The sequence below is a fragment of the Glycine max genome, chromosome 13 (assembly GCF_000004515.6).
Source record: "Glycine max cultivar Williams 82 chromosome 13, Glycine_max_v4.0, whole genome shotgun sequence".
Taxonomy (NCBI): Eukaryota; Viridiplantae; Streptophyta; class Magnoliopsida; order Fabales; family Fabaceae; genus Glycine; species Glycine max.
The window spans coordinates 38,768,862-38,825,496 of NC_038249.2; the positions used below are offsets into that span (position 1 = coordinate 38,768,862).

At 33.5% G+C, this 56,635-nt stretch overlaps 7 protein-coding genes and 1 pseudogene across 17 annotated transcripts; 3 read left to right on the plus strand and 5 right to left on the minus strand.

Moving 5' to 3' along the window:
- The first annotated feature begins 955 nt into the window (after positions 1–955).
- On the plus strand, positions 956–2,194 carry LOC102668572 (TBC1 domain family member 5 homolog A). The gene has a single exon (XM_006594770.4). The coding sequence runs from the start codon at positions 1,006–1,008 to the stop codon at positions 1,900–1,902; it is 897 nt and encodes a 298-aa protein (XP_006594833.1). The 5' UTR covers positions 956–1,005; the 3' UTR covers positions 1,903–2,194.
- A 2,345-nt stretch (positions 2,195–4,539) lies between these two features.
- LOC100776217 (nuclear cap-binding protein subunit 2) lies at positions 4,540–8,309 on the minus strand. The gene is made up of 8 exons (XM_006594771.3): positions 8,150–8,309; positions 7,832–8,055; positions 7,594–7,732; positions 7,475–7,508; positions 6,933–7,043; positions 5,258–5,317; positions 5,015–5,121; positions 4,540–4,807 (listed from the first exon to the last, which is right to left on the minus strand). The coding sequence occupies exons 1-8, from the start codon at positions 8,165–8,167 to the stop codon at positions 4,733–4,735; spliced, it is 768 nt and encodes a 255-aa protein (XP_006594834.1). The 5' UTR covers positions 8,168–8,309; the 3' UTR covers positions 4,540–4,732.
- Positions 8,310–9,034: 725 nt separating this feature from the next.
- On the plus strand, positions 9,035–12,247 carry LOC100777625 (protein NUCLEAR FUSION DEFECTIVE 6, mitochondrial). Of its 11 annotated transcripts, XR_005887997.1 has the most exons (5): positions 9,076–9,716; positions 10,046–10,167; positions 10,922–10,956; positions 11,511–11,573; positions 11,685–11,798. XR_005887997.1 is itself a non-coding variant. In XM_041008458.1 (4 exons), the coding sequence occupies exons 2-4, from the start codon at positions 9,484–9,486 to the stop codon at positions 12,077–12,079; spliced, it is 372 nt and encodes a 123-aa protein (XP_040864392.1). In that variant the 5' UTR covers positions 9,037–9,358; positions 9,478–9,483; the 3' UTR covers positions 12,080–12,247. The 11 variants fall into 11 exon arrangements, 10 of the variants coding, with proteins under 10 accessions (XP_040864391.1, XP_006594841.1, XP_040864392.1 ...); XM_041008458.1 differs by lacking the exons at positions 10,922–10,956; positions 11,511–11,573; positions 11,685–11,798 and adding an exon at positions 12,063–12,247 and having other exon boundaries at positions 9,037–9,358; positions 9,478–9,716; XM_006594775.4 differs by lacking the exon at positions 10,922–10,956 and having other exon boundaries at positions 9,075–9,716; positions 11,685–11,909.
- A 730-nt stretch (positions 12,248–12,977) lies between these two features.
- On the minus strand, positions 12,978–14,714 carry LOC100776753 (uncharacterized protein At4g28440). The gene is made up of 2 exons (XM_003543277.5): positions 14,259–14,714; positions 12,978–13,326 (listed from the first exon to the last, which is right to left on the minus strand). The coding sequence occupies exons 1-2, from the start codon at positions 14,491–14,493 to the stop codon at positions 13,136–13,138; spliced, it is 426 nt and encodes a 141-aa protein (XP_003543325.1). The 5' UTR covers positions 14,494–14,714; the 3' UTR covers positions 12,978–13,135.
- An 8,551-nt stretch (positions 14,715–23,265) lies between these two features.
- Positions 23,266–26,428, minus strand: LOC100799764 (reticulon-like protein B17). Its single transcript, XM_006594780.4, has 8 exons — positions 25,652–26,428; positions 25,406–25,559; positions 25,251–25,325; positions 25,024–25,165; positions 24,434–24,503; positions 24,275–24,340; positions 24,068–24,190; positions 23,266–23,640 (listed from the first exon to the last, which is right to left on the minus strand). The coding sequence occupies exons 2-8, from the start codon at positions 25,495–25,497 to the stop codon at positions 23,465–23,467; spliced, it is 744 nt and encodes a 247-aa protein (XP_006594843.2). The 5' UTR covers positions 25,498–25,559; positions 25,652–26,428; the 3' UTR covers positions 23,266–23,464.
- Positions 26,429–27,936: 1,508 nt separating this feature from the next.
- On the minus strand, positions 27,937–30,704 carry LOC100800297 (nicotianamine aminotransferase 1-like; annotated as a pseudogene).
- A 1,192-nt stretch (positions 30,705–31,896) lies between these two features.
- On the minus strand, positions 31,897–36,986 carry LOC100800830 (nicotianamine aminotransferase 1). The gene is made up of 7 exons (XM_003541853.5): positions 36,623–36,986; positions 35,581–35,923; positions 35,270–35,488; positions 34,882–34,941; positions 32,664–32,819; positions 32,460–32,553; positions 31,897–32,355 (listed from the first exon to the last, which is right to left on the minus strand). Exons 1-7 carry the CDS (start codon positions 36,943–36,945, stop codon positions 32,237–32,239), a joined length of 1,314 nt encoding a protein of 437 aa, XP_003541901.1. The 5' UTR covers positions 36,946–36,986; the 3' UTR covers positions 31,897–32,236.
- Positions 36,987–39,845: 2,859 nt separating this feature from the next.
- LOC100778546 (phospholipid-transporting ATPase 2) lies at positions 39,846–55,463 on the plus strand. Its single transcript, XM_041008436.1, has 26 exons — positions 39,846–40,025; positions 41,140–41,363; positions 41,844–42,057; positions 43,540–43,656; positions 43,816–43,908; positions 44,028–44,202; positions 44,300–44,466; positions 45,012–45,116; positions 45,370–45,467; positions 45,570–45,712; positions 46,606–46,702; positions 46,841–46,950; positions 47,035–47,199; positions 48,356–48,510; positions 48,588–48,668; positions 48,828–48,948; positions 49,611–49,717; positions 50,020–50,151; positions 50,441–50,594; positions 52,445–52,562; positions 52,863–53,036; positions 53,110–53,161; positions 53,401–53,528; positions 53,844–53,994; positions 54,426–54,810; positions 55,034–55,463. Exons 2-25 carry the CDS (start codon positions 41,239–41,241, stop codon positions 54,762–54,764), a joined length of 3,321 nt encoding a protein of 1,106 aa, XP_040864370.1. The 5' UTR covers positions 39,846–40,025; positions 41,140–41,238; the 3' UTR covers positions 54,765–54,810; positions 55,034–55,463.
- The last annotated feature ends 1,172 nt before the right edge of the window (positions 55,464–56,635 follow it).

A 56,635-nucleotide genomic window follows, 5' to 3' on the forward strand; every position in this document is an offset into this window, starting at 1 on the left:
CAAAGTCCACCGGGTGGGTGTAACTAAATCTGCTTGATTAATTAGAACCTGCACTGCACTTATATTTCTCATTTAAATAAACAAACAAATAAATAACACCACCCGAATTGCTCGCAACTTTTCTTTTGGTTTCTGTAATTTCTCTAGCGTAGTAGTGTTTTGCATGAACGTAGAGCATCATCAAATCTAAACAAAGGTGCTACACAACCACAAGTAATTTAGTTTTTTAAATTACACCCGTCATTGAATAATTGAAGACATTAGTTTAACGTTTAATGATTTAATTGTCGTTGAATTGGGGTTAAATATGTAATAATCAAATAGTATTAAAAAATTATTAACCTGACATTTAGAAAAGTTGGTTAAAGATAAGGATAAAAAACAGAAATTCTATTAAATAAAAAAAAATGTTGAATCAGTTTAACCTATTTCAATGTTTCAGGACTAATTCATGAATCAGAAATTCTAGTAAAAAAAATGTTAAATAAAAAAAAAACACAGTATATAAGTATTTCTTTAGGACTAATTCATGTTCAATTTCAATGTTTCAGGAAAATAAGTGATATGGCTTTCCCGTTTCCAAGTCTCACACTCCCACTTACAATTGTCTTCTTTTTGTTCAACTAGCATAGTTGCCTGACAGAATCGGCCGCCAATTAATTTTGGAATTCACATAGCAAAAGAGAAGTCATCTGAGGCTCAGCAATGAAAACAGAACAAAAATAAAATGCCACTTTCTGACTTAGACCATAGTGCTGTCTCAGCACTACACAATGTACATATCTTTGTGTTTCCCCATGCTGGCTATCTAATTTCTGAAACCTTGCTCATGAAGCATGGAATAGAAGTCATTATCATACCCCACACCCATTCTTCTTCCCTCCACAATCCCCGCATAATTAGCCGGCCTTTGCTTTATTAGCATCTTGACCTCTCTATATAAATGACCCCAACAAAGTCACTCTCTTAACACTCACCTCTCACTAACATTATTCATTCCACACTATGGCCTCTTTTTGGAACCAACTCTCATTCTTTTTGCTCTTGGTGCTTGTTATCTCCCCCCAAATTCAAGCCAGAGAAGGCAAGCTCTTCAGCTTGTTCTCCCATTTCAGAACCATCTATAATGTCAAAGACCCTCTTGACAAAACAAATGCTGAATCTCCAGCACTACCACCAGGACCAACACCAAAACCAGCCTCAGCACCAGAACTAGAACCAGAATCAGCACCAACACCAGCACCTTCAGCTGAACAAGAAATTGGGTCAACAATACCATCTGGGCCAGCACCTGAGCCTGAATTTTTTGACAGTGGAGAGGGTTATGGCCTCTATGGTAGAGGCTCTTATAGCCAATACCCTCCCACCAAGGAGACTCCTACCACCACCACGACCTTTCAAAATGAGCTTCTCAATGAAGACTTCAATGATGAGAGCTACAAAACTGGCTACCCCAAAACCAATCTCTACAACAACAACAATGAGGAGTACAAAAACAATGACAACACTAAGGAAGAGTACAGGAACAGTTACATTGGTGGCTACTCCGACGACTTCAATAGGTACTCCAACAACAACAACAACAACAACAACGGCAAGGAAAATTACAACAACAACTACAATGGCAAGGAAAATTACTACAACAACAACGACAACTATATCAGCAATGGCTATGAAGAGAAGAGAGAAGGAATGAGTGACACGAGGTTCTTGGAGAATGGCAAGTACTACTATCATGTGAATAGTGTTAAAGAGAATTATAACCTTAATGGGTACGAATCAGGGAGAGGGAGCGCTAATGAAAACGAAGGTAATTACTATGAGAAAAGTCAGTATCCAAATGAGTTTGACACCATGGAAGAGTACGAGAAGCAGCAGGAAGAACAAGGCTACACTCCTTGAGTGTTTTTTTTTTTTTTTTTTGCATTTTTGTGTGGTAAAAAAGAGCCAGAGTGAGAGACACACACAAGGGTTACCCATTGAAAGAAAATATTAAGTTATGAGATAATTGTGATGCTTTACTTTCTAGTTTCATCCTTGATCTTGCTGTTTCTTATGTTGTTGATCAAAGTGATGGAGAGAGTATGCAGTGTTATCATTTGTGCAGTGTGGATCTTTTTCTGTATTTTTTCCAATTGGAAACTATGTACCGTTCTGTGTTCATGTAACAATTAGAAGGCACAAAATTTCATGACTTATTATATTATATGACTATATTTTTGCGTTTGATTTCTTCTTTATCCTTGTAATCAATTATTAAAATTCAATAACTAAAATTCGTTGGAATTTATATCAAACGAGATATCAAAGACAAAAATTAACATCAGCATGGTAGAATATATAAGGGGACTCTAACCCAGTTATATCACGTCTTTTGCTGGTGTTATTGTTACGTAATTTAAATTAATTTGGGAGAACGGAAAGTATTGCTAAAGATGAAACCAAGAATTTAAATACCCTGAAAAGGGTCATGGAAAAACATGATTTGTGCATGCTTTCTGAAATTATTATAGTGATAATCATTAATGCTTGCAAGTTACATATTTGTGTTAAAAGCATAGAACTGCCGCGCTCATTATTCACTTTTTTTCTAAGATCTTCCTTTTATTTTACCTCTCCTTTTTCTTTTCTTGTGTTCTTTTTCTTTTGTAACTGCTGTTTATGTGGGTATCCAAAGAAAACTCCACAGGGAAAGGGAAATGTATGGTTCAGTGACTTTTATGGTACTATATCATGATAGGAGACTATTCCAATATTAAAATTTATAGTTATGTTATCTAGTAAATATATCACACAAATATTTTATGATTAATTTAAATAAATTCTCAAAAAATATAATTTTTTTTTGTTAAATATATTAATAATGATATATACTATATGATTTTAATATTTATAATATTGAAATAATAATGAGTACGAATTAAAATTAGTTACTTGATCTGGTTGTCTTTTGAATATATTTTATTATGAGTTTAATGTCAAGATGTAAAAAAGTTAATTTGAGATAATTATTTTTAAAATTAATAATTTTATCATACATGATAAATTATGATTGAACGATGGTGTAAAAAAAAATTATACTGTGCATAATTTTTTTTTTCTTTTAGTGTTGAAGAATGTTAATGACACTTTCTTTAATATTCTCTTTCTAACATTTTTTGTATATTTATTAAAATTTATTAAAAATCATCAATTTTGATAGAGAGATAGTCATTATTACAAATTTCAAAATGAGTATTAAAAAGAAAATGTCAAAAAGTATCGCTAGCATATCTCTTAATTTATTATTAGTTAAAGTTTATCAACACTCAACATTGTGTAAGTCTCCCTTCTAACTTATTAGATGAATTTCATCATAATTTTGTGACTTTTAAAATAGTTAATTAAGTTTTTATTCCTTCAACTTTTTTACATTCTAATTTTTAGTTCCTCAATTTTTTTTGACAACTTTTAATCCTTTGGTCATCAATTTTTTGTCAGAATTTTTAGTCCTTTTAAAAAATTTTATTTATTTTTAATCTCTTATTTATTTTTATTACTTAAAATTAATATTTATTTTACCAATTTTTAGTCCCTTATTTATTTTATATTTGAGACTAATTTTATACAATAAAAATAAATGAGGAATTAAAAATAGAAATTTTTTTAAAAAGACTAAAAATCCTGACAAAAATTAATAAAAGTTGTAAAAAAAATTTAAGGGACTATGAAAAAATTAAAGAACTGAAAACTTAATTAATTATTTTTAAAAACATTTAATTAATAAATGTTAGAAAAAATGTGCTAGTAACCCTTTTCATATATTTATGAGTGGACAAGTAGCATATATAATACGTGCAGCGTTCTACTTCAGATGTGGCTTTGTACTACTCTGCCAGTGACAGACTTAAATTATAATGACCTTATTCAAATACACTCCCTCATTTTGAGAAAAGTACAAGTAAATATTTTAAATTTTTATATTTTATCTCCTCTAATTTCACGAAAATGGATGGTTCTCAAAAACAATTTACACCTAGAGTGTTCTTTGTTAACAATTTTTCATTACAGGAATTATTTTTACCGCATCGAACTTATTTTTTATCTTGTAACGGGAGACATCACCCTGAGTGACGTGTGTGTGTGTCTTGTCTGGATTGTCACATTTACATTGAATATAAAATACAAGCGCCACTCAAAGTGCCTCATGTTTTATGTGACAAAAACATTCCATCTAACTTGTTTCAAAACTACACTATATCCTTATATTGTTTCTCTAAATCACCCATTTTAGTCAAAAAAAATCCCTGGATCTGCCACCTTACTCAGCTGATTTCTCAAGCAAATACTATTCATTGTAAATCTAAAAAAATATTTATTATGAATTTTAATTATAAAAATATTTATCCTAAAATACTAGTTATTTTTCATGCAAGCATCTATTGATAAAATCAAGTAAACCTGATCAAGGTCACATCCTAACAATAGAGCATACGATCAGATAAAAGTTAACAAAATCTTATTAATATGTTGGTAGACAAAAAGCACAAGACAAAAAAATTGATACAAAACACTAAATAGCACTGTCATTTTTATATGCAGCCGACCAGCCTAGAATTTCAAGCAAGGTTAAACTAACAGTGAGATCTTTGCAATTTGCAATAATATACATCATACAAACAATCATCCACCTTCAATCATGTCAGTAGAAATGTTTAAATTTAAAACAACTAGATCAAGTATAAAATTCTGGTTAAGCCCGTCTTTTTCTATCATCTTCCTCGTCCTCATCAGAATCACCACTCTCACGAAACCGTGGATTTTTTTCCTGCCACATCAAATCAAGTAATTGATGGCGACAAATTAAATGACAAACTACGAGGAAATATGATAATACAAAGCATCATGTCTTCAATTGAAGTATGTTCTACAGCCTAATGCAACCAATGTGACAATACAAGAACCGCAATTGGAATTGTTGTAAAACAATTGATCAAAATTAGCCTGAAGTATCATTAAGGTTTGTAGAAAATACCGGTCTAGATTCATGGTCAGTGTTCCTTCGAGACTCATGATCTGAAGTTCTTTTTGAGGACTCGTGTGTGTGGCGCTCATCATCTCGGTGTCTCTTCCTATAGTAATCTATCATGTCAAAGAGACAAATGAAATAATAGTAAATTCGCATGTAAAACAGTGACAGTAACACTTATAAGTGCTTCTAAAAAGTATAAAATAGCTGAACAAAAGACATTGTTTTGAGATGAAAGTATGAAACTACCTCTACCATGTCGATGGGAACCACCATGACCATGACCACCTCCTCCACCATGTCTACCATCTACAATAGTAAGATTGCTGATCGGTTTAATTCACAGGAGTACAAACTCATAGCAAATGATAATTACCACAAATCATAAACTGTACCAGGAAATTAGATAGCAGAAAAATTAATCAACAAAACAAGGGGAAGCTGGTTCCCCATGAGACTTAACACACGCTTGTACTATTACCTGATGGGTATCTAATAAATTAAAGACAAGATTGTACAAAAAAATGCCAAAGGCCATTAAGATAAAAACTAGCATATTCTGATAAATAAGCACTGAAACTTGGCAAAAATCATTGTGATCTTTTTAATGCATAATAGATTCAACATGCAAGCCATTATGTTGCTTCCTTTGGAGGGACAGTTAGTTGCAACCCAACTTATTTATCCACAATGACAATTCGAATTTCTGATTTGGATAAGTGAACATCAATCATTAGAAAAGAAATACAATGCAGAAGATATTGGCTATTGAAAGTATCAATTTGAGCAATTTCTTCATACTGCAGGTTACTGCACAATAAAGAGGCTGCAGGAGTGGACACTGAACAGGCTAATCAAAAGAATGCATATAGTTGGAGCTTCCTCATGTGTTGCATATTCACGGAGATCACAACAACGTTAGGCCCAACTAGCAATGTAAACATGGGCATGGCTCAATGCGTCAAAACATTAAACCACAATAGGACACACTTTTCAGTTAGAAATTTAGTATTACTTATTACTTATCTATTTCATAGATGTCAATCCCAAATAAAAGCATGTAGCAGCCAACCCTAAAAATGCTACACCGGGATAGGGTAGCAGGATAACCACTATTCTGATCAATTATAATAAAAAAAATTAAAGGGTAAAACTTGGAAGAGAGCGCAAGAAAGTGAGATGAAAGAACTTTTTTAGAGGGATTAAGAAACAGAACACAGGGACAGAACAAAGGGCAGCAAAAGTCAAAGTTGGCTTAAAACATTGACAGGTTTGCCAGAAAATGGCCAAGGATCTAAAGGATCAGAAACTATGTAGATAAGAGACTGGGAATGGCCAACTGTCACAGCTGACCAGAAAATGCTAGGTGATGTTGGAAATGTTGTTTCATGGTTAAAATGGGTTTTTCTGTGAGCCACTCCAATGGCGCCCACTCCAGCCATGATTTTCCACTAATTTGTCAGTTATTGCAGCCGCAATAGCAGCTATACTTGAAACTGTGATACTAATCAACCTTTGTAGCATGCTCCAGCCACTCTGTAATGCAATTCCGAAAGTGCAGCCATTTGGCGCTATTGAGAACTATATCTGAGTACATATAAAATCTGTCCAAAACTTCTGCCATGTGTCAACTTCTGATTAAGTTTTTCCCCTCCTACCTAATGGTATTTTAGTTACCACTAAGCAAAAGAGGGACAATTTTGAATAGATTTTCCATGCAAACTGCATAGTAACATTCTAGTTATATCTTAAGAATCCAGCAGGTTGTTAAGTACCACATAATTTGGCATTCCAGAAACCAAACTAAATGAAAAAAAAAAAATCTGAATTAAATTTTCAGTGATCTCAAAACAAGTGAAATGATGAAGCAAAGCTACTCCTAATAGCTGAGGATCTGTGCAAAATTTAGTTTGGAGTCACTTACAGGAAGTTGGAATAACTGGTGGAAAAGAACCCAAAGAACCAGCACCATAATCTACAAGCTGCCTTTGTACTTCTAACTCTTTCTGAACCAGCTTCCCGTAGCCACCTCTACGTATGCAGAATTAAGGAAACTAAAAAGGAGACCAGTATAATAACTTATAGCTGATCCAATCAATCAAAACAATAAATGAAAGCAAATAAAAACTAATATCTCACAATCTTCAGGAATAATTTTGCAGTAAAATTTCCAGTTCAAGAACAACTAAAGGTATGAGAGCATTCATAATTCCATATCAAGTACAAATCACTAAAATCATAGCAGAACTAATGTTTTCTCTATTATGTTAGCACACATATCTAGAAAACATCATAATAGCTAGCTAAGGCAAAACACAAAACTTAGATTATATACATTTCTTACTGGATTAATCATTAATAAACCAATTTTTACATCGTTTTAAACTTTAAGGGGAAAATCAAGCAAACAAACCATACAAAAAAGCAAACTACAGACAAATTTATATTAAACGACTAAAAGGATATCAGGATCATAATCAGTGCGGTACTCGTCCCGCACCTGCACAAAACAACAGAAGAAGTTCACAATTAGCCAAGAACAAAAAAAAAATAGCCACAGAAACACAGGCACAAGAGATTTTCACCTGGCCACCGCTCCTCCCACGACCCCATTGTCTTCCTTCCTGAAATCCCCAATCAAAATCAACTCGAATGGGACGATCATCAAGTATCGTCCCACTTATGTATTTGCAAGCATCCTCAGTATCTTCACGAGAATAATATCTACCAAAAAAATACGCTTATGTTTTCAGTATCATCAATTAATACTGAATAACTGCAATTAACAGTGCGCACTGTGTTTTCAGTGCAATTGAGACTTACAAAACGAAACAGAAGCCGCAGGGCGTTTTGGTGTTCTTGTCCAAGCCCATGATGATCTTTTTTATTTCCCCAGTACGCGAGAAGAGCTCGTAAACTTGCTCCTCCGTCGTGTAAAAAGACATGTTCCCCACGTAAACGGTGGTTGAGGTCACAAGCGCGTGCTCAAACTCCTCTTGCGTTCCGGGGAACCTTCTATCTCGATACGCTGAAATCTTCGACGGATCCTACAACACTCACCGAACAACAAAATTAGCCAGTTAAACAAAACACGAAGTTCTTCAATCAAATTACGTAATCGTCACTGTAGTGTAATCGTACCTTGAATAACAGAGCCATGTGTTACTCTGCAACAAGAGAATTCAGAAGACGAAGGAGTTCATAGACAGGGTTAGGGCATAGAATGAAAACCCAAAAAGACCAACGTTTAAACGAATCGGTTCGACCCGATATGTTGGATCCGGTTAATTATAACAATTTTTATGTTTTACTTGAAAAAATAGTCCCTATTTATTTCAACTCACTAAATTGATTCTTCTATAATCTAATTTATTATTTGAGTTCTCATTACTAAAGTTGGACGTTGTCGAAAAATGTTGACAATCACCTATTATTATCTAATTGTTTGGTAAAATGATTAATAAAAATTAATAACCAATAAGATAATGACATGTAACAATCAATATTTTTTGTTCACATTCATTAGCCATGGAGACTCAAATAGCAAATTTGGAAAGAAAAAAAACTTCAATAGTAAATTAAAATATAGGAAGACTAATTTAATGGGTTGAAATAAATAAGAAGATTATTTTTGGAATTAAATCTTTTTTTATTGTTTGGACTTAAAGCATGCTCAAAAGGGTTTTGAAGCCTACATTTCCTAAAGTGTATCTAGCACCTCCTACTTTTATGAAAAATAAAAAAATACCCTTGATGAGATATACCTTCCTTCCCATTGCAAAATAAATTTGATTTTGGGAAGAGGCTTTTTGGAAACCATAAATTATAATTTTGGATTAGGGATTCCATTAAATGCTTTTAACATCATGCATTAGGGAATACAAAGTCAATAAACATGTTTCTAAAACAAACATTTCAAAAGCATATTTTATGTATTCTGAAACACTTATTCGGGAAAGTCAATCTGGGTTCTAGAATGATCATTTCGTAAGTATAAATTTGGGCTTCTAGAATACCTATTCTGGTTACAATTCCCATTTATTTCTCTTCCAAAATAGGTGATCCATAAATCAAAAAGCTTGACAAAAAAGGGGAGAAGATGGCATACCTTCACATTGACTATCTCACTAGAGTTGTATAGTTGCACGTGGATGACACTTCTGTTGTCCCCCTCGTGAAAGAGAATCGCTACATACAATAGAGAGATAGAGAGGAAGCTTGTGGAGTTGAATGCAAAGGAGGAGGAAGAAGAACCTCGTGGAGTTCAAAGCTGAGTTGGTGGTGGAATCTCGTGGTTGCAAAGAAGAAGCTCATTGGTGGTGGAGTTGAACAATGAGGAGGAAGAAGAAGGTATAATTTGAAAAGGGTAGTTTGTGATTATTTTAAAATTGGGAGGTGCAGGATGCGAAAAGGGAGGTGTAGTTTGAAGAAGAAGCTCATGTGTTTTTTTTTGGCCCATTACCGAAAAGTGATGCATGCAGGGTTTTAGTGTTGTAGAACCCTACACCAGTAGTGAGAGTGTGGAACCTTCGCTAACCCTAAAATTTTCCGATAACGAAATGGCATCCACCGCCGGCGCCGCCGCGAGATCGATTTTCCGTTCGTGTTCCTCTCGCCGCGCCGCGTTCCGTCTCGGCTCCGAAGCCAAAGCGGCTCGGTCTCCGTTCCGCGTCGCTTCCAACCAACCTCTCTCGCAATCTACACTCAGGTAATTTATTTGTTTATTAGCGCCAAATTAAGTGTTATTTCAATTGAATTAAATGTTTATTAGCTATTAATGTAGAGTGTTTAAGATTTTTCCTAGCTTCAAATCACTTTTGAAGTTTGTTAACAAGTTAGATTAAGTTTATTTAAGAAATGGAATTTGAAAACAATGCATTTTAGGTTATTATCAGAAGCTATATGTAAGTTAGAACTAACTGGAGCTGGTGTTACCTCTATTGAAATATTTATTTATCAGTTATGAATTTATTGTTACTTGGATTTGTGTTAATGCTGGAAATGAAATAATGAATTGATGGGATTTTGTGTGAGAAGGTGTCCCGTTGAATTGAGCTTTTGTGTGGAATCCATGTTACCGTACCATACTGCAACTGCTTCTGCTTTGATGACTTCGATGCTATCCGTCTCTCGCCACAGCTACGGTTGGCTTCCTGAAGGTATTGTCTGTGCTCCTACTGCATTGTAATGTATCGTCTTATAACGAAAGATTCAGTTCATTTGCATTTGTTTACTGAATATTTTTGCTTCGGTTAAGTGGAAATGATTTTGAAGATTTCTGTCTGAGCACTGTATGATTAGTTTAGCATTTTAGCTTTTGTTTTTCTTCAGTTTGGTTTTGGTTATAAATTGAAACTGGTCTTATTGGTCAAAACTTTCTTCATTTTATCCTGTTTGCTGGTTTTGACTTGGGAGTTTACTGAGTGTAGTTAGATGAGAAGGGGACTTGGAAGATATTTTATAGTTTATGTGGAGAAAAAAATTAGGATTACAAAGTCAAAGAGTATTATATTATGTGGTCCCACTCTTTGGATCACCTAGTCTGTGATCATTTTAATTACCTGACAAATGGATTTTTACTTTTGAATTAGGTAGCTAAACATCTGTAGGATTCCTTGTGTTCTTTCTTCAATTTAATTTTCGGGTAAGTTAGTGTTTCTTTTCTGTTCTTGGGTTAAACTTGATAGAGTCTTGTCAGATCTGATAATAGAATGCTGTCAAAATACATATGAAATATAGTTCTTCATATTTATAGGAAAAAGGTGGTCCATCTACATGATACTTCATATCATTATATAAACATTAATCTTTTACCCAAGATTGATGGCTTAAGTTATGCCCTGAATCTTCTACTTTCCCCACTCATGCAACTAAATCTTTTAGTGAAGCCATACATACTCCTTTTGTTTGTAGGCAAAGAGAAGACTATTTGAAGATCAAGAAGCAAGGTTGGGATGACATGGACCTCTTTTGATGTTGGGCTTTAAACAAAAAAAACCATTCTTATTAGGAAGATTTGCTAGATATCTATCACCAAAAAGTTTGTTGCTCTTGGATTCTTTTAAGTTGGCATGGTGAATGTTATTAAGCTGGATTCTTCCTAGTTTACTTTGTGTTTTAGAAAATAATATTTGTCTCTTATTTATGAATCATATTGTTAAAAGTTTATGCATCTTGAGTAGAATGGTCTGGAATAAAAGAAACGGTTGGCATAATTTTTGGTGGTTTCTGTGTTTATATAAAAATATAATGACTTTTTTTTATATATAAAAAGATTAAGATAAATACCCCTCAACATTCTTGTAAGAAGTTTTTCTAGAATATAGTTTATTTTCTGTTTCTTCTAAACTGTTTGAAATATACTTTTTTCTTGTGTGACACAGTGACTTTGCTTCTGAAATTCTGTCATTAAAACCCATAATTGATGGAATTTTGTTACACATCACACTTAATAGGGTCAATTGATAATTGAGGTGTTTACTGTTCTCTTTTGTTTAATCAGATTGCAATGATGATGTGTGATAAGTGTTCTGAAGATTGAAGCAATCTTTTATGTACAAATCTGGTTCGTGAGACAGTGTTTTGACTGAGCCATTGGATGGACAAATTGAGTCCCAAAGGCTGAAAGGAACTTTAAAAACCTAGATCGCCTGACTTCTGTTCTTTCTTATTTCAGATGCATAAAAGGCTGTCATTTTATTCACCCGGATGTTAGAGTCTAAAGGCAAATAAGTTGAAATTGTATTGTGACGTTGGATAAAGTATTGTAATGTCTATCCTTGTTATTAAATTTCGTATGGAATCAACTAGGGATTTTTAAGGAATGCTGGATTGCAGCATCTAGCGAAAGTTCTTTATTTCAACCAATTGATGCTTGTTATGCATCCTTCCCTTTTGACTAGTCTAAATCCATGATTTCTGTCTATCAATTATCCAATTTCTTATGGTATATAAGGTGTTATATTTGGTATAGCTTGTTTGTTTTTTGTATTGTTATAAAGGTAGTCAGTGATTTTCTGTTTTCTCATTTAATTTTATCCTTTTTAACTTTCAGAAGGAGAGGGGTCATGATGTGATAACTACCGAATGCAATACCGATTATACTCAAAATTTACTTTGTGGGTATTGAAGTTGGACTTTTATTGTAGCCACTTCATAGAATTTGTGCCGTGGATATTTGAACTCTTATCTGTAGACTCTCATTACCTTTCTTTTCAAGTACTGATTTTGTTTTGGTTATCTTGGTCGCTAACCTCGTATATTAATAAAGGCATTCGGACAGAAAATGACCAACGCTAAGTTGGTAAAGGTCACGAGCTTGGACATTTTGTTCCAATGTTAAAAGTGGACAGAAAATGAACTAGTGAAACATCTAATTTTAGATCAACCAATTCCAACATTTGAAATGGGTCTTCGAACTATTGATGCCACAAAAATAACTTTACGAATAGTGTTCTACCGAATTTTGCCCTCTTTCGTAAATTTCAAATATTTTACCTTGAAATTCAGCTTTTAAACTAAATTATATAATCAACCCAGTTTTGAAAGTTAACAATAATTAAAGTGGCGAGTTCACGGTTATAGATCAATCAGACCACCAACTTAGATCCAATTTGACAATATTTTCCGGTAAGAAATTAGGTCCTAAAGTGGAGAGTAGCTTAACCCCGTTTAATCTTGTAGGATGGGTAGTGAGCATTTGACACAATTCAAAAAACAACGCCTGCGGCCACCATGAATCCCATTTTATAATCCAGAAATAAAGTGGAGACTGAATCACCAAGTTTGCTGCTTCACATAAAAAGGGCATAATGGAACAGTTATGTATGCTACATAATGGTTTTGAAATGCATTTGAATGACAAAAGCCCAAATGATTTGTTCAAAAAGGACTGGATACAGTATTATTTGAGGAAACACATAATATTTACTTTTGCATCTTAAGCACAAGCATTGCCACATTTCAAAACTGATCTGAAATATAATTCCTTGCATTAACCACAGCAATCTTAAGACTAAATAAGCAAAGACTGTACCATAAGAAAACTGCACCGCAGTCTATTGTTTAATGGTCAATAAAAATTAAAACCTCTGGTAAACCCCAAAGATTCACTCTCAGAAGATAAAATCACTCTTCAACAACATTCACTAATTCATATTCAACTAACGAAAGATTGTTATCCTCTTTAACTTCAAATTTTGCAGGGTCTGTAGGCTCAATACGCCCCCATTTATCAACTGCAAGCCTCATAGATCCCTTGAACATGTCAATCTTTGCATTACGCAGAATTACAGTTGCGCCAGCATTCATATGGTCCACTGCACAAAGTAAATGAATTATTCACCATTACAATACAAATGTGAACCAATGAAACATCTAATTCAAAATTAAACACTTCAAAATTATTCACCAAACAGATGTCTTCTTCAAAAACAAGCAAGAATGACAACATTTAAATTTGCAGCAAAGACAAAAGAAGTGGCAACAAAATACACATGAAAAACATTTACTTGGGAGAGAAAATGTAATGACTACTACCACACCAAACTATCACTTACTCCACAATAGATCCTCAAACTTGGGAAACATTAGTTAGGCACAAACTGTGTTCCAACATGGGCAATAACAATAAACAAGATTAACCTAACCCAAGCTATTATAAAACTATCCACGACCAGGATGCTGTCTGCAACGTTCTTTGGGGTGAGTGCGACCTTGTTAGTTGGCTACATCAGGTGCAACAGTCTGCAATTCCCCGCGATAATGTGACAAAACCACAACCTGACCGCAATTTAAAACAAACCTTGACCTAACCTTATATTTGAATTAACAACATTGATATCGTTTAATGCACAATCTACATTAATAACATTGACCTAACCTTTCCGAGTTTCAATCTGAGTTACACTCAAACAAGACAAAACCAATGAGTTTAAGATTAATCTATTATCAACGTAATTATTAAACAGGAAAACTTTTACACTCTCACTGCAATAACATTTTTTCCCACACATGATAAAGACCCTTTACCTATTTTTTTTTCAGTGTTATTAAAACTCTAAATCTTCACGTGCCAAGTGTTTGCAATTTGAAGGACTCAAAATAAAGCTATCATAAAGTCAACGACTTTACATAGACTTTTTAACAGTTTAAATTCAACACATCAAATATATGCAAATTAAAAGGGAAAAAAAATCACAACAAAACGTGAAGATTAACAGAGGCGACACAAAAAGAAACATCATCTTACCCTGTTCGTTGCGTGCTGTGAAGATTATGGTTCCGGTTTCGTCTCCGACGAGGCACTCGGCGATGCGCGACGGGCGCGCCGCGAGCACCGACGATCGACCGCCGCGAGTGGTCACCGTCTTCACCGGCTTGGAGCTGACCACCTTCACCGTCAGCGTGTGGCCGTTGGTGCCAGGTTTTAGCTGATCCACCTTCACGAACACCGGTTTTCTCTTCGTCGTCGTTGGTGTCGCCATGGATTCTTAGTTCGTGTTTCTGCTTCGCGTGAGAGAGAAGAGAATCAATCGAATCGGAATCGATCACGCAATTATAAGTTAAACCCTAACCCTAGTTTCTTTCTGCTTTTGATTTCGGATTTGGGGATTTAATAAGAGATGGGCTTGATTCCAGTTGTGGGAAGCGTTCAGTATGGGCTTTGTTAGCCCGTGTGAGGGTCCAAAAGATTTTTGACACAATATTCTTATGATGCTAAATTGCTCATCAAAAGATATGGTGAGAAAACAAAAGAAAAACATATTCTGAGTTTATTTTATTTTATTGACTAAATTAGTCACGTGATCCCCTAATTTTACTCATTAAAAATTATAAACATTGTCCATTTTTGATCCAGAAGTCTTATCATACCCTATTTATATCTTTGTTTTAGGTTGTAATTTGTTTTTTTATTCATTATTTTTTAATAAATAAGAGATCAAATTACAATTTAAATTAAAGTTTTTAAGATATTACTTGAATAATTTTTAGATAAAGATAATTTTATTTTAGCTATACTATTTTGTTGGAAATTAATATACACAAAGGTTGGTTTGTGTATTACAAATACTTTTAAAAATAGACTCAATCAATACTATTATTAAATCAACAAATCAATCTAATTCAATTAAACCAGTATTTATTAGTTTTTTTTAATACAAGAAATGGACAAAACCAAGAATTGAATCCATGATTAAAAAATTATTTAATAGATCAACTTATTGTCATATCATTATGATTAATTATCATATTATGACACAAATAATATATATATATATATATATATATATATATATATATATATATATATATATATATATATATATATATATACTTATAATTTGTGTTACTTACACTAGTTTGCGTGGTTGAACTACTTAATTAATGAAAATGAGAGTATTCATTATTTGAGACATTAATACTTAAATTTTTAATTTGTTTGTTAAGCTAATATATTGTAGGCTCGACCAACCCTTTAAAAAAGGTTTATAATAGGTAAAAGTCTCAAGCTAGACTTTCTTTATGTTTTTAATCAAGATTAAGCTCAAACTTATAAAACAAAACATTGTTTAGTTTAACTTATTTTCATATTATTGTTACAACATAGACACCACATATAAACTATTATCTCTTTTCTTTGTATAAAATCTTTTTTTATATATAACACCCACAATTATTATTTCCCTCGTACTTATATCACATTAATTTTTCACCATTATTACCATAGATCACAATGTTAACATTAGATCATGCAAAACCAACATACATCAATGCAACACCCTACAACTATGATTGTTGTTGACACATTATAATTTTTTTATTTGTTTGATTTATAAGCATGATGAATAAGTTAAATGTTATAAACTTTATTTGTTTTAGGTAAGTATCTAAATTCACAGGTTTTTATTCTTTGAGAGAGTTATTATAGAATAATGGGAGAAAGACATTTTTAATTTCATTTGTTTTCATGCATTATTGATTGATAACCTAATTGATGGGAAATATATATATATATATATATATATTATTGAATTCTTGAGGAAACAATATATGTAATGTAACTCATGTTAATTGTTAATTCATTAATAAGTGTATCAAATTATCATAAGTACTAAAGTAAAATGAAAGTTTAAATGTCGAGTCCACATTGACTTTATTTGTATTGAAATTGGTGCAAACTCAATTTTAAAGTCATTGATAAAGTAAAAAAAATAAGGAATTGTAAGTAAAAAATTAAAGGAAAAAAAAGTAAAGGATAAGAAGACAAGAAAATTAAGTAATAAATTGAATGCGAAAGATGAATTCAAAATGCAAATGTGTTAGGATCTAACATACCAAAATTACTTGTGATGCAATATTAATAATTTTTTCTATATAATATTATCTCAATTTTTACCCGCATCTACTTTGATACTTTAACTTTTATTCCTCCTGGCATGAAAGAGCCTAATTTATTTATTTTCTCTTTCAAATTCCTTTACAAAGAAAAAATAATAAATCACATTAAGAATAAAGATACATGAAATAAGCTAAACAAACATCACTATATTCCTAGACATGATTTCATTTAGAAGACCTTTCTCATTTCTTTAGAAAATAATTATTTTTCAATGCATTTCTTTTTAAACAATGCATGAGTATGAGTGATCAGACTACAATCAATAATAATAAAGCACATAAAAGAACAATAAAAATTGGAATTGCTTTAAATAAATAATAAGAAAGAGTTATATTACAAGAGTTTGAACGCTAGACTCCTAACAATGGAGGTTTAGTCTCTCATTGTCATGAGAGACTTTACATTTTAGGGATTGATGAGGATGGAAGAAGAAGAGAGATGGATAGAAGAAGAGAGGGGGGAAATGGCTCTAGAAAGAAAGTTTCCCTTATTAGAGATACTAAAGCTTATGTGTATTCAATAGAGAGCTCTGAGTCTGAGTGTGTCTTTCTCCTTTACTTCCTACTCCTTTTATAAGCCTAAGGTAGCTTAAAATTCACACGACCTCGCAATAAGCGCACCATTTTGAGCTTAACGAGTATGACGGTGATCACGCGCTTAACACAATGACGTATGGGTTTAACGAGTATGACGACGATCACACGCTTAACGCAAGATTTGCGCTAAGTGCGCCTTTGGGATTCTTTGTGGACCTTCTTCGGGCTAGGCTTGGGCTGGCTGTTGAGCGAGGTGTCGTGTTGGGTCTGTCTTGCGCACTAAGCTAGATGTTCCCGTCTTCAACTTCTTCTTCAAGTTTTTGTATTAATTTTCCTCCAAAACACGTGTAATTTTCCTTCTATTGAATCTTGTTGGTCAATAATTAAACTGACATTAAAATTCTCATTATTTTATTAAAAATAACAGTAAAATTGAGGAATTCCAATCATTCATAATCAAATTTGACTATCAATTAAACCCAAATTTTACAATTATCATTAATTACACTCACATATATGAAATTAACATAATGTGATGGTTATATTATTGATTTTGTTATTAAAAATATGTACGTTTTTTTGTCACAATAATCGATGATATTTATGTGAAGTATCCATGATCACCTTAATGGATGATGACTACTATTAGTCAAAGATTAAAGAGAATAAACTGGTTTATCTAATTTAGTGGAAAAAAACATGTATAAACTAAAAGAGAAATTAATAATTGAAAATTGATTTGAACCAGTCATTTATAAAGATCATTTTTTAATTAAAAAAAATCAAATTTATGACATAAAGTAAATCAAGTCATCCACTCATTGGTTAGGATGTCTAGATTCTCGCTAGTTTACAAATTTATGATTTCGTTCCAAATTTTGTTCACTCTATCTTTTTATTTTATTTTACTAATTTACTCTATCTTTTTTGAATGAAATAATATAAGCAACTTGTTACAAAAAAATAATAACTCATTTACAAAGATTATATATGAATTATTATTTTTGAATATTATATATGAATTGTTATTATTTAACGTTTTAATATTATTATTTTTCTTATATAACATTTAATATAATCTTTTCGTGTCAATTTATTTTTCTGGTTTATTTTTATATAATTTAGATTATTTTATTACTTATGATATTATATAATATTAAAAGTATTTTTTTTAATTATGATCAAATAATTTACAATTAAATATATTAAACTAATATAGTTTCATCAGCTCAATAATAACTTCTTTTTTTGGTGGGAGCTCAATGATTATTATTATTATTACAGTTTTAAAACATTACTTCTTTTTAAGGCTATATCAAAATTTTGGTCATTTATCTACATTTTAATTAGGTTTCAATTTGGCCATTAAGTTTAAGAAGTTTGAAGTTGGTTCCTTATATTGCTCTGTTATATTAAATTGACTCATCCATCAGTTTTTTACACTAACGGTATTAAATTGACTTTACATCTAGTGTATCACCAAATTGACCAAAATATATAGTTTCAAAAACTAACAAAATTACCAATTTGGATAATGGTTATCTATATCCATAGTTTTCTATTCTTTCAACGATTTACTATAGGATAATGGTTTAAAGTTAACTTTAATTTCATTTTCATTCATTATTGATTGATAACCTAATTGATGGATTCTAACAAACGTCTTAAAGTCTGAGTTAGTATATAAGGTGTTTGGACCAACTAAAATTATAGTTTTTTTTAGGGAACACAAATTATAGTTAAGTAATACATTATAATATTATAATATTGTTGATTGATATTTTCTTGTTATTTAAGTTTTTTATTAAGGCTTAATACTTGTTTGTGCCTACAAAGACATCGCGAGTGGTGTCATAGGCAAATCAAATTGCTGACCCCTTTTTCCAAATATTTTCTCAATATGATTTTTACGTAGTTCTTCATTTATTTATTTTTCTCTTCTAGCCGGTAATGCTGGTGTAGTATACCTACGTGGACTTTAGTCAAATAAAAAATTACATATTTAATGGGTGTAATTTAATTAACAACACACAATTGAATTTGAGGAAAAAAATTGAATTTGATAGAAATTTAATCACACTTAAAAATTTTCAGAATCTTGTGGGGATACACACCAGGATCTCACCAAAGAGGAAAAAAAAAATTCCAATTACAATGGTTAAAAAAAAAAAAATAGCTCACACTTCTTGGGGTAATTTTGATATGGTTCAAAATGACTTATTGGGATCTCTTGAATTTTCCATTCTTAGGGAATGATGTCCTGTATTTTCCTTCATTGTCGATGCAATGAGTTGACATTGTCATTGCATGGCTATCTATAGAAAATGACAAAGAAAGTAAACAAGGTCTTATTTAAATGCATGCAACCCTCCAAAACAAACCAAGTTGATCACAATATTTACCTCTTCATCAACCTCGCAATAATTAATTTATTTATCATCATCATCATAAAAAGAAATTAAATAATTTAAACAGCGATGGCAATTATGTCAAAGGTGGTGATGGGTCTTGTTCTCTGCGTTCTTTTGGTGTCCGCGGTTTTGGTCCAAGATGCTGAGGCATCAATGGTAGGCCATGGAGCAATGCAGCGTGACACTTTTCCTGGATGCAGCAAAAGACACCCCAGTAATGTGGCCTGTCATCTGCCAATAGCTAATGATTATAGAAGAGATTGTGAGCCAGGACAAAGATGTCGTCATCAAGAAGCTCCAAAGGTGATAGCAAGATAATTCAACATTAATGAAGGACCCTAGTTGCACACATGCATATATGCATGCTTGGACATTGTTTTCTTTCTTTGATCAACATCTTTTGAGAGGGAATTATATATGTATGTATTCATGAATTCCTGAGGGAAAGATATGTATTCGTTAATTAGTGCAGATCCGTACAAATCCTTTGTAGTAAATTAAATAGAGTATATTTAAAACAATAACATTATTATTGGTCGATGTAACATTTAAAATGTAGACCTGACCACAACATATATTTTTTTATACATACCCACATTTATGCCAAACCCCCAGATTACATGCAATACAACTACCAACATCACTATGTTACAATTTACTTGCAAAAGCAAGTTGGCGGGATTAGCTGTGATTGAAGATGAACTTGGTAGTTTTGCAAATTTACTACATTGTCAAACTATGCATCTCCCATTTGTGTATCTAGGCATCCCAATTGCTGCAAGCCCCCAGAGTCGAAACTTGGCATCCGGTCATCCGAAAGTTCAAGCGAAAACTCTCTTTGTGGAGGCACAAGAGCTTATCCATTGGATGAAGGATCTGTCTTGTCAATATGGTACTTACATCCATCCCACTCCTTTTTCTCTCTTTCTTTAAAATCCCTAAGAAAGTGGTGCATGTCTTGAGATCTTTGCAAAGAAATTTTTTGTGGGGGAAAAAGAGGAATCTAGGAAAATTGCTTGGGTAAGTTGGAGGAAGGTACGTATGCCAAAAAAAAGGAGTGTGGGGGGTTTGGGAATAAAGGATTCGGAAGTTTTCAATAGGGCACTACTAGGTAAATGAAAATGGAGAATGTTGCAAGAAAAAAATAGTCTTTGGATTAAGGTTTTGAGATCAAAATATGGGGAGTATAATGGGAAGGTGAGAGAGGGACATTTCATGAAGGGGTCTAAAGGGTGGAGTGGAGGGACCTGGGGGGGTGTAACAAAAGTGAGAGGACAAAGTCATTGGTTTGCGAGTAAGATTAAGTGGTTGGTGGGGGAAGGTGAAGAGGTTGGTTATTGGGATCAAGTATGGGTGGGGGGAAGGACATTACGTGAGATTTTTCCAAGAATTTACTCAAATTCGGAACAGATAAACAGTTGTGAGGGGTATGGGTCATTGGGAGGGTGAGGCTTGGGTGTGGGACTTTGAGGTGGAGAAGATCTTAGTTTGAATGGGAAAAAAGGTTGTTGCAGGAATTCTTGAATTGTATTAATGCTGTTGGGTTGGAAAAAGAAGGATTTGGATGGGAATTAATTCCTTGGAATATACGGTAAGAGAAGCATATACAAGTTTACCAGGAAGATGATGTTTTTAAATGTATTTGGAAAATGCCCGCACCCTCCAAATTCTGGTGTTGGCTTGGAGAATTATTCTTAACAGGGTGCCTACTAAGAAGGATCTTTTCAAGAGGGGAATTTTTAATCAACATGAAGACATTGTGTTTTTTCCGTAAACAAATGGAAGAATCTACTTCTCATCTCTTATTTGCGTGTAAACCGTCTTATCTGGTGTGGATGAAATGATATGCGTGGTTGGGGTTCCAGTTAGCACTACCATCGGATCCGGCTTCACATGAGGCAACACTTGGGTCTGATAGTAGGGAACAAAAGAAGGAAAGGAAGTCCATATGGTCATTGTGGTTATATAGAAATGATATAGCTTTCAACAACTTCAATGAAGGAACAGATCATGGTATTGGTTAAAAGGAAAGCTGCAGGGATTCAATAATTCCTTCTAGGAGTGGGCTATGCAACCAAAGTCATGCTTAAGGTACTTATAGTCACAGCTTGGTTTCAACGTATTTGGTTGGATATATCATGTATGGGGTAATTTAAATTGTCTATGCGGAGTAAACTGTACTAAGCATCCTTGTCTCTGTAATGTTTTTCTTATTCGGGTATCTCTGGTACTCTTTAATAAAATGTTTTCTTTTTGCCTAGAAAAAAAAACTATGTTACAATTTACAACACTATCACTTACGTTAAGTCTCCCTCCCACTAATGTTTCCAACGTCGCAGGAAAAAAAATATCGGACATAATAAAGAGCTAATACTTCTGTAAAAAAACTAATACATGCATCTGTCATGAGACTCTTGACTATTGTTTTAAAAAATTGAAGTATATAGTCATTTGGAAAAAAAAATGAAAACTATTTTTTTAACTTTTTGAAGAAATTTTTTCATACCAAAATCGCTTTTGGAATTGAAAAAAACAATAAATTACCAGCCAAAGTCCATAGAAAAACAATAAACTATTTTTCTTGTTTTAAAGCCTATGTAATGTTAAACACAAACGTTAAAGAAATTTCTTATTTTGGGCAATATTGCAGCATATATTACTTTTTAGCATCTAAACTTATGTTACAGTTTTTTAAAAGCATCATAAATTACAGAAAAAAATAATAAAAAGATGCAAGAATCAGCTATCACCACTGCACCTGGAACCAAAACATCCACCCCCAAATCAGAAATCTGAAAAGCCGTGATAATGGTATAATCCATCCAAGCTTAGCAATGTAAAATACAAAGCAGATAAGCCATTACTTACACACTCCCCACAAATTTTCCCTTCGTCCAACCCATTCCCTCACACACCTTTCTCTCTCCACTCCTGCTTCCAAAACCTCCTCCACCGCCGCCCTACGTGGACATTGTATTATCGTCTCGCTTAAAGTTTCGTGATACAATAATACAATGACAATAAAGTGAATCTTCAAGCGAGCCAATAATACAATGCCATTAATCTGTATATATTAATTTATAAACATTATATATGAATTGTTATTATTTAAATTTTTTATTTATATGAATTGTTATTATTTAACTTTTTAATATGTAACATATAACATAATCTTTTTGTTTCAATTTATTTTTCTTACTTATTTTTTAATAATTTATCAAATCACTCACAATCAATTAAACCATTGAATTAATGGCTTCATTAGCTCGATAATCACTTCTTTTTTTGGTGGGAGCTCTATGATTATTATTATAGTTTTTGAAACGTTACCTATTTAGGCTAAATTAGAAATTTATTCCTTTATGTACGTTTTAGATTTTAATTTGCTCCCTTAAATTTAAAAGGTTTGAAGTTGGTTCCTTATTAGACTATAGTGTCTCTGTTAAATTAAATTGACCCATTCATTTATTTATTACACTAACAGGATCAATTTAAGTTGACTTTAGATCTCTTACCGTTTCTCACGTATCACCAAATTGACCAAAATCGTGTAAAAAACTAACAAAATGACTAATTTGGAGAAACAAATAAACTTTAAATCAAAATGAAACATTTTAAACGTAAGGGATCAAATTAAAGCTTAAATATTTAGCCATTTTTCTACTTGCATATTAGTTGAGTCAGACTGTTGCTATTATAAAGGAAATCTATACAAATAATATATGCATCTACAATCTAATATCCAATAGGCTTTTTTGTAAAAGTTCCTTTTTCGCAATTTATACTATAAAATAAGCTACTTTTATCTAAATATTTGGCCTAGCTTCTCCTTTTAAGGAGAAAATAAGCTAAAATTAAGATGGGCCAAACACTACCGATTGGTGTGCATTAAAGTGAAGAATTCAATGCTAGCACAGAAACAATGAGTTTCTCACAATTGAATATTGAAAATCAATACTACATGTTGAAAAGGGAAGTCAGATGGATTAAGTTTAACTTGTGTGACAAACTTGAATCAGTTTACGGCATCTGACTGACTGTTGACTCTTGATTATGAATGTTCAACAAATAGGGACAAAGAAACATCCCATAACAAAGAGCTAAGGTGCTAGTTTTGGCGCCCTTGTTCCTTAACAACTAATGCCTGTTGTGGTTCCTTCTCCTCTGGTTCTGCCATCGCTGAATCTTTCTGCTGTTCCTTCTCTCCTACTTTTGCTTCTCCGTCTTCTAATTGTAGTACCACATGCTGCCTTAAATATCTGAATAGTACGAGCAATATAAAAACTGCATGGAAAAATTATTGCACAAGAATCAATCACCACAAAGTTACCAAACCCAAATGCAAAATTAAGTAGACAGGATTTACCATCCTCTATGTTTCATTGTACAACAGGAAAACGTGTATCTATTCAGAAGCAAAACAATCTATCCCGAGACAAATTTTTAGTCTAATTTCCAAGTAATCTGAGATTACCAGTATAATTTTGCAGAAGGCTATGGAATTTTAATAGTGCAAATGGTCTAAGCTTATGCTAAAATTGCTTAGAGTGCGTTTGTTTTAGCCAAATCCTACTTTCTAATGCTCGTTGAACCCAATCATCCTCTCGAATTGGATTGGCGTCCAACAAGATGGAACACTGATTCAAATGCAACTGTTGAAAATTATAGTTCATGCTGTCAACTGCAGCCAATTCTGTTACTAGGGTCTTACCAGTGAAAATTCGAGTTTTTATTGAAGATAGATTCCAGAAGGTCATGAGTGCTGATGCCATCACTTTCTTCTTGTGAGTGCAAGCACTCCATGTGTCCAACAACCATGATTTCAAGCCCTCAGCTGCATAACAAAAGTTTTCTACTATTAAGCACTAAAAAGTGGACAGACAAATGAAGTTTCCTGCAAGTAGGTGGACTCATATACCTCTCTGGTTTATCTGAACAGTGTAGCTAGAATAAAGCTTTGGAACACTGAAGCTGACAACAAATCCTGTCCATATATATAATCATTATCAATTTAGCAAGATATATGGCAGAAATGAAACTGTAAGTGTAAAAGAAATAGAGTTCATGGTGTCCTCACCAATGGCACACAGCCTCCGGATAGTAATTAAGTGGCCGTACTCCGCTCCTAGTAGAAGGAAAGGAACTACCTGCAACCACAAAAGACCAACTAATTACTTAGGCGGTATAAAAAAATTATGGACCTGACCTGACATATTAAGAATTTAATTAGGAAATTCAATCCTTTTGTGGAATCATGTCCTAAACCACTGCACTTAAGGTTATGAGAATGCTTCTCAAGTATGAATGGTTCTCATAAACTCATCAAAGCAGGAACTTAAAAATTAAAATAGTCACGCAATGAGATATAACAAAAAATGCATAGGGTCAGAATCTGAGAGTGAGATATGGTGGAGGGAGGGGTGTGTGAACAATCTATATTTTCTGTATTCATGCTCATATAGTGAAATCTGTTGCTTTGTTTCTTATCGCTTACTATCATTCTCAGCTTGTTTTATTTGTTCTTGAACGTTTTGCATCAGTTCACATAAAACCTATAAATTACTTCAATATAAGGTGCTATTGAATTAGTTGAAAAGTACAAAAGTTTTTACAATCAAATAGAATCAAAATTAAATTCTATATCTAAAAAAGAACTTAGAGGATTACTTTGAGGGTCATGGATGGTTCTCCCGAGAACAACGCTCTCATCCTTGAAATTGCAAAATTCAGAGCAGGAAGAATTAATTTCGCAAGACGCAAAATGTCATCCTCTGTCAGCTTGATTTCCCTCTTTTCTTCAACCTCGTTTCTGAAACACAAAGACCAGTCACAAAATACGCAAGAAAGAGCTTGAAGCATAACACCACCTATGAATCTCGAACTAAAAATCGTACCTTTGACAAATCGAATTCGAGAAAAACGAAACACCCGATAAGAGAATCCCCAATTGCGACAAGGCCGAGAAAACACTGAAATTTTTATAAAAAAAAACTCAGATTTTTTCTCCACGTGGGTGAAAATAAAAAACAAAAACGCATAAAGTACTGACCTAAAGTTGAGTCCTTGAGTAAAGCACGAAGACAAGAGACAAAGAGAACAAAAACCAAACCAAAAGGTTGACTTTGACGCATCCTTCCACATGATCAAATCACTCACCACCTGTCCAACATGGTCCAGATCGCCACCATTCTCTTCTTCACTCTCTGAAAACAAAAACCACCCAGAAATAATAAAAAATTATGATCAAACATAGAGAAGCCAAAGGGATTAGGGAGAAAATGGTAAAAATGCATACTTGGAGATGGGGTTGAAGGTGGAACGGAGTTAGGTTTCTCCTTCTTAGTTCGCGCGGTTTGTCTTCTCGTTCTGGGTTTTCCGACCTCTTCCACAAAGGTTGAATCTTTTTCTTCTCGAATCTCGAGCTCGGAGCGCCGCCGCGATTTGCGAGGGTTCCTTGGGGACGCCGTTTGGGGTGCTCTGGTTTTGCAGCGGCGTCGTACCCCGGCGGAATCCGGTAACTCCGGCGGCGGCGTGGTGCTGCGAGGGACGGCGGGGGATGGTGATCTGGTGGGGGTTGCGAGAGGGGACAGGGGAAGAGGAAGAGGGAGAAGAGGTTCTTGTTGTTGGGGTTGGTTTGTCTGTGATGAGGAGACAAGGGTTTTGTTGATGAGAAGAAGAATCCATGATTTGAAAGAAGAAGAGAGTTATGTTATGTTGTTGTGTTGTGATTGTGATGAGTGAGGGAAGGTTGAAGGATTGAGATGAAATTATGATTCTTGTGGTTTCGGTGAGGGTTTTGTGAGGCGCTTCAGTGCAGTGAAGCGTTGTTACTTGGAATGAATTTGAATGCGGGCAATTTGGGTAGTAGCCGTTGGAGAAATTATCGGTTTTAAAATCTTAATAAATAGAAATATTTTGTGCAATGATATCTCGTTATAAATGATCTTAGTAGTAAATTACACTTCTATTTTCTCTGTTTTTTTTTTAATTGTAACCGATTTTATTTTTTTTACAATATTTTTATCTTTATCAAGATATAACAAATTTATCCTAACATTTTTAGTGTATACACCCTTCTGTCTTTGTTTTTTTAGATTATCTTTCTTTTTCCTTTTTTTTACATTATTTTTACTTTTCTATTGTGGTTAACTAGTATCAATTGAACTAACAATTGATCTTCTGAATGAATTTTTTTAAAGACAATATCAATTTTTTCTTTACTATTTGACTCTTATTTCATTATTGTTAACACTTGAAGAAGATATATCTTTTAATTGAAAACACAAATCCATGAACAAAACACTAAAATTTGAAGTAAATGACCAAATTCAATCAATTGACATTGTTGAGAACATGTCCAATAAAAACACAGCAACCAAACCCAACACATACCAAAAAAATTGAACTAAAAAAGAAAAAGAAGAAGGAATGGTGTTAACACATACGTATTAATAAGGTGAGTTTACGTCCAATTAGAGAGAAAAAAAGAGAGAAAGAAGATGAAGGTATTTTAAACATAAATTTTGGTTAGCAACATGTGTTTACTTTCTGTTGAATTATTAAATGGTATCTAATAGGGACGGAATTTGGGTGTAATGTGAGATTTTTATAAGGTAAAAAAAGGAGAGATATTGGGTGCAAATTTTTTTTTTTAAAAAACAAGGGTGCAAGTGTAATTTACTCTACAATAAATTTGTTTTTTTTATAATAATTATATTAAAATTCATATAAAGTATTTTTTGATTAATTAATAGTATAAAAAATTTACGATAATAATATACAATCATTATACTCTAAAAAAAATGTTACAAGTTAGAGCTTAATGTCTAATTAAGCATTTTTTTAACATAACACCTATTGAGCTTAATGTTTAAGTAATTCACTTTTTTTACTAAGTGTTTTTCTTACTATTTCTTCATCTCATAATAATATTTTATATTGTTATTATTAATTATTAATATTTTCTTTTAAAAATATTCAATTTTTTTTAAATGATAGATTGAATGTGATCAAAAGTAAAGTTAAACCAGTGAGTTGATATTAAAAATATAAAATTTACTATTAAATTTTGAAGATAAAATATATTTGAAATTAATTTTTGATATTTAGTAGTTTATTAAACCTCAATTCGTAGTAAGAGAATATACATGCATTTGAAAAGACTATACATTACTTCATAAAGAAGAGTATTAGATGAGAAGACATGTGATGTGAGGAAGAGAGAAGTAACATTACATAAGTCATTCCTATATCACCATGATTGCACCCACTAAGTTGCTTTATTTTTTAGTTGGTCCACTTCTCAAATGGTTGATAACAAATGATTAATTTGGTGTGAATATGGCTAGAATCTTCACAGTAAGAAAATTTTTACGTTTCAAGAAACATTCTTTAGACAAAATAGATCTTCTTATTCACTGTATTATGAACACTCGTTTATTCCACTGCAAGTGATATGAACACATTCTGCTGCGAGTGTTAACCTTTATAAGTATTAATAAGATACAAAATTTGAGGAATATCTTCAAATATATATGGTCTTTGATAAGATATGCCTAAGAAATCAACAACTTCCACACCCTACCATGAGACATAACTTCGTGGCATCTTTGCATATATAAGGCAAAATGCTTTTATCCTGTTAAGGCCTTCTACAAGATTAGAAGTGTGGACAGCAAAACTAATTCGAAGCCAATTTTTCAGTCCAACCGTGACACCTAGTACAATTGATCAATAAAGAGAAATTTTCATCATCACATGACTTTAATTTTATTCATGATAAATTAATGAAACTGAGATTCTAGAAAAAATTATTACCTGGAAGAAGGACAGATTCCTCTTCAGCTAGCTTGGCACAGAAATCCATCTCATCAACAATGTCCTTAATTTGTGAAAAGTTAATCTCTACCTGCTCCATTCAATTTACTATTAATTTATCATCTGTAATGATGATCCAGTGTTAAAGTACTAACTACTACTAATAACATATGAAAACCTTAAAACTCTAAATGCCACGTACCATGACACACATTGCTCCTACTGGTTTGTGAGGGCATGTTAAGCAAAGGATCTCCTTACATAAATCATAGAATATGTTTGCAGCCCCCCTCAATATATTAAGATTCTTTGAAAGGAACTCATCTTTTGTTTTGCCAAGGATTTCAGGTATTGCTGCCTGCAAACTTACTAGCTGTAATTATTGTTTCAAGGAAAAAGAAAATGAAAAACAAAGGATATGGACATGCAAAGTATGCACATTTATAAAATTCTGAGTTCATGTATACTGATCTATTCAGAAGAAGAAAACAAGGATGTAAATTTGTAAAAGTATTTTTCTGTTGCTCTTGTATTTTGCTTTTGCTAGTTTGCACTGGTTACCTGCAAGAAGGTTGGAGGGTCAATTGTGATCTCCAAATAACTGATGATTTTTTTCACAACCTGATAAAGAATGAAAACAATTGTCAATTGCATAATTCATACAATATAGTCAGTCAAATATCAGGATAATGTATATATCTATCTAAGCTAAAAAAAAATTTATTCAATTTGATCTTCAAAATGAAAAAAAAAAATGATAATGATAAGGAGAAAACTAACCCCAGTTTTCTGAAAAATTCCATGAGGGTCACATGTGGCTATCCAGCCAGTTCTCCAACCAGGAACTAACCATCTCTTTGATAAAGATCCAATTGTAATGACCGGGACTATTGAAGAAAACACCCCCATGGGAACAAATGGATTGTTTCCATAAGTTACAGGGGCATAGATTTCATCAGAAATTACAAAGATTCCAAGTTTCCTAGAAATTTCAGCAACCTACAATACAAGGGCTCTCAAAAATGATCGATCACATTTCAGTTCCAACTCTTAAACAACGTAAGCACAAGACTATGTGTGTGTTCCCTTTCTAAATGTTGGTATGTGAACACACTTCCACATGGATTGCTAGAATTGATGAGGACAGTGGCCACTGAGTTTTCATCTGCTAGAACTTCAAGGGAATCAAGGTCAACCTCCCAACCTCTCAGGCCAAAAATCAAAGTGACGTACTTCGAGGAGACAACAACTAGCACGAGAATCATATTGCGGGTACCCGGGTCTTGGAAGGAGAATGTTGGCACCAGGACGTGCAAGGACAGGTAAGATTATATCTATAGCTTGTGTGCCACCAATGGTGAGAAAAACATTCTCTGGTGATAACTGGTATGGAAGATCAGAAGAGAGATAATTTGCAATAGCCCTGCTTTTGGGAATTGCAGTTCATTATTACCATACCAAACCAACATAAAAATCTTAAAATTCATTTTGGCTTCATATATTACACATGCATATTCATTTGATGGAGTGCCAAATACTTAGCGAACTGAAATAAAAGAACATTGAATGTCACCCATGGACTCTTTCTTTGAAGAGAAATTACAAATATGAAATCCATCTTATGACTGAATGTCAAATTCATATCACAAAATCTAAAAGCTTAGTTTAGATTTAGTCATTCAATAGATTTGGCACTTCAATCACATTAACATAACTAAGACCTGGCAAACTTAATCCACTAGTTTATTAAAACTCAAGCTCTAAATCTATGAGCAAAAATTTATTTGTTATTAGTTTTTGTAACGCAAAATGATCATATATGTTGGCAAAAAGATTCAATATACAGCTCTCTTATTTAAAGTAAAAAATTCTCATATTCAAAGTTTGTTTTAAGTTGCACTCACTGTTGTGCTGACTCCAAGTTGATTACTAATTATTACTAAAGAGCATCTCCAATGATACAACCATGATAGAGTTGCTTATCTTACTTTTATTGGCTTTAAAATAATACCACATGAGATTCAAGAACTTCACCAAATTTTCTCTCTGAAAGTACAATCCTTAGATAAGGTCCTAGAATTATTTCAAAATTCTTAGGAACTGTTGCTTATGTAAGCAAAGATTTTTATATAAAAATTGTCATGTCAATTGCTCCAACGGTAAAATTTGTATATAGGCCGTTCTCATCAGGTAAGCCAACGGTGGGAGGGTAACAGTTGAAGTTATAAGAGTGTACAGTAGTTGAAACAGCACCAGTAGCTTCAGTGGTAGTCCGAAACAATGGGTTATCAGTGGGATCTACACGACAGAACCAAAGGTTTCTTGTCTCGGCTATTGTTGACTCTCTCCATCAACATGTTATATGCCCCTCTCACAGAAATGGATGAAGCATTTAGCTTCTTGTTCCCCTGAAAATTCCACTTCTCACTTCCATTCTCCATTCTCTTCGCCCAGTATATGGCGCCTGAGTTTGGTGAACCAATGTAAGTGATTTTAGAGAAAGTATATACGTAAATCAACAGTATGAGATTTGTTTCAACTTAACCGGAGATTCCGAATCTAAATCCTAGATATGCAATAGATAAAAATATCTGTGGTCTAAAACAAAAAACAAAATTTAGTAAAAAGAAAAGATTCCAATTGAGAAAGATAAACCATACTTGTACTCATTTGTAATGTAATGAGAAAATCTGCATTACATGTTGTGGGTTCCATATGAATCTTGGCTTTATAAGCTTTTTCTATTATTAATATCGACAAATTTATAAAAGTGAGATAATTTTTTTAAAAAGATTACATAAATAAATAGATTTTGAAAATATTGCAAGATATGGGTAAATCGTGTTTTAAAACATGATTTTATATAAAAAAAATCGTATTCTAAAACACAACTTTAAAACTATAATTTTCTTTAAAAAATATTATTGTATATGATTTAAAACACGGTCTCAAACATTTTATATTTTAAAAAATATATATACAAAGTTATATTTTGAATCACAATTTTAAGTATTTTTTTAAATATTGACGGTTGTGATTCAAGATCCAATTTCAGTATTATTTTTCATGACAACATTCTAAAGTTGTATTTTAAAACACAATTTTTTTATAAGAAGTCTTATTTTTAAATAAACTTATTCATATTTTATAATATTTTTAAAATCTACTCATTGGGCTGGTGATCCTAGAAAAAAATGAAATAATAATTAATAATTGGATTTTTAAGTTCTCTAGATATGATAATTGAGTGATTTTCATCTCTTAAAGTTATATTTGTATTTTTTTTTCGTCAAAATAAATTTACTAGGTATTTAAATATTGATTCACACAATTCAAATATGAATCACATAAATGATTTTTAGTTGTTTTTTTTGCATCTTAATGTGAAAAGTTGATTAAAAGTAAGTCACCAACATTAATTCAAACATGCAATACATCAATTTTACAGGTACCCTTTGTTAAACACAGTACACCCCTTCATATATAAGATCAAACCAAGCACCCCTCCTATCTACGTGCGTGTTTACAAATATGATAGTTAGAGTACAACTTAAGTAGTACCCTGCCACCGACCACAATGACCGCATAGCATTTCTAACTTAACAATTTCTAAGTGGACCAACCTTTCTATACACCATTCCTTGACTATTTTATTTTCCCGTCCAATATACAAAGAAATTACATGTCATAAGATTTCTTTTATATAAACTAAAATTCCATTAATAATAAGAAATGCTTAAATTCAACATAAGGTATGAACAAGACACCAGTAATCGAGACACACACCAATAACTTGCAAAACCAAAGTAGCCATGTGAAATGCTACAGGAGGAAAAAGCTAAGCCAACAAGATCAAGACACTAAAGAAAGCACAAATTATACAATCGCTGCCACATATGGCAACTCCCCTGCATCCATAAGGCACTCCCCAATAAATATATTATTGTATCAGGACGTGAATTTATTATTTAGCCACATAAATATCTTATTGTTACATAACACACCTAAGAAGTGAACACACCCCTGCACCACCACCCCTTATACACCTTTCATATGACAAGACTTAGGACATCTTTGCATGTCGAAGGCTGAATTCTCTTATCCTGCTAAGGCCATCTTTAAGGTCAGAAAGGTCAACAGCAAGACTAACCCGAACCCAATTCTTTAGTCCAACAGCAACACCTACAAATATTATTGATCAACAATGAGAAATTTTCATCACACCATCATTAATTTTCTCACAAATTAGAGTTAATGAAATTGTAAGGACTAGAGAACATTCTTACCAGGAAAAAGAATTACAGATTCCTCTTTGGCCAGCTTAGTGCAAAATTGCACATCATCAACAATGCCCTCAAGTTGTGAAAAGTTAATCTCCACCTACTCCATAGTCCATAATTTTTCATTAATTAATCTTTTCTAAAGATGATACCATGTTATATGAATTTATATAGCATGATGAAAATCGTAAAATTCTTTAAGCCACTTACCATTACAACCATGGCTCCCTCCGGTTTGTGAGGGCATGTCAAGCAAGGAATCTCCTTACATCCGTCGTAGAATATGTTTGCAGCCTCCCTCAGTATATTAAGATTATTTGAATGGAAATCATCTGTAGTTTTCTCAAGGATTCCAGGTATCGATGCCTGCAAACTATCTAGTTGTCAAAAATATACTCTATATACAAATTAAAGGAGAAACACATGTTAAATTTTAAATGTATATGCATATTGACTTATTCTGCTGATGAAATTAATCAATGATGTAATCTTAAAATATTTTTTTTATGTCACTCTTGTACGTTGTTTATGACACTATCCGGCAAAATCACCAAATTGGGTCCCTTTTATAAATTAATTATCAAAATAGGTCTGTTTCATTTTTATTTACCAAGGGGGTCTGTTATTTTACTACAAAGCGCCTACCTGAGGAGCGCGTTCCACCAGAACGCGACACGTGGCTTGACTGGACAGGACGATGTGACAGGGGTGGTCGTGCCTGCCTGCCAGGCGCTACCAATCGTGCCTACCTGCCAGGCGCTACCAGTCGTGCCTACCTGCCAGGCGCTACCAGTAGTGGTAGGGCCCCAGGCACGACCACTAGTGGTAGCCTGGCAGGCACTTCCACTAGTGGTGGGCCCCTGACACGTCCTTGTTCCCTATAAAACCATCTGCCCTCCGTTTCATTTTCACACAAAAATCTTGAAGCTGATTTGGAAACCTTGAAGCTGAGTTGAAACGTGTTAAAACGCTTTATACCGGTTAGAAATTTTGTTCAAAACTAGTAAATATTTTTTATCTTCAATACATTATAGCATTAATCAAAATCTTCTTCTGAATTTGTTCCAACTGTTGCACTACCCGATTCATTGTGAGACATATTATTTCCGCATAATAACAATGAATTTGTCAAATTAATTGCAGAAGCACCCGCAACATCAACTTCAACACATAATTCTATGACAGGCATTTCTTGTTGTTGTTCAAAACTTTGAATCATTGTTTCAACATCTTCATCGTCACAAATTTGCAGTGCAATATATTTACCTGCAACTAAAAATCTACAAGTGATAGTAGATATACTTTCATGTTTTTGTAATTTTACCTTGTCGTGTATCCTTTTTTTTAAACTCTCAAAACTAATACCACGCTCTATTTGAATAGCTTTTTTAGGGCCTTCAAATGTGATACCATCATCAGTTTCGTACATCTTACCATTTAAATAGACGAGTGTAATAATTGAATTCATTTTTAAAAAATATACCTACAATAAATAATTAATGTCGTCAACAAACAATAATATAAAAAATATATTAACATAACATAAATTATTAACCTAAAATAAATTAACAACAACAAATTACTCTAAATAAATGAAATTACTGTCACAACAATTTCCTACTTCGCACACTCATGACGCAAAACAATCGGCATTTATTTTTAATGTCTATGTATAAATTTTGGCCATTAAAAAAATATACCAACAACATCAATAATTATGAGCTTAACTAATAATAATAATAATGTGCTAGACATAAAAACTACTACAATAAATAATTATTGTCATCAACAAACAAATATAACATAATTATAACCAAAAAATAAATTATTAAGTTACCAAAAATTACTAATTATCACACAAAAAATATAAACAAAATTATGCACCTACAAAATATAATCATTATTATCATCAACAAAATAAATATTAATTAATGCTATAATGTATTGAAGATAAAAAATATTTACTAGTTTTGAACAAAATTTCTAACCGGTATAAAGCGCTTTAACACGTTTCAACTCAGCTTCAAGGTTTCCAAATCAGCTTCAAGATTTTTGTGTGAAAATGAAACAGAGGTCAGATGGTTTTATAGGGGACATGGACGTGCCAGGGGCCCCACCACTAGTGGAAGTGCCTGTCAGGCTACCACTAGTGGTCGCGCCTGGGGCCCTACCACTACTGGTAGCGCCTGGCAGGTAGGCACGACTGGTAGCGCCTGACAGGCAGGCACGACCACCCCTGTCACATCGTCCTGTCCAGTCAAGCCACGTGTCGCGTTCTGGTGGAACGCGCTTCTCAGGTAGGCGCTTTGTAGTAAAATAACAGACCCCCTTAGTAAATAAAAATGAAACAGACCCATTTTGGTAATTAATTTATAAAAGGGACCCAATTTGGTGATTTTACCGACACTATCCATTGGTCATTTATTACCTGTACGATGGTTGTAGGATCTGAAGTGATCTCTAGATTGTCGATTATTTTCGTCACAATCTAATAAAGAAAAAAAACAAATGGATTATTTATATAATATAGTTAGTAAAATATTAGGATGTCTACTGAGAATTATTACATAATTTCAGACTGTCACATCTCTGTCAATCTCTACATAACACATCATCAATATTTTTTAAACTTTTTTTTTATATTGAATAATTTAACTGTATCATATAGAGATTCACCGAGGGTGTAATAGTCCTATGTAATAATTTCTAGATGTCTTAAGTTATCTTTGCTCAATTTTTCAAATAAAAATAAACCCTTCTTATATAAATACTACTTATTAAGCACAATTTTTTTTTAACAAAAACAAAAAACAAACCCCAGTTTTTTGAAAAATTCCTTGAGGATCACATAAGGCTATCCAACCGATTCTCCAACCAGGAATAAACCATCGTTTTGAGAAAGAACCAATGGTAATAACTGGCACTATTGACGAAAACTCCCTCATGGGTACAAACGGTTTGCTTCCAAAAGTAACATGGGCATAAACTTCATCAGAAATCACAAAGATTCCAAGTTTGCTCGCAATCTCAGCAACCTAAAATAAGAGTCATGAAAAAATCACAACCTTTTGTTTTTTCTCAACTCAAATACATATGTTTTCAAGTTTGAGCTTATAATTATATATACCCTTTTCAAATGTTCGTACGTGAACACATTTCCACATGGACTACTAGGACTGATGAAAACAATGGCCACAGTGTTCTCATCTGCCAAAGCTTCCAAAGAGTCAAGGTCAACTTCCCATCCTCTCTCAGGCAAAAGATCAAAGTGTCGAATTTCAAGAAGACAACGAGTGGCACGAAGTTCATAATGTGGGTACCCTGGTTTTGGAAGGAGAATGTTGGCACCAGGACGTGCTAGGGAAGGTAAAATTATATCTATGGCTTGTGTGCCACCAATGGTGAGAAAAACGTTCTCTGGTGATATGATCTTGTGTGGAAGATTAGAGGTGAGATGGTCTGCAACAGCCCTGCTTTGAAAATTGTAGCACATTAATAAGAAATAAACATTATCTTAAATTGATTTTTGGTTCAAGAAATTAATTACTAGTCTCATTTGTTGGATTACCAGATACAGTTATACCTATAATCTAACAGCAAAGGAGTATAATCCTCCAAATTGAGCTGAAAACATTTGAATGTTACTCGTTATGTTATATGAGTAATAATATATGAACTCTTGCACACTATAAATACTGAATTGATGCTTTTTTTTTTTTTTTATATTTCTTCTTTTTTATCATATCATCTATCACATCTATATCTCTATCTTTTCTATCTCCTCTCTCTACTAAGTGTAGATTAGCAATTAATAAATTCTACGTGCATCATATGAATTGAATGCCCCATTCAATTGAAAAAATCTTCATTTTTTTGTTTGGTTTAAGAGCATAAATATTTTTTATTGAAGATAATTATCCTCAAATTAAGTCAAATTATTATACATGATAAAATTCTTTTTTTAAGTAGTATTTTAATTACAAAGGTGCATTAGAATCATTAAACTTAAGACTGTTATGAAGCTGAAACAATCTCAATTCAATTTAACCATTTGCTTGAGACTTTGATGAAAATATATATCCTACTTTTTTTAGTATTACACAAATTAATAAAGTAATTACTATTATTATATTGTACAATGATTGAGTAGAAGGAAAGTTTGAACAAACCTCTTAGCCTCAGGTAAGCCAACAGTGGGAGGGTAACAGTTGAAGTTAAAGGAATGAACGGCTCTTGTAATAGCATCAACAGCCACAGTGGTAGTCCGAAACAATGGGTTATCAGTGGGATCTACACGACCAAGACGAACAACGGATCTGGTGTCTTCATGGTTGATGCTGTCCAACAACATGTCATAGATTCCTCCAACAGTAATGGTTGAAGCATTCAACTCTTTGTTCCCTTCAAAATTGCATTTTTCGCTTGAGTTCTCCATATTAATGATTGCCTCGCAGTGGATGAGTAAATTATAAGGAGAAAGTACCAAGAGCATGGTACCAATTATGAGACCAACTCAACGTTATGCACGTTACATATATATATATATATATATATATATAAACAGTCTAGGAAAGCAGACATGATTGAGAGGAGTACATTTTCTATATGATTTTTAATTTGATAAAAAAGAAAAGAAAAAAAGGAGACCAAGAAGGACTTTGAAAATTTGGTCAAAATAGATCTCATGATAAGTAATATTGTTTAATCTTTAGTCTTAAACTAAGCAGAATGAGATTGAATGATTTATGCAACAAAATAAAATTTATTTGGTTGATCATAAATATTCTTAAAAATATTTATATAAATTTTTTGGAATTCAAAGAATAATGTGATATTTTTAATTATTTATTATATTAAATAGTCTAATAAAAATAACATGATATTTTATCACAATAAAAAAAATAATTCAGAAAATTTAGATGTTTACCTTTTCACGAGAACAATTTTTGTGAAAACTTAACTAAAAACAATTCACGAAAAAACATTTTTTTTCCTGAAAATGTTATTTATTGAAATAGATACCGAACAGAAAACCAAAAATCTCCAGATTCCAAATTAATAAACTAAAAACTTCTCTCCAGTGAAATGTCCTTTTAAGGTAAATTAATTTGTAGATTGTGCATATTTCTAAAGTTTATTTAAACTTCTTTTTAAGTTGTTTTCTTGCCCTAGAAAAAAATTAAATAGCCTTTTTCATGATGAAATGAGTTCAAATTAAGCAGAATAAAAATATTATTCAATGCCTTTATCTAACAGATTAAACATAATTAAGAATTTCTCCAGAAAATTTTTCATGCAGTCAAAATCCTGCAAGATCCGAGTCTTTGAGTGGTCATTGGAGAGAGAATCTAATTTAAATGATCTTGAAGAGAGCAAACTTGTGTACCAGAGGCAGGGGAAGATCCTTGCTCGATTAAACACCTATCATACTTTTTTTCTAAGAGGAAACATTTATCATCCTTGAAACTGTGCGCGTCTAGCTAGGTTTTGTCACAGTGTTTGTTAGTATACAATCACATGCAGTATAGTAGTTATAGTTATTGTAGCCTAACAGTAGGACGTTCTATAATGAAAAATAAAGTGATCCTTGAAAAGACAAAATTAAATAAATAAAGAGACTTTTGTTGCATTAATTTCTATGGTGTACGTAGCTAGGAGATAAGCTAAAAAGGAAGCTAGATTGCAGAGGAATCGATTCAATTTCTTTTCTATATTAAAACTACATATACAGCCAGGACTCCCAAGAAATTTTTGACATGTAAACTTCGTGGAAAGTGCGGTCTAAATTAAATATATGAATAAAAAATAAAAAAAGTGATGTAAGAATAAGCAGAATAAGTAAACAAATAAATAAAAGTTGCTCTTACTTCATTTATAAAGTTGGCCTTTGGCAAGGGTTGAAAGGAAGTTTTTATTTTTTCTTTGACAGTGACAAAGGAAGTTAAAACTAAATTAAGGGTCGATTCAATTTCATTCACATAACAAACTAAATAAAGGTTGCCGATCATTTTCCATCTTCTAACCTACGTGAATTGGTAAAAAAAAAAAAACATTTAACCATGTGAAAGGTGTAGCCTAAGTTCTTTAATATAAAGATAAAGGCGGTATAATTCCAAGGAAAAAAAAAACAAAAGAAATAAATTGACTCTTCACTTGTAGGTCGATTACTCTGGGTAGGAGTTAAAAGAAATATTCAACTTTAGGGGCCGGAAAATGATCAATTTCATTCATATATGACAAAACTTAATACATATATAGATTGCTGTGATATATATATATATATATATATATATATATATATATATATATATATATATATATATATTCTCCTTTTCATTTTTTTTTTAATCTAGTGGTTAAAAATGAATTACTCATTTTAGATTTGAAGAAAATGAAAAATAAGAATAAAAGAATACTCTTAAAATAATTTGATCCCTTCATCTTGTAAATTATTTTTAATTCCCTGAAGAATGACAAGAGGCTTGCGTGGAAACTGGAGCGTTCATAAGCACCACCTCTTATTACGTGGTTGCTGTTCTATGTCTGCGAGCTGAAGTAGTGGTTGTGTGCCTCAGCTATACCGTCTCTCTTCCTTGGGAACAACTTCTGCTATATATTTGGTATCTCGTGTATGTGTCATATTGTATCTACATTACATAAATAAAAGTTAAATACGTAATACATATAATTAAAAGTCTAGTACACACAACAAAAACTATTTTTGGTTGAATAAACGGCACACGAAAAAAATAAGACAAAATTAAGAACTCACAATGCGAAGAACAATGAGTAAGGGAGAAACATTTCATTCAGAGAAAGTGGGGGTGAGGAAGGGGTGTGAAGAAGAGGAATGAGAGAGAGTGGGGGTGGGAGGCAACTTGGAAGGATGAAGGTTTCTAAAAGTGAAAGGGAGGGTGTGTGAATTGAAGAAAAGCTTAGAAATATAAAACAGTAAGTTAAAAAAATATATCAAATAAGTTCCTGAGATGTCAAATAAATCGATAAAGTTATTGATATTTTAGTCAATAAATATATATTAACATTATCATTTTAATCACATGTTTTTTTTTTTTTTGAAAATTTTGAACTAATGTGATTATCGATTTTTTTTTTAAATTAAATAAGTTCTTGAAAGGGATTTTTTTTAATTTCCTTCAATTCAAGAACTAATATGACATCACTTCCAAATTCAAGAACTAATGTGACCGTTTACTCATAAAATAACTAACAAATGAGGAGTGTGAAAAGAAATTAAGAAAGTATGAATAGGAGGAGGACCATTGCTCCACCACTCCAATCCAAACCATACCCAAAGCCCAAAGCAAATTTAACTGTAACACAGCCCATTAGAAAACTTTGAAATCGACCATATGTATTTTTATACGAACCACGCGTATACAGTTTCGTATCCGTGCAGAACAGAAAGGGAAAAAGAGGCCATTCGCAGGTTTGGTCTATGATCATCACAGACCTCTACTTTCTCTGTACCGTTAGCGAACGCATAGTTTCGGCGCTGCGATTTCGAAATCCGATTTCGATCGCATTCGATTTTCGTGGATTCATAGCTGATTGGTACTTCCTTCAATTTTTCATTGTTATTTGTTTAGGATGAGAAAAACAACTTCACTGTTGATTTCATTTTCATTCGTATAAGAAACTTTGAGTTTTCCGATTAGGAATTAGTTGATACGAGCACCGAGAAGCTTTTATATCGATTTACTATTCGTAGATTCATAGCTGAATGGTACTTCCTTTGAATTTCATTGATATATGTTTAGGACGGGTAAAACTAGTTAATTGTTGATTTGATTTTGTTTGTATTAGGAAGTTTGAGTTTTGCTATTAGGAAATTAGTTGAAATGAGCACCGAAAAGCTTGATATCGTTTTACTATAGTAATTATTCTTGTGGACCGAGTTAAAAATTGGCGTTTTACGATCTTCCTGAGAGTTAGTCTAGCTGATCCCCGGGGTTAGTTTCGGTTTTGAATTTGTGATTTTTTTTTTTTGAGTTTCTGCTAGCATAATTTGTCCGTCTTGTAGGAATTTCTTCCTCAGCGGACAACAGTTGGCACCTTGAAAAAGAATCGAACTCAATTTTTATTTTGCTATAGTAATGGTGCAAATTAGCATGTGCTTCCTTGGCAGCAAGTTGTCAATGTGATGGTCCTTTGAGTGATGTGTTTCCTCCGGGAAAAAAGGATTAAATGTACTTTATATGATATGAAATAGCATGCAGTGGATTAGTATACTTTGGTGCTGTCTTTGTTCATTCACTGTGAGGCATTTCCCTGATCTTTAGTTGATTATAAGATTGTTCAGTAACTTTTGCATGTTAAATTTCCCAGTTGCTTTCAATTAATTTTGTCATTCAGTTGTGCTTGGGTATAATAATTAGCTTAAGGTAAAGGTATATACTCAGCACATCTTGATTTGCATGCTGAATATTTATTATGATAGTATTTTTTGCATTTAGATAGGTCAACAATAGCATGATATTTAAGATTTTAATATGCTGATGTGGCCTGCATATTGAGATGCTCAATTTATTTTTGAGAATTATGTAAAATGTTTTTTTTTTTAAATTGATCTTGTTATCTTTGTTTGGTGATATCCTTTCTTGGTTCTATTTTTCATGATAACAAGTTTTATGTGCAAATCTGATTTTTTTTTCTCTCTTACTTGCAGGATGTGAGCATTTCAGGTTTCTTCAGAATCATTCTATTTGAGCATTGCAATGAAGTTGTAGAAGATAATCCATACACAACAGATACTCAGAATTCAACAATGAAGCGTTATGTTTACATTGATGATGATGAATCATCTCACGATATTTACTGTGATAATCGTATATCAAACAGAAAATATACTGTATTAAACTTTCTTCCAAAAAATTTATGGGAACAGTTCAGGTAATCTTTCTACTGATGCTGCTCATTTGCTCATTATTTTTTTTTATGGGTGTCATGATATTTGATGGACATGCATGTGCAATTTGCACACCCTCAGGGTTGTACAGTGTGATCTCCTCCTATATCTTTGATATTGAATAACAAAGTTTTGGCTTCAAGGAGGAGAATTTTATTTTGTTGAATCTTTTGTGTGATTTCATAGTTTTTAAACTTGCATCATATAAAGCACTAGAAAGGGAGAGTTCAGAGGATTAGAGGATCATGCAATTAATGTGGAGGATCCAAACAGTTATAATTTGGCATTCGTGTAACTCATCCTATATTCTTTTATTCTTCAAGCTTCCTTAAGTGTTATGAATGACCAAGGCACCTATATTTCTATTAAACAGAATGAGTTTTTCCTGCGGGTTAAACTTTCATGTTCATTTTCTAATTAAACATAAATTTCGTTAATCCATCTGATTTTACCCCTTTTTTCAGCCGGTTCATGAATCAGTACTTTTTGCTGATAGCTTGCCTGCAGTTATGGCCTCTCATTACTCCGGTAAATCCTGTCAGTACATGGGGTCCTCTTATCTTTATTTTTGCTGTCTCTGCATCAAAAGAGGCATGGGATGATTACAATAGATATCTTTCAGACAATAAAGCAAATGAGAAGGAAGTCTGGGTTGTCAAGAAGGGCATCAAGAAACATGTATGAAGCATATTTAATTTTCTTTAATATATTTATATTGTGTTTTTTAGGAGTTGAGAACAGAATAACCAAACAGTAAAAAATGTAAGGAAAGATTTTAACTTACAGTTTCCCGCCGTTGATCATCATTTCAATAACTATACATCATTTTGACATTTATCGTTTACACATGAGTATAATCTGTTTATCTTTTCAAGATATTGTTACTCTTTCATTTGAGTTGATGGTTTTAACTTCAATCAAAATCATATACATAAGATATGAGATATCTGTTTGGGGTTTTTGAAATTTTGAAACATCAGGATATTGTTTATAGGTATACTTTTGTGTCTGCTACCAGTTTAATTATGCATACTTGTATATATTTTCTCAAACTTTATGTTCTCCCTGTTCCTGTTTTGTTTTTGTTTTTCCATCCCCATTTTTATTCAAAAAGGTCAAAGACTAGTGCATATTTGGTTGGTCCGTCCTTTCCTGTAATGATTAATTGCATATTAACCTTTTAATGTTCTATACATATACTGCACAATAAAACTTAACTTTTTGTTAAAATAGGAGAAAACAGAGGGATAGTTGAGTGAAGTCCGTGTATCACAGTACACAGTGGATGTGTGTTTATATAGGTTGATTACATTAATTACACATAAATAGAGGATTTTTTGTTTCCTCTAAATCAAAGATTATGTTCCTATAAACCGCAATTATTAATAGAGTCAGGATATTAATTCTGATTTTCATCACTTTTATTGTTTAAGAAATACATGGACTATAAAAAGGTTAGTGGTCTAACATAGATATGGGATGCTTACCACTGTTTCTTCATTCTAATTAATGGGGCCATAAGCAACAATGATTGACTGCATCCCTCACCCAACTACAGATGATTTGATCTCTAGCATGCATCTTTTAGTCAATGTATGTACTTGTTGCCAATCCTGATGTTTGAGCACATTTGCCCGCAACGAATTTATTTACCTGTAAGAACCAATGGTCATGTTTATCTATAAGAGGAATACTCCTTAGACCACCTGCTTGAAGGATCAATTTATATGGAATGGTGATTCTAATTAGACATATGGCCAAAAACCTGTGTGTGCCATTTAGGGTCTCTTTGTTTAAAGCCTATTTAGATAAAAAAAAAGTGCTTTATCAATTAAAAATTATTTCTAAAAAATTATGATAATTAGATAAGTTGGAAAAAAGGAAAAACCATAAAAGTTGTTTTAGCTTAGAAGCTAATATAGTAGCTTCTGAAAATAAAATCTTTACAAAAGGCTATATCATAAAAGCGCTTTTTTTCCAAAGCTGAATAGACTTCAAGCTTCTACTTCTTATCTCACATACAACTTGGTCTGTATTATGTGTTGTAGGTAGGAATAGTCACACAAGCTTTATCATTTAAAATTATATGGTGTGCTCTTCTATATCTGTAAATCTAATGATTTTTTCTGGGTGGGGGTGATTGCCTTGGTGATATTGCAGATACAAGCCCAGGATATTCATGTAGGTAATATAGTATGGCTACGTGAAAATGATGAAGTGCCTTGTGACCTTGTTTTGATTGGCACCTCTGATCCTCAAGGAGTTTGCTATATAGAGGTAATTATGTCGTGAAACATGCTAAAACTGGTCTTCTCTCTCTGCAGCATTGCAGGGAAATTGGAATGTCATTCCACTATTCTTCTCTTTTTCTCTCATTTGGGGCAGACATTTCATTATATACATTTTAAGGACCTTATGATATGACATGTTATTCAGACAGCTGCGCTGGATGGGGAAACTGATCTAAAGACACGAGTCATACCTTCTGCTTGCGTGGGAATCGATGTTGATCTATTGCACAAAATTAAGGCAAGATCTTATCTAAAGTAACTATGCTTGGTAGAATTTTAGAAGTTTATCAAGAGTTAATTATATAGGTCAACTACTTAATTTCTCTATTCTCTCTGTGTGTATGTGTGTGTCTCTAGGGTGTTATTGAGTGTCCCTATCCAGATAAAGACATCAGGAGATTTGATGCAAACATGCGGCTGTTTCCCCCATTTATTGATAATGATATATGCCCTTTAACCATTAAAAACACCATTCTTCAGTCATGTTACTTGAGAAACACTGAATGGGCATGTGGAGTGGCTGTGTATACAGGCAAGTCCATGCATATGATGTATTTAATTCTTGGAACTGTGTATACTTTTTCAGCAACACTTAAATTTTGTATCTGGAATGTGTTGTATTTCTTCAGGCAATGAAACCAAAATGGGCATGTGTAGAGGTATACCAGAACCAAAGCTCACTGCTATGGATGCCATGATTGACAAGTTGACTGGTGCTATATTTATATTCCAAATTGTTGTTGTTCTGGTTCTTGGGATAGCGGGTAATGTTTGGAAGGATACAGAAGCTAAGAAGGTATGTGATAGTTTCTGAACATAAGATTCATATGCACTGATAATTGTATAAAATTTTATTTTATACCTATCAGGATATGTTTACTCGTCATTATTATTTTTGTTTTGCTATATTGTCCTTTCATTTACTTGTGCTTCCATGGAAGGAGCATGCACCCCTTGCAATTTTGATTTTGTTTCTGCCAAGAGCAGGCCGACTTGGCTTGTTGCTTCCTTTGGGTTTCATGTGGTGGAGTGTAAATTGTACTCTTAATAAGTAGGCCTTTATTTTATTTTAGGAGATAATCCTCCTGATCTTTTAGTCCCTATTTCAATGGATGCTCAGGCATGCTGTTTTTTTTCTTTTCTTAGAATGACCACTAGTGTTGTAATTTCTCGTGTCATCTTGCTATTATATCATTAAAGATTTTTTTTCTCAATCTTCTTTTAGACTTTTGCCTTGTTTTGATGCCTTATCTTTTATCATTCTATTGAAGTTTCCATGTTTTGTGATGTGATCTTCAAGATGCATGTAGGTAGATCCTCATTTTTGTTTGTTTTTCACAGCTATGGTATGTTCTTTACCCTCATGAAGGTCCCTGGTATGAACTGTTGGTCATTCCTTTGCGATTTGAGCTTCTTTGTTCCATCATGATACCCATTTCAATTAAGGTGAGCTGGCATTAAAGGTTTGGCATTATATACATTAATGATTATTGATACAACATGCTTGTCATTTAGATAACAGTCATAGCATAGAAAGCAGAGTTTTAGTCCTTTGAGAGAGCATTCATGAACATAAGAACTAAATGAAAATATCAGTAGAAGTTTATGATTTTGGACTGATAATCATATGTAAATATTTTGTGGGTGACCATTTCTAAAGTTGATACAGCATTACAGCCAACTGTTCCATCTCTGTCAGGTTTCTCTGGATTTGGTGAAGAGCTTGTATGCAAAATTTATTGACTGGGACCATCAAATGATTGACCTAGAGACTAGTATTCCATCCCATGCAACAAAGTGAGTGACTGAAGGATCCTGATTAATAACTACTTTGAGGATCTTGTACATCGGCACACTTTTTTATTTATTATTATTAATGATGTTTGTTATATTTGACAGTACCGCGATAAGTGAGGACCTGGGACAAGTTGAGTACATTTTGACCGACAAAACAGGCACCCTCACAGAGAATAAGATGATATTTAGAAGATGTTGTATTAGTGGCAATTTCTATGGAAATGAGAATGGAGATGCATTGAAAGGTCTGGTTGGTTGGGGGAATTCTTTCTTGTTGCCTTGTTAACATGTAATAGTCGTACTAAAACTTTTCCCTTAACTGGACAGTGTGCTGGAATTTACAACCTTGCATCCAGATATCAAATTTCTGAGTTGATATATTTAAAATTTCTTGAATAAGTTGGCTTCTTGTGTTGAGTGTGTATTGTATCTTAGGCGTGACCAACACCATTGATCTTGTGAACTTGATAATCTGAGAAAAGATGTTGTATTAGTGGCAATTATGATGTTGTGATATGCCAAAAAAAAAGGATTATGTATTTTGCTTCCTTCAACAACAATACTGAAGGGTACAGTTACATACTAAATAAATTGAAAAGGCAGTTGACACTTATTTCGTTCTAGCATAACAAAATTGTGTTTGATGGTTTTTCTCAAAGTCTTTAATCAAGGCAACCTACTTTCATACTCAAGGTATTCAGAACTCCAATGGTTTCCCTGATTCACTTAGTTTAAGAAATCTTAATTTTCTTTTTTAAGACATGTACTTTTTTTTTGAAATAGAAGACTTAGTTTCTCAACTAATAGGCATTAATAACATTCGACATGAAAAGATGGAACAGCCATTTCTTTTCATTGGAAGATACCTCTGGTACATAATGTGAATGTATGGGAGAAAGTGTAAAATTTGAAGATTGTCTGCATTAGTACATGAAGAACTTGAAATGATTCATATTTATTTATGAACACGAGGGAATTCACTTCCATTCCTTATTTTCTCCCTTGTATTGTTTATGCATACACTCAATTGACTTTTTTGTTTAATCTCACTGACTGTTTTGTGAAGATATATTTTCTTTTGTAATTGTAATTGATTGCAAGTTTCACCACCTGAATAACTACATCTTGTGATGTGCAGATGTAGAGCTTCTTAATGCTGTTTCCAGTGGTTCTTCTGATGTTGTACGATTTCTTACAGTTATGGCAATATGTAATACTGTCATACCTACACAAAGGTGATTCTGCCTTTATCCTTGCTAGGACACTGGATATGACAACTGTTAAGACTAACATATTTCTTGGTATATTTTTAGTAAGCCCTTAATAGTAACAGTAATTAATTTGTAATTGTTTTCTTGTACTGCCATACTTAGCAAAACTGGAGATATCTTGTATAAGGCGCAGTCTCAGGATGAGGATGCCCTTGTTCATGCTGCTGCTCGATTGCATATGGTTTACTTTAATAAGAGTGGAAATATTCTTGGTACTGTGCTTGCTGTTACTTTTGAAAGCATAATTTACTAATTGGTTACTTGAATTCATATAATATTTTTCTTTAATATTTCAGAAGTCAAGTTCAACACTTCAATACTTCAGTATGAAGTCCTGGAAACCTTAGAGTTCACCTCTGATAGGAAAAGAATGTCAGTAGTGTTAAAAGATTGCCAAAATGGAAAGATCCTTCTCTTGTCGAAAGGAGCAGATGAGGCTATTCTTCCATATGCCCATGCTGGTAAGATTATTTATGTTTCCTGTTTATTTGTATTTTAGGATATTAAAAAAATATTTACATGGGGATTTTCTTTCAATTCATGTTTTTCATTTCTTGACCGCTTGTACCTTATCTTCCTGATTCCTTGTACTCTCTTTTCTTCGTATGAATATGGCCTGCTAGTGACTCAGAGTCAGAGTAGAGTATAGTGATTTCAGATGAGTAGGAAGTGTTATATCAAGATTAATTAATTAGTCATGCACTATTGCTACAACAATTTTCTTGTTATAATCCTTGAAAATTTTGGTGCTAAAATGTTGTCCATTCTTTTAGTTTTTTTCCCTTTTTTTTAACTATTCCTTTCTTTTACTCAGACCTATTTGCATGGATTGGAACTAACCTTTCAAATTTGATCTAACCAAAATTGATCATATGATTTACAAGCCCCCGAGCCAAAGACATGCCTCTTGGTTCTCGTCAACTGTACTCTCAAAACATAGTCCCCACTTATTCCCCCCCCTCTCCTGTATTAGATACGATCTCCTTTTCTCTTTCTATAACTAACTCCTGCCTCCCCCAATAGTAATTCCCATAAAGTGGTGCTAGCCTTTAGGCACTTAGGCCTTTGCCCTCCTGGTGTAGACCTTAAGTGGTTTCTCAATTGTAATCTATCCAAGAACCATAGGAAACAGGCATCAATCTCATGATAAATAACATTGCTGAAACTTTGGTCTTTAATTGAGTCGAATGATGTTGCATGATCTATGAAGCTGACCTCACCTAGTGGGATAAGGCTTTGTTATCAAGTGGGAAGTGTCCTCACATGTTATAATGAGAACGAAAAATCTTACACATACATGGATCATGGATGGTTAAAATTGATTTTATTCAATTTTAATCTTGACCATTCATATATAGTTATGTGGTTAAGATTTATTGATCTCATTCTAATAAACACATGCACATAATGCTAACCAATTATTATTTAGGTTGGATTATGATATTGGGTTTTATCATAAAACATTGCTTTCATGAAGTTGGTTTTCTCCAAAGTGATTAGGATAGTTTGTCTGGTAAAAGGGCCAAAACCTAACTGAACCCAGACTTTAAATGCTCTGATGCATGCATTTGTTGAACAGTTTTTTAGTTGTATGTTTGACACCATTGCTTACTGCAGGGAAGCAGACCCGACATTTCATTGAAGCTGTGGAGCAATATGCTCACTTGGGATTACGTACATTATGTTTGGCTTGGCGTGAGTTAAAGAGAGATGAATATCGAGAATGGTCTTTGATGTTTAAAGAGGCCAGTAGCACTTTGGTTGATAGGGAGGTAAAGGGCACTCTTATTGTCAATTTTATGTACTTTAACTCAAAAACTCTCTTTCTCAGTTTATTTATGTTTGACAGTGGAGAGTGGCTGAGGTCTGTCAAAGAGTAGAACATGACTTGGAAATTCTTGGTGTAACAGCAATAGAGGATCGTTTACAGGTGAATATTAGCTGTACTTGCTGATAGCAATGTAACATATAGATATCCCTGCAATTTTACTGAATCGCTGTGTACATTAGATAGAAAGGAAAAATTAAAGAAAGAATTTCACTTGTGATTTTATATGATGATCATTATCATTTTTTTGGTACCTCTTAGGATGGAGTGCCTGAAACGATCAAAACACTAAGAAAAGCTGGAATAAATTTTTGGATGCTAACTGGAGACAAGCAGAATACTGCAATACAAATTGCTCTGTCATGTAATTTTATTTCACCAGGTGATTCAGATTTGAGACATGTAGCATATTGTAGTTTTCTTGTATGTATGTATGTATGTCATGGAGAATCTCATTTGGGTAGGGCTGCCCCCTACAAAGATGGAAGTTTGCCTTGACTGATGAGTTTCTTTCATTTGTTTACCCTGTCTATTTTGACCCATAGGATATGCACTTTCTACTTCGTGTTGGTAATTCTTATCTGTGTTATTTTTTGAAGGGATGATTTTAATGTTAAAAATGGACAAATACAAGATTTTGAGGCTTTTCTTATTTTTTGGTTTCAAATGTCAGTAAAAAATTCCAGTGAGATATTGAAATTTTGAAGAATCTATTCTAGGGTATGACCATGGTGGTTTATGCTGCATTAAATATTATAAAACATTTTTTCTAGAAGTCCATTCAGGATGCTTTAAAATGCGCAGCATCTGGTTCACAGCTTGGGCTGCCAGCATAAAGAAGACTACTTTTTGAACTTTAACCTAACTAAATGTTGTGCATATAATCCTGTTTTCGAATAGCTTGGGTATGTGCTTGTTCACAACTTGCTTTAAATTTTATTGTTTGATTAGTGTTATGCATCCTTCATTGGAAGGTTATTAATTTGTTATGGTAATAACTGGAGAGCTTTTATCCTTACAATTCCCTCCTTCCAAAACTAATAGAACCAAAGGGACAGCTTCTATTAATTGATGGCAAAACAGAGGAGGAGGTTTGTAGGAGTTTAGAGAGAGTGCTCCGTACTATGCGGATAACTACCTCAGAACCCAAGGTACTGCTTATAAATTTCTGTATCAATTTAGAATTCACTGATTCTGTTTTTCTTGAGCATTCTGGATTTTGTATTTCGTGGTTATATTTTGGAGGATATCTTATTATTTGCTCTTGTACCTTTTTACCCTTTCTCTTTAGTAAATTTCTTTTCATATCTAAAATAAAACAAAATCTAGTGATAGGCCTCTTGTACAGATACATTGGGTGTTTTGACTAGGACATTTTTTTAGCAAACACGTATTCAGATCAAGATGATTTGAAAGGTTTTGGAGTTTATCTGATCATTCTTCTCTCAAACAGGATGTGGCTTTTGTTGTTGATGGCTGGGCACTTGAGATTGCACTTACCCACTATCGTAAAGCTTTCACTGAGCTGGCAGTTTTGTCAAGGACTGCTATATGTTGTCGTGTGACACCATCACAAAAAGCACAGGTATTTTTTTTACCATTTTATCTGCATACGGTAACATGTTTGCCTTCTGTTGTTTTATGAAGCTATGCTTTACATTCCTTTCATTTTTAGTTGTCATCCTTTTTTTATACTAGGCTTGTGCTAACTTAGTTCCTTTTAATTAACTTATTGCAAGAAGAAGGGGCCAATAAGACCAACATCTTATGTTTTTCCCTAACTGGAACATATTACTGCTGTTTGTATTATTTCTTCTCTAATTTATCAGAAAATAATAGCACTGATTTGTCTTGTATACCTTTACTTGTTGCAGCTTGTACAGATCTTAAAATCATGTGATTATAGAACATTGGCTATTGGTGATGGTGGGAATGATGTAAGGATGATACAACAAGCTGATATTGGTGTGGGCATCAGCGGCAGGGAAGGATTGCAGGCAGCAAGAGCAGCTGATTATAGTATTGGAAGTAAGCCTTTTCATTTTTTTTTTGCTCAGCAAAAATAGATAATTATATTATATGCAGAGTACCAGGGGTACTGAAAATACATATGTTGAAGGGATACACAGCTGGACCCTAATACTTTCCTAAGGTTCATATTAAGGACCAGCAAAGCCCAATCCTAGGATTACACCAGACATGCGTCTACTACAGAGAATCCTAGCAACTACCCTCCTGTCCTATTTACCCAAAGGTTTCTCTCAGCTGAGAGGACCACTGATTGTAGTGCAGTGTAAAATCTTTCTCCATGGCCCTCAGCCATGACCATAGTAGGAGAAGTGCATCATCCAGCACTTACTTGTGATGAAGGTCTGATTCTCAAATACTGTCTTATTTCTGTGATGCCATATGGTCCATGTGAGGGCTACCCACCAGCACTTCCATCTTGTAGCCTTGGTACCACCAGCGTTCCCAATGGTGTGCTGCCGAAAGTGTTCCTTCGGGTTATGTGGGAAAGCAGCCTTTGTTTTCACCCAGGATAATGATTCCCACCAGAGGGGGATTGTTTTGCTGCAGTTGAAGAAAAGGTGTGCTGCATTCTCCTCCATATTATTGCACAGTGGGCACCTCGAGTCTGTTAATTCCACTTGTCTCCTTCTCAGGTTAGCCTTTGTTGGTAACCTGTCTCTAATGAGTCTCCATGCAAACGTCGCTGCTTTAGGTGGTATCCTAAGTTTCCACAGTTCCACAAAAGGCCCGTCATCTGTCTCCCCCCTTTTTGCCTCCAGCAGTATGTCATATGCTGATTTTGTCGAATAATTTCCACTCGGATCAGCCTTCCAAACCCATGAATCTGCTCCTTGCTGCTGTATTGTTAGCACTGCAGTTTCCACTCGGATCAGCCTTTCAAACCCATGAATTCTGCAGCCATTGTAGCTTCATTGTCAAATAGGTTTCTCCTCCAACTAAAGTTCCATTCCCATCCTTCATCATTGTGACTCCCCATAAGGCTGATTGTTTGCTGTTGTTGATTGGAAATTTGGTACAGACTGGCATATTTTACCATTAATGGTCTATCGTCAACTTTCCATGTGTCTTCCCAGAATTTGATCTTGTCTCCGCAGCCCACCCTCCATTCTATTTGCCTTTTGAGTGCTATTGTCTGTTGTTGTTGATTAAGCAGCTGAAGATCCTTCCACCAGTGTGAATGGTAACTGCTTCTTCTATGGCCATCTAAATTTCTCCACCCACCATACTCAGAGAGTAATATTCTGGTCCACAGCTCTCCATTGTGTTGAAATATTTCCCATCTCCACTTTCCTAGTAATGCTGTGTTGAACATCCGCTGGTCTTTTATGCCTAAACCTCCTTTGTCTTTTGGGAGACATACGGTTTCCCAATTGACCCGCGCAATTTTCTTTTGCTCCGAACCACCGCCCCATAGGAATCTACATTGAATGTTGACTAGCTTCTCTATTATTTTTTGGGGAACCCTGAAAAATGAAAAGAAATAAATTGGAAGCGCTGTTAGGACTGCATTTATAAGCCTTTTTATGCTCTTTGCAGTTGCAATCATGATGTGTATGCTAGTTCTTTTACACGGTTGTCTAAGTACATTCTGTTTCTCCCATTTGAATTTGTCAGATATTTCTCACATATAGTTCAATTTCTGATGCTGGTCTGTATCTAAACCTTTATAATTAACTTTTGCTTGTTATTTCTTAACCATAATTTGTTTAACCACTCTTCTGGAAGTTAAATCTTTTTCAGTGGTTGGAATTATACAAGGCAGATTGGTGTCTCTCATTGTTTCATTAGTTGCTTATGACTGCAAAATTTCATGTTTCTGATGTTATGGTTGTTCTGTTAATTTTCAGAGTTTAGATTCCTGAAGAGATTAATTCTGGTCCATGGCCGCTACTCTTACAACCGTACAGCATTTCTTTCTCAATATTCATTCTATAAGTCCCTACTGATATGCTTCATCCAAATCCTGTGAGTTTCATTGAACAATGGCTTTCATTTTTCTTTACCTGATACGCAGTAAATTATTTTTAAATTAGGTGCCCCTGCCGGAAAGGCTTGGGTAGCTGTTTACCATAAATTACACAAACACCCACACGTAGCCCAGAAAAGAAAAAAAGAAGGAAAACAATGTCTGTTGCTTTTCCTTTCTCTTTATTCTTCTGTGTTTATTGTTACTGATTATGAATGTTCTAATGCTAGATAGGCATTCCAATTTCTTTATATAGATCTATTCTAAAAATTTTAAGGTACTGATGGTTGCCTTTTCAGTTTTTCATTTATTTCAGGTGTCTCTGGAACTAGCCTCTTCAATTCTGTTAGCTTGATGGCTTATAATGTTTTCTATACTAGTGTTCCTGTTCTAGTCAGTGTGCTTGACAAAGATCTTAGTGAGAAAACTGTGATGCAGCATCCTCAAATTTTATTTTATTGCCAAGCAGGAAGGTTTGTAATTATGCTGCTATTAGCCTTGCTGTTTAAATGCCATAAAGTCATCTAATTACAAATATTGGAACAGGCTTCTAAATCCTAGTACATTTGCTGGATGGTTTGGGCGATCTCTCTTCCATGTAAGTGTTGTTTGTGAGTGTAGTTTTGGCATATTTATATTGATATTAACCAATTATTTATAAATTACTCAGATGATGAGTTCATAGGAAGCTCATCATCATGAATAATGACTGACGTGTTCCTCCTGAAAAAAAAGGCATCTTTAAGTTATATGGTGTAAATCAATTATTTTGTTCCATTCCATGAACTTTTTATATTTGCCTGTTAATTTCTCATTGGTATTGATTGTAATTTGCAGGCAATAGTTGTATTTGTGATAAGCATACATGCCTACGCTTATGATAAAAGTGAAATGGAGGAGGTTTCAATGGTTGCACTTTCCGGGTGTATATGGATACAGGCTTTTGTAGTAACAATGGAGACCAAGTAAGCTCTAATATTAGTAGCTATTGATGCAACTGTTACTTTTACTTTTAGTTAGTTATGAATTTAAAGAACTACCTGGTTCATACTGTTTCCGTTTTTAATAAAAAAGAGTTTTCTTTTTTTATTTTGGGGGGGGGGGGGGGGGGGGGGTGGGTGGGTGGGGGAGGGTGTGGGGGATTTCTGTTTTTTTCTTGGTTGCAATTGTTATTTGGTTGACATGGAAATTAGGAAAAGAGTCATTTTAGTTTGAAAGCATTTGCTTCAACCTGCTGGGGAAGTTTCTCTGGTTTGATTACCTGATCATTTTTTATGCAGTTCCTTTACTATATTGCAATATATGGCTATATGGGGTAATTTGGCTGCCTTTTATGTCATCAACTGGATCTTCAGTGCGCTTCCTTCATCGGGGATGTATACAATTATGTTTCGGTTGTGTCGACAACCGTCATATTGGATAGCAATTTTTGTGAGTAGCTTTTTAACTCTTGCACTTGATGGAGTTCTTCACTATCAATTTCCTCTCACTTTCTACTTTCATCAGGGTCCAGGGATGCATCCAAGATTTTTTTGTTTTTTATTTTTGTAAATTCTTTAAAATTGGGAACAACATTAAAAAAAATTATTTTGTAATTTCCAGTAAAACAACTAAAATATAAACAAATCAAACACAACCCTGTTATTTCCTTATTTTCCTTTCCCATGTTAGATCATGAGGTTGACACAATCTACTAGAATCTTGTCTCAAATCCTTGTACTCAATCCATATACATTGTGTTCCTTTTTTTTCCTGATAAAATTTAAATGTTTCTTTACCTCCTCTGAAATAAATCAACATACATTTTCTTTTTGCTAAAAATGCGTTGAGTATTCTTTGATGGAAACCATTATTCCATACAGCTCATGGTTGCGGCGGGGATGGGTCCAATTCTAGCCATCAAGTACTTCCGATATACATATAGACCGAGCAAAATCAATGCACTTCAACAAGCTGAACGTCTGGGTGGGCCTATTTTGTCTCTTGGCACCATTGAGCCTCAGCTGAGATCTGTAGAGAAAGATGTTTCTACCCTGTCAATAACACAACCCAAAACCAGAAATCCTGTGTATGAACCTCTGTTATCAGATTCTCCAAATGCCACCAGAAGATCTTTTGGAGCAGGAACACCATTTGATTTTTTCCAGTCACAATCAAGATTATCACTGTCTAGCTACACTCGAAATTGCAAGGACAACTGAGATTAAGGAGCAATTGGAAGAGCTCCAGATGCAGCATCTTAGTTGTATATCCTTTTTTTTTATCAAAACTAACAGTACAATGTAGTTCCGTGTATACTAATGTTATATAAAGTGCCATAAGATAACTGGTTATATAAAGCCAAAAGAAAATGAATTTTCACGATTTTATATTATTTGATTAACTTGATATTATTTTTGTTTTCCAACTTCTGGTTGAGACATTTGATTTTTTCCCCTTTGCAACACCTTCACCTTATAATGTTCTCCAGTTAGGGTTATATTGCATTTATTGAAGAATAATACATCTTATGGCCATTCAAGAAGAAACTGGGCAGGTGAAAGAAAGCCAAATTCTTTGTCAGTTTTCTTCCATGGAAGCATCTGGAAAACGATAATTCGTGCAGAGATGTCAACATACTAATTTGCAGATGGCAGAAGCATACAAATTTGGTGACCATTTTAAAGCTGAACAAGGGGAGAACTTAATACGTAAGGTATATGTCCCCCACCAACCGTGGTCAGATCTCTGCTGCAAATTGCATGGCAAGGTAGCGATGATAATAAGGAGTAAGTAATTCTGAAATTGTTCTCTGAAATTACAATTATGAGTTGTTTTAGATTTTTAGTCCTTGAAATTATGGATTAAATTGACAATGATTGTTAAATTTAATTAATTAAATTTTTTAATGTTAAATTAAATTGAAAGGTGTTAATTTTGGGGAACTAAATTTTACGGAAGGTAGGGGCTAATTTTTTTATAAGATTAAAAATTAAATTGACTGATATTTTAGTTTTAAGGATGAATAAGATTTGACGTGTTATTCAAATAAATCAAACTGCATGTCGTGGCGAGAATGGAGAATCTGTCAGTAACAGTGCAGGCATTTTGCATGCAGTTATAGATCTGCATAAAATTGCCCCATCACCTAAAGCACCCCCCGTTCACAAGGTGCCACAGTTATATCTACTCATTCACGGTTGAATAAATTCACAAGGAGATGGCAACTTATCCCACAATTGCCCGCTAAATTTCTCCTATAAACAAAAATCGAATTGACGACTAAAGGCAAAGGCAGTTAATTTGACTTCAAAGCCTATAATAGGTCGTTTTAGCATGGGTTATTTTCTTATTGGTCACCATTTCGAGTGAGTTTATGCATCACCACCTAACTCAAACTCACAAACCAGCAAATCCCGCCATTTATTCCAAACACAACAATGGGTCATTCCCCACTGTCCTAGTTGTCGAGTTATCTTTCGGATAAGTCTGCATGATTGCATCCTAAAACGCTATCAACAAATGCTACGAATTAGTGTCCTTCTTTTAAGGAGGAATTGCGAGTTAACAACGCTTATAATTTAAGGACGGATAGTGAGTTGACAACGCGTACTTGCATTAATTGCATTATGCACTTTGGATCTCTAAATTAAACTCATGAAATTGACTTGCATTAGTTGCGTTGTAGGCCCTCTACTGACCTAAGTTACTGGCTTCTGTCGACTCATCGCATCTCTATTTTAGGGGGTCTCACTTCAGTAGCACAAGCCTTTTACTTTTAACTTTTTTGTCTGCATCTTGTTTTACTATGAATTAACTCAAGTACTAAAGGGTTTTTAAAGTATCTCTACCATTTTTCCAACGCCGGGACCACCATGGTTGATCAATCATATGTAGAGTTTTCTGGCGTCAAAAAGTAAATCCCAGACCACCTTCTTTAAATACAGGCATTGATAATAACAAACATAAAAATACTTTGCAATATATTATCTTAAATTCTTTATCTTTTACAATTTTATATTTGAATTAAACACGAAATGGTCTATACTTAAAACGATGAACTGGAATTGGTGTGTCATTTGTTATGTGTCAT

Bases quoted from the DNA above. Each gene is read 5' to 3' on its own strand.
- LOC100799764 (XM_006594780.4), bottom strand. From the start codon at position 25,497: ATGTGGAAGGATGCGTCAAAGTCAACCTTTTGGTTTGGTTTTTGTTCT. The intron at 25,166-25,250 runs GTACGATTTTTA...TTTGTGTTTCAG, and splicing joins TCGAATTCGATTTGTCAAAG to AAACGAGGTTGAAGAAAAGA. The intron at 24,191-24,274 runs GTATATGAGTCC...TTTGTTATGCAG, and splicing joins TGTTCAGATAAACCAGAGAG to CTGAGGGCTTGAAATCATGG.
- LOC100778546 (XM_041008436.1), top strand. From the start codon at position 41,239: ATGAAGCGTTATGTTTACATTGATGATGATGAATCATCTCACGATATT. The intron at 50,595-52,444 runs GTAAGCCTTTTC...GTTAATTTTCAG, and splicing joins AGCTGATTATAGTATTGGAA to AGTTTAGATTCCTGAAGAGA. The intron at 53,529-53,843 runs GTAAGCTCTAAT...TTTTTTATGCAG, and splicing joins GTAGTAACAATGGAGACCAA to TTCCTTTACTATATTGCAAT.
- LOC100777625 (XM_041008457.1), top strand. From the start codon at position 9,484: ATGCAGGGTTTTAGTGTTGTAGAACCCTACACCAGTAGTGAGAGTGTG. The intron at 9,717-10,045 runs GTAATTTATTTG...TTGTGTGAGAAG, and splicing joins CTCTCGCAATCTACACTCAG to GTGTCCCGTTGAATTGAGCT. The intron at 10,168-10,921 runs GTATTGTCTGTG...TTTTGTTTGTAG, and splicing joins CTACGGTTGGCTTCCTGAAG to GCAAAGAGAAGACTATTTGA.
- LOC100800830 (XM_003541853.5), bottom strand. From the start codon at position 36,945: ATGCTCTTGGTACTTTCTCCTTATAATTTACTCATCCACTGCGAGGCA. The intron at 35,924-36,622 runs GTTTGTTCAAAC...TTTTCAAAGCAG, and splicing joins GGCTTACCTGAGGCTAAGAG to GGCTGTTGCAGACCATCTCA. The intron at 32,820-34,881 runs GTAATAAATGAC...GATAGTTTGCAG, and splicing joins ATCCTACAACCATCGTACAG to GCATCGATACCTGGAATCCT.
- LOC102668572 (XM_006594770.4), top strand. From the start codon at position 1,006: ATGGCCTCTTTTTGGAACCAACTCTCATTCTTTTTGCTCTTGGTGCTT.
- LOC100776217 (XM_006594771.3), bottom strand. The intron at 7,044-7,474 runs ATATCCTTTTAG...AATTCTGCATAC, and splicing joins CCGCACTGATTATGATCCTG to GTAGAGGTGGCTACGGGAAG. The intron at 5,318-6,932 runs GTAAGTGACTCC...TTACTATTGTAG, and splicing joins ACCAGTTATTCCAACTTCCT to ATGGTAGACATGGTGGAGGA.
- LOC100776753 (XM_003543277.5), bottom strand. From the start codon at position 14,493: ATGGCGACACCAACGACGACGAAGAGAAAACCGGTGTTCGTGAAGGTG. The intron at 13,327-14,258 runs GTAAGATGATGT...TACTTTGTGCAG, and splicing joins CACAGCACGCAACGAACAGG to TGGACCATATGAATGCTGGC.